This window comes from Arachis ipaensis, chromosome B10, assembly GCF_059453495.1.
Source record: "Arachis ipaensis isolate K30076 ecotype BB chromosome B10, ASM5945349v1, whole genome shotgun sequence".
NCBI classification, from domain to species: domain Eukaryota; kingdom Viridiplantae; phylum Streptophyta; class Magnoliopsida; order Fabales; family Fabaceae; genus Arachis; species Arachis ipaensis.
This window is the reverse complement of record NC_142435.1, coordinates 43,212,755-43,284,843: the sequence shown is the minus strand read 5'-3', so window position 1 is coordinate 43,284,843 and position 72,089 is coordinate 43,212,755. Positions and strand designations below refer to the sequence as shown.

The window sequence follows — 72,089 nt, the reverse complement described above, 5'->3', positions numbered from 1 at the left end:
TAAATTTCACTAAAAGTTTATTAATCTGCTTGATCTATTTCAATGCTAGTATTGTGATTAAGGTTATTTATTTTGATATTAGTGTTAAAATCTACTAATATTATAGTTAGATGATAGGTTTTGTGAATTAATTATTTTTTATTGTGTCAAATTAAGATACTATTGTAGTATTACTGATAAATTTTATAGTTTTTTTATATTAGTTATTTTTAGAAGTTGAGACTTAATTCTTCATAAAATATTAGTGAAGTTATGTATTTCAAATTTTAATTTTAAGTTTTTAACTATTTTATATTTTATATTTATGTGAGACCGATTTTACCGGTTCAACTAATAATTTATCAGTTGAACTAATAAATCAGTAAACTAATAGTTTGACCGGTTCGATTATCGGTTTGATTTTAACAACTATGGCCTGAAGATTTGGTCCGGGCTCAAATGGTTTGAGTTATTGGTCTGATTTTATTGTTATCAAGTTTAGATTCGAAGCATAAAATATTGGCCAGTTAAACTATTCAACCGGGTTAGAAAATGCCCAAGCCACTTGGACCGGCCATTTGAACCCAAAAATAAAAAAATTATACATTTTAATATATACTTGTGACTAATGCATCAATATCATAAAGAACAAGTTTGCAACTTTGACACTGAGCTATGAATCAATTGATGAATGGTAACTACATTTTTATGAAATTTAGCATTATAAGACGAGTAAATAATTAAATTCGTTATTAAAAGATTATTTGTTCTCTAATTTAGTTCCTAATAAAAAAATTTTTTAATCAAATTCATATTTTAAATATTTTAAGTTAATCACGTTAATTTTTTTAGTACTTTTATTATTAATAGTATCATAATTTATTAATATAACACATTAAATATCTAACAATCCTAATTAGATATTAATATGATAAGTTCATGAAATTAGATTAAATCAAAATCCAATTACGAGGGATTTTGAGGTATAAAAATTCTTAAATTTTGAGATTAATTTGATTTAATTTCATAAATTTATTATGTTAGTATACTAAGTGTGGAGTTAAATTCCAAAATGGTCCCTGAGATTGGCGTCGTGCACTAAAATCGTCCCTAAGATTCTAATTGTATCAATTACGTCTCTGAGATTGACAAAAATGCACTACATTAGTCCTTGACCTATTTTTCATTAACAACGTGATGACATAACTTGATAACGTGAGCTATTAGTAATACGTGTCACTTCATGATTTAGTCACGTATAATGGTATGATGATGTGTTGACTAGTGATATGTGGCAAGCTAACGTGAATAGTTGTGCCACATGTCACAGTGCTATTTGGCCACGTGTTTGTTTGTGCCATGTGTTACAACAATATTCGTCCACGTGGCATCCATTATATCATCATTGTAGATGTACCAAATTAGTCTTTCACTTTGCGTTAAGTGACTCATTTTAATCCCTGAAATTGAATATCGTGCATCAAACTGGTCCCTTCACTAGTTTTTTCTCCTTTTTTTCTATAAATTCAAAATTCTCAAAATCTTTGAATCCATTAATTTCAATTTTATGTTTTCACATGTTATTTAAATACAAGTGCTTTTATAAAATGTTTTTTCTCTTACGTGTACTCCTAACCGCCGTTTTGGAGTTGACGTGAAGATATTTCAAGCATCCCCACTACCATCTCCGACTTCTTTTATCTAGACTGAAGAGGTCGGAGATGGTAGTGAGGGTGCTTGAGTTGCTTTCAGTCTAACTCATTTGCACACAACGGAAACTTGTATTTCATAAGATCCAAAAAAAAGTGTATTTAATTCTTAATTTCTTGTTAAAACACATTGTTTTTTATGAAAAAATGTGTCTAATCAATTATATAATTCTTTTTTCATAATAACATACTTATATATTACAAAATTTACCAATGTTAAATTATTATAGAAAAAATTATATAATTAAAACTAAAATCTTAAAAATTTTTATAAAAGCACTTGTATTTAAACGATATGTAAAAAAATGGAATTGAAATTAGTGCTTCCAAGATATTAAAAATTTTTAATTTTTTAAAAAATGAAAAAAAAAAAAAACAGGTGAAGGGACTAGTTTGGTGCACAACATTCAATTTCAGGTACTAAAATGAATTACTTTGCATAGGAACTAATTTGGTGCATCTACAATGATAATATAATAGATGACACGTGGACGAATACTGTTACGACACGTGACACAAATAGACACGTGGCCAAATAGCATTTTGTAACGTGGCACAACCATCCACATCAGCATGCCACGTGTCACTGGTCAACACATCATCATACCATTACACGTGGTCAAATTATGGAGTGACACGTGTCATTAACAGCCTACGTCATCAAACCATGTCATCACGTCGTTAATGGAAAATGGGTCAGGACTAACGTAGTGCATTTTTGTCGATCTCAAAAACGTAATTGGTGCAATTAAAATCTTAGGGACGATTTTAGTGCACAACACCAATCTCAAAAACCATCTTAGAGTTTAACTCACTAAATATGTGGTGTAGTGTCACTTAAAATATCACATTAATAAATTTTAACACCATCAACTACTCAATAACAGAAAAATTAATGTAACTAATTTAAAAATTTTAATAAAAAAACATTTTACGAATCAATTTAAAAAACAAATAATCTTTTATAAACGAATTTCATCGTCTACTCGATATAAAACTTTTAGTTATAAATTGATGGTTAAAAAAGTCCCATTCGAGGCGAAATAAAAAAAATCATTATTCAATAATCAATACATCTTAATGATCTTATTTTACAATAATAATAATAATAATAATAATAATAATAAATTAAAAATTATTGAAAATTTTTAATACGGTAAATTTATAAAAAAAAAAATTAATGTAATAGTTATATATCTTTGTATATAAGTCTCGCCTTTAGAAACCAAAAAAAAAGATATAAGTCTCGCCTTTACATGGTATACTAGTAACGGCTTCTTCCCACTCTTCCCCTGCTTGTTCCGCCGCCACAGCCGGTGCCATCTATCCATCATACTTTCTCATCGGCCGCCGCAACTGTTGCTGCTCTCTCCGGTTGACCTTCCTCATCAGTTCTCATCGCATCCTCTTTTCCTTTCTTCCTTCAATTTGCTATTGCGTTTAACGTTTTATGCTGCCACTCACTTCATTCTCCTACTTCCAAGAACTCCTTATCTAGCTTCCAATTCATCCATCTTCTTGTTTCCGTTGTTTGTTCCCCGTTCGAGTTCTTCAGCATCAGTTGTGGAAAAGCTCTGAACTCTGTAGCTGTGTGTTCGATTGAGGGGTTTTTGTAGGGTTTTGCTGGTGAAAAACAGAGCTCACGGAATGGGGAAGAAAGGAGGGGGGAAAAGTTTCCCTAAGAATAAAAAAGCCATAAAAAACGATAAGAAGAGTTCCCGGCATCCTTTTTCAGCTGATGACATGGACGACGAGATTGATGCCTGTAACACTATTTTCTTGCTTCTTTTTTCTCTTTTTTCCACCCTTAAAATTGAGTGTTTTTGTTTTTTTTTTTTTTTTTTTCTTGCTTAATATAGTTTGAGCTTATTGTTCTTATTATCGTAGTAATTGCGATTATGCATTTGGGCTGCTTTTCACTGATTTACTTTTTTGATAATCCCTTTTCATGTTGCAGTCAATAAGCAGAGAGATATCATCCCACTTGACGTGAATGCTGATGCTGAAGAGTCGGACGAAGATGATGAAGTCCCTGTTTTTGATAAGGTTTTGGTGCTACAGACTCTTTTTCTTTTTTTCTTTTTTTCAATATATGAAAATTTGAAGGCTCAATTAAACCTGAGGTATCATGCATTTTGTGCTTATTTTGATTGCATAAGAATTAGAAACGAAGTTTTTTTTTTTTTTTTTTTAATTGACTCTCATTTGTTTTCTTCTCAAATTTTGCCCAAAAGGGTATTGATGATAGTGAAGATGAAGACTTTGACGACGATGAGGAGGAGGACAATGAGGATGCTGATGATGATTTGTCGAAAAGTAAGCATGAGTTTTCTGTGTTTGCATATGCATCAAAGTTATTCATTAGATTTGATTGAGATGGATGTTGTATATGATAATATATGACTCCTACCTAAAGAAAGTTACCTTAAGAGAATGCTTGACCTCAAGATTGAATCTCAATCATCCTGCTTTGGTAGTTCTAATTACCTTAAGATAATGCTTGATCTCAAGATTGAATCTCAATCATCCTGCTTCGGTAGTTCTAATTACCTTAAGATAATGCTTGATCTCAAGATTGAATCTCAATTATCCTGATTTGGTAGTTTCGACTTATATTATCTGCATTCTTTTCTGTAAGGATGGGGATGCTGGAATTTTGAAACCCAACTTTAAGAGTGTTTTTTGTAGCAACCTTTATAAATCATATATGCGAAGGTCAACAAGTTACATTTGTAAACTGACACTAGATAGTATTATTGTTCTGCAACTACTTTTGTACTAGAAATTATAATTTCACAGGTTTTCAAGTCTTCCATTTTTTCACATGTATAATTGATGTTCCCCATTTCTTTTTCATGTTTATTTCATTTTTATTTTTTTTAAATAAATATGCTTTTAACGAGTATTACAGTTTGAATTATGGTAGCAGATCCAACAGTGTTCTGTTTGTTTAATTTATTGCTTATTAAGCATATGGGTATAGTTTAGGCTAAAGAGAAAAATGATTGCTAACTTCAATGTGTTACTTTTAAAAGTTTTTGAAATGCAATTTATTCAAGACTCGAGATATAATGTTGCTAATTATTGATGTGTGCTTTTTCCTCAGTGATTAGGCAAAGAAAATATTTACGTGCAAAGTTTGGCACGGGTGAGGATGATATGCATGATGATGAAGAGGAGGAGGATGAAGATAATAAGCTTACTTGGGGAGGAAAGAGGTTTGCTCATGGTGCTGAGAACCGTAATTTTGAGGTTAGGATTTGAGCAATACATTATACTTGTGTAAAGGATTTTTGCTATGGGATAGATAAATGTTTAGACAAGCAAGTTTTTATGGGATAGGGTTCGACATTTATTCTCGTGATCTTTTTAGAAGACTTCCACTTGAACAATATTTCTTTTTAGATAGCTTTTTTCTTTTTCTTATCCTCCCATCTTTTTGTACTACTCTTCTCTCCATTTGAGCAATATTTTTCTTTATATAGAGAAAAAAACAAATTTTTGCTACATGTAATTTTTAAACCATTTACAGATAGTTGTTCTCCTTGTGGATTTGTTGGTGTATTTTATTTTTTCCTACATTTATTTCTGTTGAATAATCTTTATTTTTAATTTCTTTAAGCTACAATCGAGTGATGATGAGGACCCAAAAGAAGAGGAAAAATTGGCATTACAACAACAGAAGGATAAAGCAAAATATTATACAATGGAGGACTATGGCCTTGTTGATATTAGTGAAGGCAAGGACGATGAGATAATGACTTTCGAGGTGAGTGCTGTTCTGTGCTGCTGACTGTATACATCATTACTTTGCTGCTGATTATGTATGTTGTTACTTTGCTGTCTAAGGGAAGGCAATTTTAATGAAGAAACATGTAGTGGGGAGTAAAAGGGAGAGAGAATCTGTAGAAGGTGCTGCATCTAAACATAGCTTTCTTTTATCTGTACAGGATGCATCAGACAAAGGAAAGGGGGCAGTAAGGTCACCAGATAGAGATATAACTTTCACTGTTGAGGATCTGAAAGCTTTGTCAAAGGAGGAGCAAATGAATATACTTCATAGGTCAGAATCTTATATTCATCACGTAGTTCTGGTTTCTTTCAAATTTGTCATTAGCTTTTCCTGGAATGTACCTCTGTCTAACAATAATTATTTTGTATTGATTTTAATATTCATTACAAACTCTAATTAAAATTGACATATGTAGGGAAGGGGCAAAGGGTAGGAAAAGTGTTGCTGATGTTCTATATGGAATATGTTTTCCTTTGCTTTTTCTTGATTAGAGACTAACTTTGCAGGTCCGCTCCAGATTTAGTTGGTTGGTTGTCAGAACTAAATGAGGCACATGAACAGCTTGAAGCAAAAGTTAACCCATTCTTAAGCAAGGTTTTTTCTCTTGCCCTGGTTCTTATTTTGGTTCCATGTTTGATTTCTGCACAAGTGATCAAAATAATGCAAATAGCATGTCCTATACTTTAAGGGAAAAATTCAGTTACTGTAACACATAACCCTGAATTATTGTTGGGTTCATTGGCTTTTTTGTTTGGTAAAAAATGGGCCATTGTTATATTATGTAGTATAATGCATGTTACCTAATGATGGTATGCCCATTATCAACGTGGATGACAGATGACTTATAGAAGCATGTCAGAAGGAAAAATGTTCTTGATCATTGAGATATTGATACTAAAGAAATAGAGTTGGTTAAGTGATATCCATCAGTAATTAGTAATATCGGTAAAAGGCTGTGTTGTGATCAACTTGGTTTTTGTTTTTTATTACTTTCTCTATCAATCTCTTTTAAGCTTCAGTTATTTTTATTTCCTTTAACCAAGATATTAGGCCCCTTTTTGTTGATGAAATTGTAGATGTTTTCTATTTTTGCAGTGTTATGATTTTATTCAGAATAAAAATTATGTACCATGCTTTTTTTTCCAATGAGGATGAAGGAAGTGTTGTATTAGAATTGATTTTATATTTTGTGCAGGCTAAAGCAGGGGAATTGGATATGAAAGGTGTTGTGCGTTACTTTGAGTTGAAGCAGCTTCTTTTGTTGTCATATTGCCAAGCTATAACTTTCTACCTTCTCCTCAAGTCTGAAGGACAGCCAGTCCATGATCATCCTGTGATGGGTCGCCTTGAAGAGATCAAGAACTTATTGGATCAGGTTTTGTTATTTTCAAACTAACTAACATTTCTGGGATGAATACCAACATATTGTACTTCTACTTGATTGAGTCAAAATATTTGAGTGTGTTAACTTTCTATGCCGGATTTTCTAGTTAGTTTAGTAACCTGGATGTTGCATTGCATATATGAAGGTATTTGACCTGTTGCAGTGATATTCTAAGTAATCAATTTCTTTTAGATGGCTAGTTTGTTTGACTAAATTTATTGGGAATAACATGCAAGAGTATTTGACTTATTACCATCACATCAGTTGTTTAGTTTAGTTTTTGGTGGAGGCAAGTCTTCGTTGTTGTTGTTAACTGGATCAAATGACAAGACATTGTAGTTTCAACTAATTTATGTAGTGTATGACATTATTCACACCTTGTGGAACAAGGCTTCACTGCTATTGTTGATGGTGCTGGTGTTGATTCAACTAAATTTATTGGAATGCCTTTGCATATAATTATATAGAACAATGTAAATGTATATAATATTGCATACATCCTGACCTTGCATGTATAGAAGTTTTTAATGGATTAAGTGACAACACTGTGGTTTCGAGTAATTCGTGTAGTGTTTTCACACCTCGTGGGGCAAGGCTTAGCTACTGTTTTTTATGTTGCTGGTGTTAGTTCAACTAAATTTATTGGAATGCCTTTGCTTATCGTTATATAGATCAAGTATATAATATTGCATAAATCCTAACCTTGCTTAAATATTGAAGAAATTTTCCAGTTCATCCTAGATAAATGTGTGACCGTTCTTATGTGATTTCAATAGCAATGGAAACTGTATAATCATCTATAAATAATATGGTTGATGTTTAATTGCACTCAAATATCAGATTTGAGATGAAGAAGAAGAAAGTTTTCTTTGGATTTTGCAATTTTCTAACATGTCATATTCAACAGATAAAACAACTTGACACAGAACTTCCATTTGAACTCGAGGACATTCTTAAAGGAAATAATGGATTGGAACCGGTACTAAAGAATGCTCCAACAACAATCGATTCTTTTTCTATGGAGCCTTCTGTCTTTGCCAAATCACAGGAAGAAGTGGTAGTATTACGTCTTAATATTTCCTTGTAGATTTATCTATTTTTCAAACGATGATCTTCGGAAGTATACTCATCAGATCATTGTTTTTTATGTATTGACGCAGTCTCAAAAATCAGTCGAGACAGAAAAATTCCAATCCTTGAAGGATACTGTTCAGAAAGCAAGAAAAGATGAACATCAGGTGAATTGTTCTTGTCAATCAATAAGAATAGTGCTCGATTACTTCGAAATTATTGATTATTGATATAATATACCTCCTAAGTCCTACCTAATTGCCTATACAGTGCTGTACTTTTATTTGGTTTATTTATGTTGTTGTAAAAGACAGTTAATTTGACTTAAGTATCTGGGAATATGGCAGAAAGCTTCCATTGGTGTGCAAAGTTTGGAAATGTTAAAAGTTAGAGCTTCTCTTGAGGAAAAATTGAAGCAAAAGGGTTTGTACAGCTCCATTGCTCCAAAGTCTAGTGGGGCCCTAAAACGCTCAAGACCGGTTAATGGGTATAGCTATGCTCTTATATTATAAGCATTACTTGCTTCCAACTTCTATGAACTTATTAGAAACCTAACTTTTTGTAGACGGCTCGAAACATATGATGATTTTGTTGACGATACTGCGGATGTTAAGGGGGCAGCTGGCTTGGTTAATGGTTCCAATAAAGTTGCACAGTATCTTAATGCTAATTTGAAGAAACCAAAGGTACTGAAGTATAGATTTTTGTAAAATGTATTCTTGTGAAATTCATAATAACCTGCCGGGTGTTAGCTGCTACTTTCATAGTGTCGTTATTAATTAATTGTGTATGCTGTCTAGTCCTTATCATTCATGTTCATTTTTTGTATCACTTGAACGTGAAATATCTCATTAGTCCCCTGTTTGGATGAAGGTCATTTCTGGTGATGATGATTTACCCAAAAGAGATGATATTGGAGAAAGACGAAGGAAACACGAGCTCCGGGTTATGGCTGGTGCTGGTGTTCAGAATGAGGATGACAATGGTGGTGACTATGATGATGAAGTTGGCCGTCGTGGATCTGACGATGATACAAACGAAGAGGATGATTTTGATAGTGGTGACTCGGAAAATGAATTTTACAAACAAGTGGAACAACAGCGAAATGCAAAACTTGCTGCAAAAGCTCAGGTTTACTCGAGGTGAAGTTTTGGCACCCGTTATGTATTTTCAAATTTTTTTCGGGATGTATTGCTCTATGACATTGCTAGAAAATTCTTTTATCCGAAAATCCGAATAACCAGAATTTTTGTGGACCATAAAAAGAAAGTTATTGGAAATGTACTATTCGCTCATTTTAACATGGGAAATAAAGATTGGCTATTTGGCTTGCTTTTGCAGGAAGTCAGGGGTTGTCCCATCCATGCCAGAGACTATAGAAGGAAAACGCCAAATAACATCTCAGGTTCTTGCCCAATCTATCACTTTTTCTAATATAATTCATTATTCCTTACAAACTTGTAAATTCTTACTTCATTGTTGGCAATATTTTATAGATGGCAAAGAACAGGGGGTTGACTCGAATCCGCAACAAGGCAAAGAAGAATCCAAGAAAGAATTACAAGGTACCTAACAAAGAAGCAGTTATTCTTTGGATTAACTTCTCGGATATTAATGTTAAACTGCTATCTTTCATCACTTTATGTTTCCTAATTTTCTTTCTTTTGTTGTCTCAATGTTCAGCTCAAACACCAAAAGGCTCTCAAGAAGCGGCAGGGACAAGTTCAGAGTATTAGAAAGCCTACAGGTCCTTATGGTGGTGAAGCTACTGGAATTAATCCTTTCGTTAGTCGAAGCATCAGATTCAAGGACTGATATTGTCATGGGGTCTTGCTATATCATTTGAGTATCACAATTTTGAATCATCTAGTTAAGATGGAAGCAATTTTCTTCTTGCCATGTAACAGTGTAGAATAAAAACTGAAATGATTGTTGATTGGGAGAGAAGAATTTTATTTTAGTAGGTAAACATATTTTCTTAGCCTCATAGACCTTTCCAAATTTTCCAGTTTTGATCTAATTCTTGAGAGCAGTTGATTGTTTTTCTTTTTTCCCCAACTTTTGTATGGGGAATACAAAGCTAGCTCAAGAAACAAAGGCTTATTTTATTTGAGAAAGTTACTGTAATATTCTGATTCCCCTTATTCAGTTCTCTTTCTTTGGATTTTTCTCCTTATTTCTAATTTTTTTTTATCTTTTTATTATTATTATTATTATTATTTTTTTGTGGATGAGCTCGTCTTTTGTTTTTTAATTTTTGTTTCTCTTCTTCTGATGTATTCTTTTGTTTTTTCTCTTCTTTGGATGAGCCTGTGTGCATAGCGAAGCGTTGAGTACTAAATTACTAATATTAGTTTTCTTGTTGCACACTGCTTTGAATTGGTAAATCAAGAATGCTTTCATGGATTAGAATATCACCAACCCAGTTAGTATACTTTATATGGATTTAAATAAATTAGATTAAAAATATCAACCATCCATAAAATTTGGGTTTCCCGCTATGGAGATTGTTAAAGAATGTATCCAACACTTCAAACACTATTTTATGTATTAAATGTATATTTATAATTTCAAGTAAAACGAGTATATATATAATGACTTGGATTAAAAATATAAATAACAATTTAACAAGCAAATAAATACAGCTAACGAATTATAATTTAAATGACATATAATTTTTCTATCCTCACTTAGAGGTTTTGGATTCAAGTCTTCTTCTTAATTTTAGAAAAAAAAAATTCAAATAAATACAAAACATGACAAATGGAGTGAATATCCATTTCGGTTCAACTAGGTATCCTTTAAATATGGTACAATTTTTAGCCTTTTCTTACAGTAATTCAAAAAAAAAAAATAAAACTAACACATTTAAAAATTGTAAATAGATTTAGTGTCTTTAAGAATTAAATTCATATTTAAAATTCAAATTAAATCAAACTAACATTTAAAATTTAAATCTTAAATTTTTGTTTTAAACTTAATATATTTAATATAATAATATTTTATAATTTAAATACACATCTAAAATTTAAATTACTCAAAATTTAAAATTTAACTTTTAAAATTCTAAAGATTTTTTACTTTTTAGAATGGATTAACTCTGACGGGTGCAAGAAAATTATGATTAAGTTCTATTTAGTAGTGTGTTAATGATCGAAAGATGTTATTTTTGTTGCATAACTTTCATAGTCAATTAACTTGCTGGGTTGGTTGCATGGGCTGGTTACACTGAAATTAAAAGAAATACATCTATTTGTTGGGATGAGAATAAAGATAAGAACTTATACAAGTAATTAGCGTGGATTATTAGGATTCAGGACGTGTACTTAATTAGTTTGAGTAAAGAAGCAAAAAGTAATCTAGAGTTTACAAGAGAAGATGTAGCTGATATAGTCATAAAAAATTGTGTTTTTATTTTTCAATTATAACACATCTAATAGTATGATATTATATACAAAATATTCTTAAAACACATCTAAAATGATAAAAATCTAGTTTTTAGATATAAACGTTTTCAAAATCGTTAAATTCTAGTTTTTAAATAAAAACGTACATAATACAATTAATCTTTTGATTTTTGATTCGATAAAATGCATCTAATATTTATTATTTAAATTATTGGTTAGATTTTTTCGTTACTTTTCAATGATAACACATCTAATAGTATGATATTATATACAAAATATTTTAAAACACATCTAAAATCGTAAAAATCTATCAGATGTGTTATAATCGAAAAATAACAACACAATTTTAAATTAATTGTTGATTATAATAATTTTGAAAACTAATAAGTATCGAAAAAAATTTAACTAATAATTTAAATAATAAATATTATATTCATTTGATCGAATAAAAAATCAAAAGATTAATTGTATTATTAACGTTTTAATTTAAATATTTAAAGTTAGCCTGATTTTGGATGTGTTTTAAAAATATTTTGAATAAAATATCATACTATCATATGTGTTATAATTGATAAACAACAACAGAATTTTTATGACTATATCAACTACATCTTCTCTCTTAAACTCCATATTTTTTTTGCTTCTTTGTTCAAATTACTTATGTAGAAAGTACTTTATTTACAACAACTTTATTAATAAAATTAAATAAGATCAACCTTGTTCCAATTAAATCAGCAAAGTGTTTTTATGTTTAAATTAAAATATAATTAAAAATGTTGAACATGATATTTCTTAACAAATTACATAAACACATGTGTGAAAAATAATGATACATTTCACCAATGCAAAATGAGAGAGTGCTTCAGCTGGAAGGTGGTGATAGTCTTCACCAATGAAGATGAGATGGAGAATTCAGCTGGCAGCGTCCTTTTTAGTTTGGGATTCACTAATGCGTGTGAATGTCCAGTAGAATAAGGAATTTAAAAAACTGTATCTGTTACGTGAAGTTACGAAAGTAAAGCAAAGTCATAATAACCACCAATAAAGTGGGTGAGTTTTAAAATTTAAATTTAAATTAAAATCTAATTATAGATATGTATCTACAAAATAGGAACATGTTACACTAAAAAAATAATTAAATATTATTTAAATCTGATTAAAGGCTGACTGAAGGCTGATTAATATTGTACAACTAGCATTTCCCTATCCATTTTGCCCAACAACTTTCCGAAGGCCTTTAGCAAAAAAGTATCCTTTTCAGATTTTGATTTTTAATTTTATAAGACTTATTTGTTCCGCTATCAATAATCGCTCTCTTAAGTTAATAGAATGTATTTATGTGGCACGTTAATTGACTAATTTGTCTTTTAAGTGTCAATTAGAATTGACAGATTTTTTGTTCGAAGTCTCATTGTCTTTTGAGATAATTATTAGGGCCGTTTAAAATTTTTTTTTTTTTTTTGTTATTTTTTTTATATACATTGGCTAAATTTATTGAATAAGAACTAAGAAATATTTGTAATTTTTTATATTTTTTTACTTATAAAAATTAAATAGAGAATATACAATATTAATAAGAATGACATTACTAATTGTTATCTGTTTTATCTATTTGTTATTAGTTATTTTAAAATGTTGAAATTTGAATTTTTGATGTTATATCTACATGGTTAATTGACATAATCATTCTCATTTATTGTATCTATTTTAGATAAAATATTATGTCAATTTTTTTATTATCTATTATAAAATAGAATATACACTTCTAATAATAATGAGTTGTGAATTATGATAATTAATTTAAATTGAGTATACCTACAACTTAACATAATCTTAATAATATAATATTTTAACAACTTTTTTAAACAATAAAAAGATTTTAAAAAAATATATCTTCTATTTAATTTTTATAAGTAAAAAAAATTAAAAATTACTAATATTTCTCAATTCTTACATAATAAATTTAGCCAACATATATGAAAAGGTAACAACAAAAAAAAATCTAAACAGTAAACATATTTCGTTAATAAAAAAAATATTAATAAAAAGACTAAGTAATACAAAAATAAAGATTAAAGGCCGAATTTTTCTTTTTTTCTTTGGTTAAAAACCTTGTTATCTTTTGGAGTAATTATAAGAAGGCGTTCTAAGAGTTTTTTCTCATGACGTATGTGATGAATGATAATTAAACCTTGCTATTTTATTGTTAAATATTTGGTCACGTAACAATGTTCACGCTTTTTCTTTAACCATTTTTTTACTTTTGGATTTAGAATTAGTTTGAGTAGAAGTGATGATAAATATATCATGTCTTGTTGCCATACATTAACCTTGAATAAATAGTCAAATTAGTTTTCAATAATTTATTTATTTTTTAAATTAGGTTCCAAAAATTTTTTTCAATCAAATTCATTTTTTAAAAATTTTAAGTTAGTTATTTTGGTCCTTCCGATGTTAACGGCGTCAAAATTTATTAATGTGACACTTTAAATGACACCATAACACACCTAGTAATCTTAATTGGCACTTAATATGATAAGTCTATGAAATTAAATCAAATCAACTCCAAATTGAGAAATTCTAATGCTTTAAGTTCTCCTTTCAATTAGATTTTAATTTTATCTAATTTTATAAACTTATTATGCTAATAATCAATTAAGACTTCTATGTCTGTGTTGTAGTATCACTTAACATTCCACATTAACAAATTTTGGCGACATCAACAAAAAAAAATGATAAAAAGACTAACGCAATTAAATTAAAAATCTTTGAAAGACGAATTTAATAAAAAAATCTTTTAAAAACTAATTTAGAGAATTAGTGATTTTTTAGAAGCGAATTTGACCATTTACCCTCTAACCTTGTTCCATTAATGCATTTTGATCGCTCATTCATTTTCAACACGGGGAAAAGAAGGAAAAAAGAGAAAAAAAGAAAAGGAAAGAATAAGAAGGATCCTATTCCAAATGAACAAAAATAAACTTACACCACCTACCCTCTATATATCCTAGTGAAAACCAAAGAAACCACAATATCCCCTTACACAACTTCAATAATCTCAAAATCTTGAACGACCCAAAATTGCACAAGTTTTCCCTCCAAAAGAAGTATTAATAGTACAATTGATTTGATGCTAGGAATTGTAGACCTGAAGCATCAGGGTTTTCAGGTATTTCCTTGCAGTAGTAGAGGATGAACTCAGCATAAGTTAGAAACAATCTTTGACATCACTATGAACTGGCATCCGAAGCAGCCTTTTTCTCCTTTTGCTTCTCCCTCTTCTTCTTGTTTCTTAATGCATTCTTGCTCATTGATCTGAATAAGTAAAAACTTTGCATTTAATATAAGTCATAATAACTAATAAGCAGGTAAAAGAAAATCTCTTACCCTGCAGGGCTGCTCTCTCCTATTCCAAGCAACTGAAAATACAAATCATTTGACATTATTAGAGACATTAACTTCAAAAAAAAAAAAAAATGAAACTCAACTAGAATTTAAGGGAAGATGCATAAATAAAAGCATATCGAATCATTTTGACCACTCTTCAAGTTTTAGCATACTTTATAGTTCATAAGTTATGCTATGAAAAATTATACTCACAATTAACAATTTAAAGCAGAAATAACAACAGCCGAGCAACTATATTGTGTATACCTCAGCCTGAACTGCAGCAGCGTTCTTGGCATGTGGTGGGCGATATGCGGCAGGCTTTTGTGCAGGGGGGTTCGTAGAAGAGAGTTTGTTAGAAGCCTGAGACGATTTTGGTCCTGGACCTGCAATAAAGTCTGTGATCTTCAAAAGAACTTGAGACATAACTAAATAACCAATTCAAGTCCTAACGATAAGCAGACAAACCTGATGGCTTTTTATCTTCGACTTTACCCAAATTGAGAGACTTGATTAATTCGGTGATGTCACCAAACTTATCTGCTGGCTCCGGTTTCCAGTCAGCCTAGTACAATTTGTAGAAAATTCAATGGTATATGTGAAAATGCAATACAAGAACCATTTAACTATAACAAGTTTGAGATACTACTGACCTGGAACAACTTGTCAAACATCTTTTTGAAGTACAGTGACCCATTGTAGTGAAAGATCTTGATCCTTAGAAAGAAGAGAGAAAAAATTAGATAGGTAAGAAATGTTTTCTTCTATAAATATGTTCCAAGACTAACCATCAATAAAGTGAGAACCAAGATATGACAATCGCCAAAACATTCACCATCGATTGCTCAGGTTAATGAAATATCACCTCATAAATGATGTTCAGATTAATCACTCATGATTAAAACAAGATCATGTGAAAGTAGCAATGTAGATGACATCATATGTTTGTGGCATGGTCCAGGTTCCTATTTATAACCCATCGGGCGAAATGAGTCAACCCATTATTTCGCGATTTATAAAGGTTGGGCTAAATGGCCAGGTCAGCCCGTCAGCAAGGTCTCATTAACAGTTAAGTATATAACATACCCATTGTCAACTTGGAGCCTTGGAGCTGTTGTCGCTGTCATGAAATAGCGCCCATCTGGAGACCATTCACTTGTCACAGACCATTCAGCCTTAGTTGCTGCAAGTTGTTTCTTATCTGCGTAATCCCAGAATACCTGGAACATAAGCATGAAAAACATATGAGATCCAGGCGAGAAGCATGTGTTATCTTTGAGCGTCTATCCTATGGGACTACAACAGATACATGCAAAAGTATAAATTTATTTCAATGATTTAAACAACAAAGTTAAGTCAGTACCAAAGAGCAACATAAGACAAAGATCAGCAATTTATTATCTTTAAAGTGATTAAAAGTCCTAACTTAGTTTTCTTTATTTAAAAGGAAAAGAAAAAGAAAGCAGGATACTAGTAATAGATAACAAAAACATATCTCTACCACCATATAGGAAAAAGAAATCATAATGATTAAATTATTCAGGATAACATACCATATCACCAGGCAAGTTGCCAAAGCCAGCCAAACATAAAACTACAGGCAAGAGGTCAAGGCCACAAAATCAGATACATTTAAATGTAGAAATTTGTAATGAGCCACTTCAAATTCCGAATTCATTCCCACAACCCACAAGGGCCTTTTAAGTTTTAGCCATATAAAAGATAGAGAAAGAGCATATAAAATAGATTCCATCAGCAAAGGATACATTTCCCTTTCGGGTTCCATCTAATGGTGTTATAAGGACCGGTTCCAAGCTCCAGCAGAGGATTGCACTTCTTGTCGAACAAAGTTGCTTTAGCAGGCATAACTATAAAAGGTTAAGGAAAAGTGAAGGATTCGAGAGATCTATAAAGAACCATCAAAGCTGATAAAATTAATGACGATACAAGATAATCATATCTAATATCTTTCAAATGCACAGATCATTAGGCATAAAAAATTATGAAGGAAACATCCAGCCATTTTGGTTCAGTAAAATATCTTATGCAAATAATATCAAGTGATGGGAACTTTAGTGTGCTTGGTTTACCTCCATACAATAGATATCATATAGAAAAGGATACAACCATATACTACAGCAAATTCCAAGCCAGAATATGACCACTGAGCATCGTGAACCGGACCCTCTTTAGCTGCCAAAATAAAGAAATGTTAGCTCTATGGAAATTATATAATCAATTATTATCAGTTCTTTTACTAACAATAAGAACATACAAAGAGGCACAAGCCCTTCATGCTTTCCATCTATTGTTAGATAGAATAACTTTGATTCCCCATAGTAACTCTGGTTAGTTTTGTCAACATCTGACTGCACCAGCACTAAAAGACCAGTAGAACCATGATTCCATTTAAGTTGGGTTGTTGAACATCGGAAAAAACTCCGTCGTGCAACAGCTTGACTTTGAGAAGCATTTCCACTAGGAAATATTTGTACACAGGCAGGAATTCCCTACAAGTTGAAAAACATCTTAGTTATTCACAGGGTGTAAACATGTACTAAAACCTTGTTTTAACCCTTATTAATATTTGCAAAGAAAGGAGACTACATATGTAACAAACCAAGAAAACAATTAACATTTTTTTGTTATACCACCAATATTCGACAAAATGATTTCATGCTGTTCACTAAGCAGAATTATTCAGTCCATCAAAGATACATCACTTCTTAATTTATCTCCCACCTACTTTTTGATTTTCTAAATTGAACCATTGAATGATTTCAATGGTTTCAATTTGGTCATTTCGTACACCCAGTGCGTTCAATCCCAAGACTAAACTAAAATGAGTTACATTATTATTCAAAATTCAATTGGGAAAATACAAATGAAACATTGTGAATTTTTTTTTTAAAATTCTTATTACTTTCAAATACCAAATCATTAGTTTATTCTGCGATAAGTTTATTTAAGTTATCTCCAACCACTTAATCAACTAAGCACCATAAATATCAAATATACAATACATGAATATTATTAATATCTTTATGAGAAAGTCTAGGGGACCAGCACTTTTATTAAAATCTGGCAAGCACTTAACCATCAAAAGAAAAGTGAGTAATCCCACACCATTGGATGTAATCTCACAACATTAAAAACACTAATGATAGCTAATTGATGGCTACAAATTACAAAACTTGCTGCACCCCCAGCACTCCTCAATTTTTATCAGTAGCATTGATTGGAACAAAGAGTTATGTACAGTACATAATTCTCAGATTCAATTTTTTCAGTAACCTATCCAGGAATATAGAACAAACTAAAATACACTATTTCAAGAATTTTGAGTTGGACAGAATGCTAAAATGACAATGATACCAATGTCACATTCATTTTTAAAAAACAAATAAAACTACTCGATCAGCATGGAATTGAGGGACACAAACCTTGGATTCTGGCACATATGCAGCTACATGAGACCCAGGTGCACTAGAAAGCTCAATGGCAGAAACTCCAGGAACTCTTAATCGATCAATGATCCCCTTAGAGAAATCCCTTGTGTCAAAAAACTGCACCTCATTAGTTGCCATCCGGCATGCAGTGGCCTCATTGGAGCTGAATTGAATAGCAGGCCTGTACAACAAGCATGGTGATAGTTAAACACAAGATGTTATCAGAACATTAGTGAATTAATAAACCGTGCCATATTTCCCAATTATTAACTTCTCCGACAACAACAACTACAACAAAATCCACTAGTTGGGTTCAGCTACATAAATCAAACAACACTATTGTGCCTTGCTGAAGTAAGGTATTTCATACTTAAATCTCTTCTGACCTCTTCATTCAGAGTCTTTTTTAGATATTCCTCTACCCATGCTCACTGGTCTATATTCTATCTAATCAATCCTGGCCAGATGCCCCGATTATTATCAGCTCCAAAATGGAGAATAATATTGGTCAGGCAAATTATCTTGTTCTCATTATTCATGAATTACACATACCAAGTTGTTTTTGTCAGGTTCTTTTGGGAGTGTTGATAAACAGGATCACCGTTCTCCGTTTTCCACAGCATGACATTCTTCTCTTGTGGTGTCGAAGGTTTTTGAAATGTTTGCAAAAAGGTTCCACAAGGGGACAGGATAGCAGAAGTGACGTTTGGGACTTCAAAAGACCTAATCTCTTTGGCACTCTTGCAGTCATATATGCTAATCACTGAGTTGGATTTCGTCACCATGAGTCTCGATCCATCATCGCTGAATTTCGCATTCACGCAGCTAACTTTCTCAAGCTTGACACCAGGTTGACCATTGGCAAATGGGGGTCCAGTCCAGATTGATAACTCTTCGGGTGTTCGAACTGTGATCGAGGCAAAGTAGTAGTAGTAATAGTAGTAAAAACTAACTACAACAAATATAATAAGGAATTGATAACAACAGCAAGCAAGAATGAACAAGCATACATAGCTGAGAAAAATCAGAAAGCTATTGTAGTTGATACCTAATATCTCCAAAGCCGGTGATTGGTCAGTTGATGCCATTAGAAGCTGCAGAGAGAATGCTGAAAATGAAAGTAAAGGGAAAAAATGGTGCGTCTTATTAGATTATGATTTCATATGACATAGATAAAAAAAATAAAATCAAGATTGCATTTCAAATGCACTGGCATTAACAACCTCATGATTAGTTGAATTCAATTGAGTGTTATACCTTAGTTTGATGCAGCAGAAAACAATAAAGACTACTTACTTAACATTGCACTATTTATGCATACTAAGAAACAATAACAGAAAGAGAAAGTTGAATGTCACACCTTTAACTATGGCAGCTGAATTGAAGCGGAATTGAATTCAATCATTCGTTTGAACTGAACGACGGAGTATTGGGTTTTCCGTTTCCGTTTCTACTTTGAGGAAAGATTAGAACTGAACAACTTATTTGTGATATGATGCTTAAATTGGTTTTATTTAGATTTGGGGGATCATGCCTGCGGCGGCGATTTTGGAACAAGGATGGAGATTCTATAATTATAAGGACATCATTTTTTATTATTTTCTAAAACTATACTAATAGTGATCAATTTTTTTATTATTTAAAACCAAATAGCCTTTAATCTCTATCAAATTTTAGTTATCAAATAATTTTTTAACTAGAGATAAATTGTATTTGTTTATGTGGAAAGACTAATATAAATATTTTATATTAAATACTTATAAAAATTAATTTGGATAAATGTATTAGTTTTAACAAAAGAATATGCATGCATATTAATAAAATTTAAGACTCTTGGGATAATTAAAATAATTGAGGAATTAACTAATTATGTTATGTGTCTAACTAAAAAATAATAAGAAATTGGCTTGAAATATTTGAGTAAAAGTAAATTTTGCTCCTCTCACACACACATTTTTTTTCCTCTTTCCTCTAAAAGTAAACAACATATTTTTAATTTATATTAAATAATTATTATTGTGATAAAAATAATTAGGTGGATATCTATTTATGATGGATAGTTGAGTATTCTCAAGAATACATTTAAGGTCTGTTTGGGTAGGTTTATAAGTTATTTTTTTTTTTTTACTTTTAACTTATGAAAATGTATAGTATTAATGTCTGGTATAATTTTTAAAACCAAATTGTAACTTTCTAAAAAACTATTTTAGTGCTTATAGAAAAGTTTGAAAAAATGACTTCTCTCATAATAAAAAGTTTTTTATCATTCTTCTCTTAAAATAAGCACTTTTAAAACTAAAAAACTAAACACAAAATAACTTATTTATAAGTTACTTTTAATATAAATATTTATTGTTTAACCTATTTTTTCAAAAAGAGATTAATTAAGCTGTTTATCCAAATTGGACCTTAATAGGGTTTGAAAAAGTAACCTTATGTATGTATATAAATAGAAGCTTAGACGAGACACAACAATATAAATAAAAAGCACTTTTCTCTCTTTCTCTCTTCATATACTACTAATACAATATTAATATATTATCATTATAAGATAATAGTATTGGTGAATATTAATATTAGTGTCTTCTATTTATACTTTGTTATTTTTATTTTATTATCTCTTCCTTATTTATTTATTTATTTATTTATTTTATAACACGTTATCAGTACGAGACTCTGATCAAATTTTAGGAAGACTTATGTAACAAATTTTTATTATGTCGAAACTCTCTCATCTTGAATTTATTGCTCCTGATATATCTAGAAACAACTACTTATCATGGATACTAGATGCTGAAATCCATCTTGATTCAATGGATCTTGGAGATACCATTAAGACTGAAAATAATGCATCATAGAAGGATAAAACCAAAGTCATGATCTTCCTTCATCATCACCTTGACGAAGGATTGAAAAATGAATATCTCACATTAAAAGATTCTGCAGATCTGTAGAAAAACCTTGAAAAAATGTATAATCATCAAAAGATAGTGATACTTTCTCAAGCTTGGTTTGAATGGACACACTTGCGTTTATAGGATTTTAAAATGAATATAATTTAGCAATATTTCGAATCACCTCATGAATAAAATTATGTGGGGAAAAGATAATTGATAATGATATATTAGAAAAAAATTTCTCGACCTTCCATGCCTCGAATGTGCTCCTGCAGTAGCAATATCAAGAAAAAAGATTTAAAAAATATTTTGAATTAATTTCTTGCCTTATTAATGAACGCAATAATGAGTTGCTTTTTAAAAAATCATGAAGCGCGCCCAGGTGGTGCCACCCCATTTCTTAAAGCAAATGCGGCAAATCATAACTCTAGAAGAGGTAAATGACAAGATTTTGGCAATAAGAAAAATTATGGAAGGAAGAAAAATTATGTTCACAAGAAAACATTCTCACCAGAAGTGGGATAAATAAAGAAACAATAGGCAAAATAAATCAACAGAGGATAAATATTTCCGTTGTGGTGGAAAGGGCCATTAGTTGCGTACCTATCGTATCTCAAGACACCTAATCAATCTTTATCAACCATCTTTTAAAAATTACAACAAAGAAAATGAGACGAATTTTCAAATGATGCTGCTGAAAATTACATCACTCATTATGATGTATCTGATTTCTTTGAAGATCTTGAAAGAAATATTGACCATTTGATAAATGATGGAAAAGTTCAATATGTAGGTTTGTTAAGTACTCATGTAAACAAATAATGTAAAAAATTTTTTGTTAAGTTTTATTTTCAATGTATTTAAATTTCAAGTGTGATGTATGTATATAAATAATGTTTAATAAAATATTTATGTTTATGAATTTCAAAATTACTATATGTGCCAAGTTCTAAAATAATAATAATAATAATAAAAAAATTTTGTATATGATACTATGTACAGTACTTCTTAGAAAAACAATCAAGAAAATAATTTTATTGTGCATATACGTTTACTCATTTTATTATTATTATTTATCTTTGAAGAAAATAGCAAGGATATATAATGAAGATATTTTTCTTGTGGATAGTGCAAGTTCGCACACCATTCTCAAAAGTAAAATATATTTTACTCATCTTGTGTCAAAAGAAGAATATATTAATACTATTATTGGCTAAGACAATGTGATAGAAGGCTCCGGAAGAGCTATAATTTTGTTTTCCAAAAGAACAAAATTTATAATAAATAATGCATTATTTTCTACTAAGTCTCTAAGGAACTTGTTGAGTTTTAAAGGTATTCGCCAAAATAGATATCATATTGAAACAATGAATGAGGAAAATCATGAGTACTTATGTATCACAACTCATGATTCAAATAAAAAGGTTATATTAGAAAAGTTACTCTCACTTTCATCTGGGTTATACTAAAATTTGTGTAATTGAATCACATGCCATAATTGATTAGGTCATCTGGGAACAACCATGATACAGAGAATTATTGAAAATTCCCACGGACATTCACTAAAGAACAAGAAAATTCTTAAATCTAGTGAATTTTGTTATGCTGTATGTTCTCGAGGAAAGCTAATTTTAAAGTCATCACCAGTAAAGATTGGATTTGAGTCCCCTAAATTCCTAGAAAAGATTCAAGGCGATATATGTGGACCTATTCATCCACCATATGTGGACCTATTCATCCACCATTACTTTTGAGAATGGTGTGCGAACTTGCACTATTCGCAAGACAAACATCTTTACTATATGTCCTTGCCATTTTCTTCAAAGACAAATAATAATAATAAAATGAGTAAACCTATATGCGCAGTAAAATTATTTTCTTGATTGTTTTTTTAAAAAGTACTGTACATAGTATCATATACTAAAAAAAATTTATTATTATTATTTTAGAACTTGTCACATATAGTAATTTTGAAATTCATAAATATAAATATTTTATTAAACATTATTTATATTAATCATACTTAAAATTTAAATACATTGAAAATAAAATTTAACAAAAATTTTTTTACATTATTTATTTACAGGAGTATTTAACAAACCCACATATTAAATTTTTTCATCATTTATCAAATGGTTAATATTTCCTTCAAGATCCTCAAAGAAATCAGATATATAATAATGAGTGGTGTAATTTTCAACAGCATTATTTGAAACAAAATTCGTCTCATTTTCTTTGTCGTCTTTTTTCAAAGATGCTTGATAAAGATAAACTAGGTGCCTTGGGGTATTACAGGTACGCGGCCAATGACCCTTTCCACCACAATGAAAATATTTATCCTCTATTGATTTATTTTGTCCATTATTTTTTCTTTATCCCACTTCTGATGAGATCCTTTCTTGTGAACATAATTTTTCTTCCTTCCATAATTTTTTTTAATGCCAAAACCTTGTCATTTACCTTTTCCGGGATTATGATTTGATGCATTTGCTTTAGGAAATGGGGCGGTGCCAGTTGGGCGCGCTTCGTGATTTTTTAAAAGCAACTCATTGTGCGTTCAGCAACAAGAAGGCAAGAAATTAACTCAGAATATTTTTTAAATTCTTTTTCTCGATACTGCTACTGTAGGAGCACATTTGAGGCATCTTTTAGATATTTTATGGTCCTAATAGACGCATATTTGAGATAGTCACATGTGTGCTTATTGTCTTCTCGCAACCTGGCCTTTGTGAGATTACTTGCTCAAATTATTCGATTAAAAGCACAGTATCCAAAAAATCTAATCAAAGCAATTCATCTTAATCATGCTGGTGAATTTACTTTCCAAGCCTTTGATGCTTATTGTATGGCTAACGGAATAAGCGTTGAACACCAAGTAGCTTATGTTCACACACAAAATGGGTTAGCAGAATCACTTATTAAACGCCTCCAATTAATTGCTAGACCCTTACTTATGAGAATAAATTTTCCAACCTCGGTTTGGGGGCATGCTATTTTACATGCTGCGACACTTATTTATTTGAGGCCAGCAAGTTACTATCAGTTCTCTCCTATGCAATTAGCTTTTGACCAGCAGCCAAATATTTTTCATTTAAAAATATTTAGGTGTGTGATATATGTTTTCATTGCATCACATTCTTGCAATAAAATAGGATCCCAAAGAAAATTGGAGATATATGTTGGATATGATTATCCCTTTATATTGAAGTATCTTGAGATACAAACTAGAGATGTATTTAAAACCCGATTTGTAAATTGTCATTTTGATAAATTAAAATTTCCAACATTAGGGGGGAGAGAATAAGCTTCCTGAAAAGGAACTTAATTGGAATGCATCATCCTTGATGTATTTATATTTTCAATCAGCGCAATGTAAACTAGAAATTCAAAAGATTATACATTTGCAAAGAATAGCAAATGAATTGCTTGATGCATTTTTTGATACGAAAAGGATAACTAAATCCTATATACCAGTTGAAAATGCTTCAATTTGAATTGATATCCTAGTCGGACAAATGACCACTGAAATAAATTCACGCCAGAAGCGTGGTAGACCTGTCGGTTCCAAAGACAAAAATCCTCGAAAAAAAAGAGGTAAATACTATTCCTGTTGAAAAAGATAAAGACATAGTAAAGGCACATGTAGTTGTCCAAAATTCTGATATAGCTTTGACGCCAGAAGACGTCCAAGTACCTGAAAATTGTAAAAATGACGAGATCTCGATAAATTATGTCTTTACAAGAGAAAAATAAGACCGAAATAAGACAATTGTAAATGAAATATTTGCATATAATGTGGCATTAAATATCATGTATGAAAGTAATGATCTTGAGTCAAGAACAGTCAAAAAATATCGACAAAGAAATGATTGGCCAAAATGGGAAGAAGCTATGAAGGCTGAATTAAACTCACTTGCAAAGTATAAAGTCTTTGAATTTGTAGTCTGTACACCAGAAGATGTAAAACCTATTGGATACAGATGGATATTTGTGAGAAAACGAAATGAAAAAATGAAGTTGTACGCTACAAAGCTCGACTTGTGGCACAAGGTTTTTCACAAAGGCCCGGTATAGATTATGAAGAAACATATTTTCCTGTAGTAGATGCAATAACATTGCGTTATTTGATCAGTTTATCTGCATACCATAAACTACATATGCATCTAATGGATGTGGTAACAGTCCACTTATATAGATCATTAGATCGTGATATCTATATGAAAATTCGTGAAGGATTAAAGATATCTAAACCATCCAATGAATATTCACAAGGGTTATACTCAGTCAAATTGTAAAGATCTTTATATGGTTTAAAGCAATCTGGACAAATGTGGTATAATCGTCTTACTGAGTATCTGGCCGAAAACAGATTCAAGAATGATGATATCTGTCTATGTGTTTTCATAAAGAAATCTGCATCTGGATTCAATTATAATTGCTATGTACATTGATGATTTAAATATCATTAGAACTTCTGAAGTGATTCCAACAATTATAAAATCTCTAAAAGAAGAGTTTGAGATGAAAGATCTTGAAAAGACTAAATTTTGTCTCGACCTATAGATCGAGCATACAAAAAATGGGATCTCTATTCATCAAACAGCATACACAGAAAAGATTTTGAAGAGATTTAATATGGATAAGTCACACCCATTAAGTACCCCAATAATCGTAAGGTCTTTGGATGTGGAAAATGATCAATTCCGTCCTAAAAAAGAAAATGAAGATATCCTTGGTCCTGAAGTACCATATCTCAGTGCCATTAGAGTACTAATGTATCTTGCTAATAATACACGACCTAACATATCATTTGCGGTGAATTTACTAGCAAGGTATAGTTCCTTTCCAACCAGAAGATATTGTAATGGAATCAAACAAATCTTTTGATATCTTCATAGAACGGTTGATATGGAATTGTTCTATCCGTATTGATCCAAATCACAATTAGTTGGCTATGTAGATGCTGGATACTTATCTGATTCACACAAAAAAAGATCTCAAACATGATACTTATTCACATATGATGGTACAGCTATATCATGGAGGTCCATGAAATAGACGATAACGGTAACCTCCTCTAAACATGCTAAAATATTAGCGATACATGAAGCAAGTCGCGAGTGTTTTTGGCTCAGGAGTTTGATCCAATGTATTCTGTCATCATGTAGACTGATTGATCATAAGATAGTTCCAACTGTCCTATTTGAAGATAATACAGCATGCATTACTCAACTTAGGGGTGGATACATCAAATGTGATAGAACAAATCATATTTCTCCCAAATTCTTCTTCACTCATGATCTTCAAAATCAATGAACAATTGATATCCAACGAATCTGCTCAAGTGATAATTTGGCAGACTTATTTACAAAGTCACTTCCAAAATACTCCTTTGAAAAATTGATAGATCAGATTGGGATGCACAAATTTCGAGATATTAAATGATGTCGACAAGAGGGAGAGACTGTACTCTTTTTTTCTTGGTCAGATTTTTTTCTCATTGGGTTTTTCTTGACAAGGTTTTTAATGAGGCAGTCTCCATCAAATGATATTGTACTCTTTTTTCTTCACTAAAGTTTTTTCCATTGAATTTTTCTTTAGTAAGGTTTTAATGAGACATATTCCTAAATAGATATCTAAGGGAGAGTGTTGTGATAAGAATAATTAGGTGGATGCCCATTTATGATGTGTGGTTGAGTATTCTAAAAAAAAAAAATACATTTAATAGGGTTTGAAAAATTATCCTTATGTATGTATATAAATATAGGCTTAAGTTTCTGACAGACACGCAACAATATAAATAAAAAGCAATTCTCTCTTTTTCTCTCTTCATATACTATTAATACAATATTAATATATTATCATTATAAGGTAATAGTATTGATAAATATTAATATTAGTATCTTTTATTTATACTTTGTTATTTTTATTTTATTATCTCTTCCTTATTTATTTATTTTACAACAATTATAACTTATTTATCTTTTATTTATTTACTTATCTTCTTATTTACAATGATACTTTATGTATTTAATATATCTTTTTCATTATTTTTTTAAATTATAATTCATTAGTTTCTCTTTGAATTCAAATCAAGTTCTTTGTTTTTATATTAAAATAATATAATTTTTTTATTTTTTTAATTATTTATCTTTTATTTTTTCTTCACAAGCAACATCACATAATTATTTTTTTTTTTTTGGATTTTTTCCATCTTCAAACGGTAATATTCTTTTGATAATTTACTTTGATAGTTCTCATAGTTCTAACTATTTTTTGAACTTATTTTGCTGGAGTTCAAATAAAAAATTAAGTTATGAAAAATCAAATATTTTTTTTGATAATGTATATTTGACAAAGACGCTAAAATTAAATAAAATTTTGGAAATAAAACCGGCATCCAATTTAAATAAATACTTAAAAATTTTTTTGCTGCATAATCGTATAAGAAAAGAATATCTTCATTTTATCCTTGATAGAATGACATCTCGCTTAGTATTTGAAAGATGCGAAATTTCTCTCTTGCGAACAGAGTCACTTTGACCCAATCAGTTTTAGCAACTATTTTTTTTTATCTTATTCAAACCGTAAGACTATCACTGAGTGTGTGTAAAAAGATTGATCAAGTCTGCAGGAATTTTTCGTGGGACAACAACATAATTGGTAGAAAGGTCCATTTGATTAGCTAGGAAAAATTGTGTTTGCTAAAAAAGTTCGACAGCTTGGAGTTCAAACTAATCAGTAGTAAACAATGCTAATCTTATGAAATTAGTATGGAACGTAATGCAAAATATAAATGCTCTTTGAATAAAGGTAATCAGAAGGAAATATAAATGTGGGGAGAATACTATATCCATCATCAAGAAGTTTCAATCTTGTTCGAATACTTGAAAGGATATCACTCAAGTATGACCCAAATTTAAAAGGAATCGAGCACGATAGATCAATAATAATAATAGCATTCGATTTTGGAAAGATCATGGATCCCCGACGTGAATAAACTTGAAGACTTTGTTCAACCAGATATATCGGAGGATATCTTAAACGACATGGTCAGTGAATATGCAGTAAATGACAATTGGAATTTAGGTAAAATTGAAGAGGTTTTAGGAGAGAATTGGGTCCTTGTTTTCTCATCCTTAAAGACTTCAGAAGCAAACTTGGGGATGATCAGGTAGCGTGACTTCTTAATTCCAATGGTAAATTTAACATTAAGTCAGCATGCTCCCTTTACTTAAATGCCCCTAAGGACTCTAAGGCTAATTTATTTTTGAGAATTTGAAAAGTTGAAGCCGCCAAAGGTTTCGGATCTTTCTTTGTCTAGTTGCTAATGAAGCCCTTTTGACAAAATGAGATTTGAGTCCGCAAGTACATGATCCAAGAGGATACTTGTCTGGTTTGTAGTTCTTCTTCAGAGTCTTGCTCCACATTCTTCGCGACTGTAGAGTTGCAAAAAATATGTAGAAGAGCATAGACGCTTCATTGAGTTCTAGTACGATCTTTAGTCAACCCTTCTTTTCCTATTTGTTAAATAACTTACCATCTCAATTTCATTACCAAGACATTTCTTGACCCTTGTTGTTTACTTGCATCTTATGCTCTCTTTAGTATCATCGTAACAAGCATATTTTTTAGAAGGACAATGCAATAGATGAAGGTAAGATCCTAAAGAGCCTAGCAATGGAAACGACACAAATGTCCAACATAAAAATAATAGGGAAGCACTAATAACATAATATGACAGCAACTATGAACAAGTAAATATAGCAAGTAAAGCAATAATAAGAACACAACGAGATTTTAACGTGAAAAACTCCCTCAATGTGAGAGGTAAAAACCACGAGTTGTCCAGACTAATGAAATAGCTCCATTATAATCAAAATAGGTATAAGAGAGTCTCAAACAAAGCACAAAAACGTGCATATAACCAGCCAAAACATCAAAGCACTAAAGCTCATAAATGAGAAGCAAGAAAATGAAAAATACCCAAAAATAGAGCTGCTGTTCGAAGCCTATTTCTTCCTCTGCATACCTTCAATTAAATCTCTATCGTTCAGAATAAAGAATAGGATGAGAAAAATCTGTAGTCCAAATTTCATGTTGATCTAACGGTGAAAGAATGAGAAACTGCTATTCAAAGATTACTGCTCTATGTAAAAATGAAAAACTTATTTTCTCTCTTGTGAAACCAATTTATCTCACTAAAGACTTCTAATCAACATCTCTACCGTTCATAATGAAGAACAAGAAAAGAGGAACATGTAATTTAAATTTCAAGCCAATCCAACGGTGAACGAACCCAATGAGAAACTATCATTTAAAATTTACTGCTTTGCATAAAAACGAAAATTCTGTTTTTCCCTCTTCTCTCTCACTTTGTGGCTACTCTTTCACACTCTCAAAAGACCCCAAAAAATCTGATTAGGGTTGAGAGACTAGGGTGCAAGAATACACTCCCAAAAAGTTGGGCTTGGGCCTCACAAAGGAGAGAAAAAACCCAACAAATCTCTCCCATCTCGACTAGATGGAGGCTCTCGTCATTGAGGCGATCAAACAACATGTTTCAAGCTTATCTCTTGACAATGTTTTTGTCATCATATCAGCACCATTGTCATCAGTGTGAACTTTCTCAAGTTTCAACAACTTAGAATCTAACACATCCCGTATCTAGTGATACCTAACATCAATATGTTTAGATCTTGCATGAAAAGTAGAATTCTTGGCAAGATGAATAGCACTTTGACTATCACACAACAACACATAATGGTCTTGCTTGAAACCAAGTGCTACAAGAAACTTCTTCATCCACAACAACTCTTTACATACTTCAGTTGCTGCAATAAACTTTACCTCTGTGGTAGAAAGTACAACACACTTCTGTAACCTTGACTACTATGAAATAGCTCCCCTTACAAACTTGACCAAATACCTGAAGTAGATTTTTGAGAATCAATATCTCCTGCCATGTCTGAATCAATAAAGCCAACTAGCAAAGTTTTCTCACCACCAAAACTCAAACTCAAATTAGCCATACCTTTGAGATATCTCATAATCCATTTAACAGCATTCCAATGTTCTTTACCTAGATTAGAGAGAAAAATGACTTACAGTACCAACTGCATGAGCAATGTCTAATCTAGTACACACCATAGCATACATCAAACTTCTAACAGCTGAGTCATAAGGAGTTTCATCCATTGCTTGTTTCTCCTCATCAGTGGTTGGACACTGCTTGGTGCTCAACTTAAAATGAGGAGCAAAAGAACTAGTAACACATTTGGCATTATTCATGCCAAACTTTTGAAGCACCTTCTTTATGTACTTCTCCTGTGACAAATAAAGTTTCTTAGAATCTCTATAACGAGTAATAGTCATGCCCATAATTTGGCGATGTACTTAGCTAAAGAATATAATTTAGCGTATGAGGAAATAGATCAAGTAAAGAAAAGAGTTGTGTGCTTTGCTAAAAAACAAATCCATTGGATCCCCTCAAACCCTCCCTTCATTAAGCTGAATTCTGATAGCTCTGTTACAAAGGACAGTCAAGTGACTTGCAGTGGTATATTAAGAGACCATGAAAGTAAGTTCTTGGCTTGTTACCGTGCGAATTTATATAGTTGTATGGTGATTCTAGTAGAACTCTAGGATATTTTGTTGGGTTTGAACTTGGCCCTAAATCTTAGATACATTAATATTTGTATGGAAGTGAATTTTAAAATAGCAATAAGTCTCTGCCTTCAAAGAACCATCAAGTTGCATTCTACAAGAGTTTAAGTTTTCGCTATTAAAGATCGCTACAATAGGCCAAGTAATTGAAACATTCATAACGAGTTTTAAGAAACAAAAATTTGTGCAGATAGATTGGCATGGTAAGAATATGAATTTTAGTCGGGATATCATTTTTTTTTTATTTCTTCGTGTATTTCTTTAAGTATTCATGTAGAGTTCATTGAAATTACATTTTCTATTATAGTTTCTATTTAATTTTCTTTTTGTTTGGGCTTTGTACCCCGTTATTAAAAAAAATTATTTTTGTTAAAATATACTATTTTTGTATTTGATATTAGATGAATTATAAATTATTTCAAAAATAAATATTTTAGATTATTATTTTTAAAATCAACTAATAAAAATTTAATTATAAATTTTTATCTAATATAAGAATCAAAGTATAACTTTTTTAGTTATAAAAACTTAATAAAAAATTTGATAAAACTTTAAAGACTAATAAACTAATTAAAGCTATAATTTTTATAAGAAATGTTTGTATCTATTTACTTTGCTTACAAGAGTAGAAATAAACAAAAATTGATAATTTCTACTAGGATAAATTATCAAAACTGTATATGAAAATTCATATCGTTAACCAAAATAACTCTAAAAGATTTGAACGATAAAATTTTTTTTGAAAAATTTAAGAATGTGACCAAAATAACTAGATAATAAATATATATTTGAAATAAATTTTAAAGATTAAATTTTAATATAATTTTTTATAAGTACTATTAAAAAATAAAATATTTTTATGTTTAAATTTGATAATTTTATGGCAAGTAAAATATGAATGACCAATTATTTTTTAAAAACAAAAAGTCTAAATAAAAACTATGTTTTGATTTTTTTTTGTGTATATCTTCTAAATAGTTATTTAAACATTACTATAAAAATTTGGTTAAAATATATTAGTTATTTACTAAATGTAAAATTTTTTTGTTATTTATTAAAAAAATATAATATTTTTTATTATTTTTGTTCATATTTTTAAGGATTATTTGTATTGGCAGTATAAATTTTTTGTTATTATTTAATAATTTAATTTTCTTTTACTTACTAGCACTAGATTTTGTACTCATGTATGATCTCATCATCGTTTATCAACTCTTAAATTGGTAACAATGTAAATTAGAAAATAATCATGTGCATCAGTGTATGATATAGAACTAAGTATTTATTTACTATGTATTTATTAAAATAAAATTTTTATTATTAATAATATTAATACGTAAATTCAAAAAAACAGAAATTAATTTGGTTATGGAAACAATAATGGTGATAAACTTGAATATGGATGCATGGTGAGTTATCCACAAATGTGGACCTGCGTTGCTCAGTAACATGCAAAATGCTGGCGATAAAAAACAAAAATCTGCAACTACTGTAAAACGCAGGCTGTGTTTGGGTTGGGAAGGAAACCAGGTTGCGAAACGTGACCTGCATGCTGAGAGGAGTAGGTGTTGACCAGCATAGGGCTGGGCAAAACGCAGGTTACGTTTGTCAGCCTTGCACAGCCAAACGGAGGTTGCGTTTTGCAGCGTTCCTAGCTGCATGCGCGACACGTGTCATGGAGGGTGTTTACTTGGGTCCTTAAAAGCCAAAACGTAGATAGCTAGGAGAGCAAAGTAAAAAAACGAAGTAAGCTACGCTGAGGAAGAGTTGAACCTGAGTGAGGAAGCTAAAGTAAAGAAGGTTAAGAGTGAAGAAGGAAAGTGTGGGAGAAGAAGAAGCATACAGTGCAGCAAAAAAAAATGGTGCGAAATTTTACCAAACCAGAAGAACATATTATTGAGTATTTGGATCATTCTCAATGGATAAGTAATTTTTTTTAATATTTAACGATAAATATATATATATATATATATTCGAATTTTATTTATTTGTGTTGTAATTAGTACTATTGTGGTTATTAATATTATTATTATTAATATTATATTATTATTTATTTCTCATTATAGTTTAATATTATTATTATTATTATTATTATTATTATTATTATTATTATTATTATTTGTTTATAGTTGTGGGTATCATAATGAGAATAATGTATTAATATTTTTTTAATAATAATACTGTGTAATAATAATAAAACTGTTTAGCAAACGGTTTTTTTTAATAATGTTTAATTAAAAAATTATTATTTTTTAATAATTTATTAATATTTTCTAATAATAAGTAATACCATTTATTAATAAAATACCATTTAAGATAATGATAATATAATTAATGGTTATTATTATTATTATTATTGTTATATTATATTTGAGTAATTATTATGATAGTGAGAATAAGTTATTTTTATAATAGTAGTGTTTAGGAAAATAATAATAAATTATTATTATTTTCTAATAATAAAAAAATAAATAATACTGTTATTATTTTTTAATTAGTACTATTGTGGTTATTAATATTATTATTACTAATATTATATTATTATTTATTTCTCATTATGGTTTAATATTATTATTATTATTATTATTATTATTATTATTATTATTATTATTATTATTATTATTATTTGTTTATAGTTGTGGGTATCATAATGAGAATAATGTATTAATATTTTTTTCATAATAATACTGTGTAATAATAATAATACTGTTTAGCAAACGGTTTTTTTTAACAATGTTTAATTAAAAAATTATTATTTTTTAATAATTTATTAATATTTTCTAATAATAAGTAATACTGTTTATTAATAAAATACCATTTAAGATAATGATAATATAATTAATGGTTATTATTATTGTTATTATTGTTATATTATATTTGAGTAATTATTATGATATTGAGAATAAGTTATTTTTATAATAGTAGTGTTTAGAGTAATAATAATAAATTATTATTATTTTCTAATAATAAATAAATAAATAATACTGTTAATTAAATAAATGTTAATCATTTTTTAAGAATTTATTAATGTTTTTCTATTAATATAATAATAAAATACCGTTTAGAATAATGACAAAAATAATAATAATAATAATAATGATAACAATACAAAATTTTTGAATAAATAATTAATTGATATTATATAGAATTTAAATAATTATTTTTCTTTTTGCAGGCTATCAGGAATTTGTTGTCCAAGAAACTCGATCCGCCAGATACCTTTAACGAGGTAGCTGCAGCGGCACTGGCATTAACTGGGTTTCAACACGTTTCGCGAGTAGGCAAAATGAGAGGTCATTCTGCACTGTTGAGTGCCTTGGTGAAATGCTGGAGGCCGGAGACTCACACATTTCATCTTCCGGTCGGTGAAGTGACGGTGATGCTGGAAGATGTGAGCTATATTCTTGGTCTCCCGATTAATGGGGAGGCCGTTACGGGTAGATCAGACAGCAGTCACTAGTTTTTGCTGGAGAACTGCATTGCGTGTTTTAGTCGGGAGCCTGGTCCGCAAGATCACATGTTGGGAAAGGTTAATATTGCATGGGTCCGGCGGTGCAGAGACACCGAGCCGTGTGACACTCAGGAGTTTGTTGAGTGGTACGTCCGGGCGTACATTTTCTACGTGCTCAGAACAGTTGTGTTTCCGGATAAGTCGACCACTTCATTGAACTCGAAGTTTCTACCGCTACTTCGGGATTTCCACCGGATTTCAGGATACAGTTGGGAGGCAGCCAGTCTGACACACCTATATAGATCGTTGTGTCGTACTTTACGATACAACTGTAAAGAGATGGATGACCCACTGATACTGCTTTTTGTTTGGGCGTGGGAGCGTATGCCGCTCTTGGCACCTATACCCCGCGATCAGCTCGGCGATGTTGGTATTCCAACTTTGCATGATCTTGTGAAATCGTGCCCATGGTGCACGTGTGCTTGCCATTGTATCTCCTGATCTCCCAACATGTTTTCTTTCTAATCAAGTTAGCTTGGATAAGCCAATCACACCCTGCACCATACCCCTTGCATTTCGCATAGAATGTCTGTGGCTCAGACTCATACACGGTGTAATCAACTCCTCTAGAGATAGTGTAGCTTTTGATTGCAGATATCACCGACTCTCTCGAACCAAATTCCATTCCGGCACTAAACTCGCCATCTTCCGCCGCAGCGTTGCCTTCACCTACGACATGCGTACTATTAGGATTTGGTTGAATTAGTCCCACATTGCTTAGGATAGCAAATGGAGTGGGTGGCCTAGGCTATAAATATGAGGCTAAGTTCTCCATGTTTTTTGCACCAGTCGGAAACACTTAAAGCTTGTATCTAACTTTTATTTTCCTCTATACTCTTTGATTAGAGAGTGTTGTGAGGTGTAGTTAAATATTTGCTTTGAAAGTGTGGGTGTACTGGGGTGCCCGTGTTAGAGAGAAAGAAATCTATGTGTTTTAATAATTTTCACATAGTGATATTCTCTGGTTGTCATTTGACAACGGCCGTAGTTTTTTTTTCTCCAGTAATTGGGGTTTTCCACGTTAAATTCTTGTGTTGTGATTGTGTCTATTTTATTTCTCTGTGAAAGATATTTTCTCAAGGGGGAATGGTGTATTATTCCCAACATGTGGTATCAGAGCTTCGGTTCGGTGGGATTTATTCTTAGTATGCTCTGTGGTTGCAGCCTAGTCTGACCTTTCACATCAGAAAAGAATTTTGTCCTGTGGCTTGAGGTTGATATTTGGTTGCTGTTGTTGTTGCTGGAAGGCAGTGTGACACTCTGAGAGTGCAGTTTGGAAAGGTTCTGGCTAAGGAAAGACTTGGTATTTAAGTGTGTCCATTGTGACCCACCTCTCTTTCCTGGGGACCCTTCCTAGTGCACGGTCTACAGTTGAGTTATACTATTCCAGTATACGGCTACAACAATGTCAGGATATTCAAGTGCTGTGAAGGTTGAAATAGAGAAATTTGATGGAAGAATCAATTTTGGCTTGTGGCAAATACAAGTCAAGGATGTGTTGATACAATCAGGTTTGCACAAGGCGTTGAAGGAGAAGTATCCTCATGGTATTGCCGCACTGCCATGGATAAGGATAAGTTGTGGCAATCGGGTCCACAATTGCACACGGGCATTGGTTGGCATTGAGATGCAAGGTGTGTGGCGGAGTTATGTCGATGGCTGAAGAACTTCCAGAAAAAGCCAATTTGGAAGTTGTACCATAAATTTTCAACAAGGTTTCGATCTGTACCAAGGCAAAATGCTTGGAGTGGTCTAATTCCAAGTGAGTATACTTTCATGGTGGAGTATGATAGTTCTCTGAACTATGATTGTCGGTATAGACAATGGCAGCAAAGAATTGTCGGTGTTGACTATGGAAGCTGAAGATGTGTGACTATTTCAATCAAGGTGGAGATTGTTAGGATTTGGTTGAATTAGCCCACATTGCTTAGGATAGCAAATGGAGTGGGTGGCCTAGGCTATAAATATGAGGCTAAGTTCTCCATGTTTTTTGCACCAGTCGGAAACACTTAAAGCTTGTATCTGACTTCTATTTTCCTTTATACTCTTTGATTAGAGAGTGTTGTGAGGTGTAGTTAAATATTTGCTTTGAGAGTGTGGGTGTACTGGGGTGCCGGTGTTAGAGAGAAAGAAATCTATGTGTTGTAACAATTTTCACATAGTGATATTCTCTGGTTGTCATTTGATAACGGCCGTAGTTTTTTTTCTCCAGTAATTGGGGTTTTCCACGTTAAATTCTTGTGTTGTGATTGTGTCTATTTTATTTCTCTGTGAAAAATATTTTCTCAAGGAGAATGGTGTATTATTCCCAACACATACCACCATCCGTTAGACAAGGCAAATAAAATGCACACTAGTGGTAAATTGAATGAATAATCATAACATACCAATATTCGCATACTCAGGAAATTCCGGGGCATGCATGGCTTCGAGATCTAGAGTCTGCATAAAAGATGGAACACCAAAGGGGTGCTGGCTTAGAATCACCTCCGCTTCATTTTGTACCGCCAGATTACCTGCCAAGTCTCCGTCATCGTTTTCGTCGTCAACTTTGTAGTTGGCTTCGAACTCCTCTTCACTATCGTTGTTATCTTCTTCCCAATTTATATCTCCGAACTCATCAATATTGACCTCCTCGCCAACCGCATCCAGCCCCAACTGCTGTTCAAATTTCACATACAACTCTATCATTGGCACGTGAAATTGGGTTTGTTGATAAATATAGAACATCTACTGCATACTTGCATCGTCAGTGATGGACATTATTTGAAACTGTATCAGCCCACCAAATACTTGCACAGGATTCCTGTATAAAATACTGCTCACCCTTTTCGAAATGTGACTTTGTATGTTATCACAAAGACCGTTTTGCAACTCTACAAAATTCATGGCGCATGGAATAGCAAATGAAAATGGATATTCACAAACAAAAGTCACTCCTTCGTGTGTGTTGGGTATAATCTCTCCATTATAATATACTCGCAAATTTGCAACACCTTCCATAATTTCAACCTTACCTAACTCGATTTTTTTGACATAGGAAACTGTAAAAAAAAAGGCTCACAACTCTAACACATACGGAAGAGAGAGGAATAGGAGAAGAAGTGAAGTGAGGGACGCCAAATGAACTCCGGATCGTATATATAGGCAACAATCTGGATTAAAATATTTTTTTCTCAAAAAAACGCAACCTGCATTTTATGTTTTGCAAAAAAAAGTTTCTGACACCTGAAAAATGCAGGTGGCGTTTTGCACCCTTCAAAAATAAATTCTGACAGCCCAAAAAATATAGGATGCGTTTGTTGTTTCGAAAAAAAAAATTTTTGCCCATCCATAAAACGCAGGATGCGTTTGGACCGAAAAGAAATTAAAAAAATTTAAAAACCTTAAATTTTTAAAACGGAGGCTACGTTTTGTTAGTTTAAACAGAAAAAATAAACTATTAAAATTTGTAAAACGTCATTTACATTTTATTCTGACACCTTAGCAGTGGAATTTCTTTTCATTCTTCCATTTCATTGCACTTCACGTTTCTTGTTTTCATATAGAAAAAAATCAGCCTAAAAAAATATTACAGAAAAATAATAATAAAAAAACTAGTGTGGGGCATAGGAGTATTTACGTAAGGGTATGAAGAGAAAAAAAGCAGCCGTTGGTATTGTAAATGGGAACTACTCGTATACCGGGTTGGCAATAGATAGAATATGGTAGGATTTGAACTCAATTTTAATTTTATTTATGTCTTGAATTTATTACTAAAATTTAACTCATTTTATTTGTGAGTTAAAAATAAGAGTAAAATAATTATATAAACCAAAAGCAATTTAATATTACTTGAATTATCTAAAATAAAAAACTTTACTTGAATGTCTTTATGTATATATTTATATAAATCGAATTTACTGAATTCATTTTACATATTTTACTAGTAAATTGAATTAATGTGTATTGAATTACATGGAGCACTATATTTAAATATAAATCGAATTCATATAATTCGAATTAGCTATTGTAACACTAAATCGAATCTAGTTGATTCGATCTACCACTGCACATTACATATATAGTAAATCATTCGATTTACTACTACATAGCACATATATAATAAATCGAATCAAGCTGCACATATATAGTAAATCGAATCAGATTGATTCTATTTACTACTTGTAAAGATTATTGACATTTATTACTTTTAAAATATTATATCAATTACATATTGATATAATATTAATTTATCAATATGTAAATATATATAATTGGTCATTTTATAATGTAGTTGGTCATTTTAATTATTTTCCAATTTACATATTATATAAATATAGTTGGTCATTTTATAATGTATAACTATTTGTTATTTCTGACTTTGAAAAAATTTAAGTTATTTAACTCTTATGTCACCTTGGAAGACTATACTTTATATTAACTTTTTCAACATTAAAAGTTTAAGTAATGATTCTTTAGATGCTAATGAGTCACATGATGATTTTTAATAAATTTTTAGAAATCATTTATTGTTCCGTTTTAAATTTATAAGTTTATAAAAATGTAAATTTTTTAGAATTTGAACTATAACACAAAAGTTGAATTTCTATTCTTATTCGTTTTGATTTTTTGATATTTTATTTTAATTTAAATGGAAGTATTTTCTTATTGACATTTATGTTTTAAAGTTAATTAACTTAAAAGTAATAAATGTCAATAATCTGTCCAGATAATAAATCGAATCAATCAATTATATATGTGCTGTGCAGTAGTAAATCGAATCAACTAGATTTGATTTACTATATATAGTAAATCAAATCTAGTTGATTCGATTTAGTGTCACAATAGCTAATTCGAATTATATGAATTCGATTTATGTTTAAATATAGTGCTTCATATAATTCGATACACATTAATTCGATTTACTACTAAAATATGTAAATCAAATTTAGTAAATTCGATTTATATAGATATATACATGAAGACATTCGATACACATTATATTGAGTTGCTTTTGGTTTATATAAATGTTTTACCCTAAAAATAATCTAATTCTAACTTTATTTGCAGTTAATTCGAGGGTATTCGACCTTACTCACAATTTTTTTTTTGAAAGTCATAACAGGCTCAACACACTAGGTGGAGCATACAAGGTGAAAACAAAAAGTAGCAACTCCTATGTCATCTCTGGCATGGCCATCAACGACATGAATTTGTTTCATACCATTCCTTGGATTTACGGAATGATCTATCAATGCATTCCACCACTACCGTTGTCTTATTCTGAAAAATAAGTTCATTCCTACACCGCCAGATATTCCAGATCACGGAGAAAAATCCCAATAACCATGTTTTGCGCTCCTCTTTTCTCCTCGGCATTGTCATCCAACTCTCAAAGTGTTCTCTGATGGACCCTGTGATGCACCAAATCCGACCCACATGAGTAATCCATGCGCACCATACCTACCAAGCATACTCACACGTAACAAACAAATGTTGCACAGTTTCAAGTTCCTTGTTGCACATGACACAAATATTGTCATTCTGATCAATAATTCCAAATCTACTCAATCGATCCTTTGTATTAACTCGGCCTACTAGCACAAACCACGTAAACAACTCAACTCGAGGGGGCACTAGTCCTTTCCAAATTTCATTTGTGTACTTGTACCTTAGGATATCATCTGTCAGAGTATGTTCCTGCAAGACCTGCACAAATGAGTTAGTAGTATAAACGTCTTCCTTTTCAAATTTCCACACCACTCTATCTTGTACACTTGCTATCAATCTTACATCATGCAAGATATCTAGCATTTGATTCAAACTCTCAATCTCCCATTGGCAGAGTTCTCTCCTCCATTGGAAGTTCCACACCCACTCTATCCCATCCCAAAATCCACAGTCCCCAATTACGGATCCTTTATTATTTGAAACCAAGAAGAGTCTCGAAAAAGAATCTTTCAACTTCCCCGACTGTAGCCATCTATCCTCCCAAAATCTAGTTAGTCTACCATCTCCTACTTCCATAGCAAGTCCATCAATCATCTTCTGTCTGGCAGTGTGCTCTTTTATTTGCAGGTTACATATGTCTTTCCACGGCCCCCTTTTGCTGGTAAGACTTGAGTAGATAGCAACTGGCTCGAGTTCAGATTATTGCACGAGCACACAACCTTCTTCCATAATGGGCAGTCTTCCTTAGCGAATCTCCACCACCACTTGAACAATAAGGCGGTGTTGCGAACCATGGCATCTCCCACTCCTAGCCCTCCTAGTTTCTTCGGTACTTGCATCAACTCCCACTTTACAAGGGCCAGCCTAGCTCTTCCATCGTCCTTCCCCCAAAAGAACCTCCGTTGCAATGAAATTAATTTCTCCGCTACCGCAACTGGCATTTTATACAAACTCAGATAGTATATAGGTAGGCTATTGATAACAGACTTTATGAGGACCAGCTTCCTTGCTTTACTGAGAGTTTTTGCATTCCATAAGCTAAGTTTCTCCTCTACTTTATCGATAACCGGCTTCCATATTTTTACCAGTCTTGGGTTTGCTCCTAGGTTAATACCCAGATACTTCACCGGTAGAGCCGCCGCCTGGCACCCTAGTAACCCGCATATCCGATCCACCCACTCCTGACTGCAATTTACTGGAATCAAGCTGGACTTCTCAAAATTAATGCTCAAACCGGACATCACTTCAAAACACCTCAATAGTCTCTTGTAATTTCTCACTATTTCCTCCTCCGATGGACAGAACAATATAGTGTCATCAGCAAATTGCAGATGCGATAACTCTATATTATCATTTCCGACTAGAAGAGGGGAGATTCTCCTATTCCTTACCGCCTCCCCAATCATCCTATTCAACACATCTACAACAAGAATGAATAGGAAGGGTGATAAAGGATCGCCTTGCCGCAGCCCCCTTTTCATCTTGAACGGTTTCGACGGTGACCCATTGACCATTATGGAGATAGACGCTGTCCTCATACACTTTGTAACCCATGCTCTCCATCTTCTGCCGAACCCCATCTTTTCTAGCACAATATCAACAAAGTTCTACTTGACTCTGTCATAGGCTTTTTGGAAGTTCAGTTTGATGATTGCTGACGCCCTTCTTCTCAATTTTAACCACTGTACAGTTTCATATGCTATTAACGCTCCATTGTGTATCTTCCTGCCCTTGACAAAAGCATTCTGTGATTCTCCAACTAATCCTGGCATTACATTCCTCATTCTTCTTGTCAACACTTTTGATATTGCCTTATAAATGCATCCAACCATACTGATCGGTCTAAGATCCTTCATGTCCTTCGCACCCACAAACTTCGGTGCCAACGCAACCCAAGTGACATTGAATTCTGCTGGCAGCCTTGCTGTCTGAAAGAATGTCATCACAGCTTTAGTAAATTCCCCTCCAATCTCCTTTCAGCACCTTTTCATAAAGTTCATGTTATATCCATCGCTTCCCGGCGCCTTTGATGATTCACAATCCCAAACTGCATCCTTCACCTCTTCCTCCGACGGTAACACCTCTAACACTTGAGCTTCCTTCGTCTCCAATCGATTGACTAGACCATCTCGAAAGCTGATATTCGGCGAAGCTTCCTGTTGGAATAGTTTCCTATAGAAATCTCTAGTGGCGACTTTAATCCTTGCATGATTCCTTACCAATCTCCCATTGATTACCAAAGCCTTAATCCGGTTGTTCCTTCTTCTTGCTGATGCAATGTTGTGGAAAAATCTGGTGTTCCTGTCCATCTCCTTGGCATGGTGAGGTCTGGACATTTGTTTCCAGTGTATGTCTTGCCTCGTATACCATACCTCACAACATCTTACTAACGCCTTCCTTCTTACTTCTACTGTACCATCATAAACCCCAGAACTGACCATGTCGTCCACTTTCTTGATCTCATCCTCAAACTTTTTTTATCTTCTCAGGTATATTTCTAAAATGTTGCTTGTGCCATCTACCCAGCGATTTTGACAATGCCTTCAGCTTATCCAAAAACCGTGCATCTCCCAACCCCCTCCATTCTTCCTTCACCATCCTTAGGAAGCCGTCGTGCGTGAACCATGAGTCTAGGCTGTAAAACGGTCTTGGGCCCTGAACCATTCTTGTATCTTCCACTATCAATGGGCAATGATCTGATGACTGATAGGCCTCTTAGTTCTCCTCTAAGACGAGTATTCGGGTAAGCGTCCAGCCACTCCAAGCTCATTTATAGATATATAATATTATTATATAATTTTAATGAGCAAATAAATTAAAAATTTAATATAAACCGCAAAATTATTCTACAAACAATACAATCGTCCCAATATCGCATAAACAATATAACTATCAAATGTTTAATTCTACATAAAAAATTTTTGCTTAAATTAATAACACACAAATAAAATGTTATAATATAATATTATATTTATATATCACTAAAATAGAATTGATTTTTATATAAAAAAAGTATTATATTATTAATTGATATTTTGACTCAATAGTAAAGACTATTTTAAAATTAAATTTTTAATAATGAAAGTATAAATTATGAATAAAATTAAATATCTAAGAAAAAAAATAATTATATTAATGATTCTAACTAATACTAATTTAAATAACACTAAATTTTTTAAATTAATATAAAATATTTTTTTAATTTTAATTTTACAATAAATTTTATTTAAAAAATTCAAAAATAAATAAGAATTACTAGATTAAAAATAGAATAATTAATAATAAAAATTATTAGATTAAAATATAAATCTTTAAAAATTTATAAAAATATAAAAAATTATAAAAATTGTAAATAAAAATTTAACTCGTAAAAATTATTAAATTTGTAAAATAAAAAATATCAAAATGATGATAAAATAAAATTAGAAATAATATTACAAAATTTATAAAAAAATAAAAATAAAACAATTCTCTAATAAGATTTTTGTTAACAATTTAAATTTTAAATAACTAAAAAATTGGTATCTGAATTAAATTAATGATTTCAAAAATATTACAATACTTTTTAATAAAAATAATACTTTAATTTATGCTACATATTAAAATTTTAATAGATGATAATTCTTTTTTTTTTTTTTGGTATTTAATAGATGATAATGATAATTTATTCAAGGGACTAGATGACAATTTTTTTTTTTTTTGGTCCGAGTTTACGCCATTGTAAATTCCGTCAACGCAGTGCACAAGGCGAGTGGTGTTGTCACTTGTCACCTCTTTTCTTTGAATTTCCACCAACCCTTCCACTCTGTCTTTGAGTTTGACTCTCACAACAGAAAAAAACAAGAACCATGGTGGACCATTTCATTGTTTGCATTGATCGTATAATACCTTCCACCTCTTGTTTACCATCACCGCCGCACCATGATCATGTTCCAGAACAAGAACAAGCCTGCTCCTCCTCCAATTCTTCCTCTTCAAATTACAAGCGTCACGATGATGATGTGGTTGTGGAGTGTAGAATATGTCAGGAGGAAGATCAAATCCATTTCATGGAGGCCCCTTGTTCCTGTAATGGCACTCTCAAGGTATACTATAGTATATTACATTATTACCCTCTCGTTTTTCAAGTTACTCCCTTTTTACTCACATTCTGACGTTGCCTCTCCTTTTGTTATGTTCTGTCACATTGTGGAATGAAAAGTATAGTGAGCAACTCGTAGTGGATTGTGCCATGTTAATTGTTAAACTCGTATACTTATATACTTTCATTTGAATTGAATTGGTACCCTTAATTACCTAGAGAGTTCTTGGTATTATGTGGTCTTGTGATATTTAGTGTAAGTGGCCACTTTAAGGAGGAAAAAGGAAAGAATAGAAAGTTGTATGTCATTCTCTCATGTTACACTACTCTTGGAGAGTAAAAAAATGAGGCCTTTAAGTGTGGCAAGGGAGAGGCACATGGCCTCTTCTTAACCCTCGCATTCAGTCTGCTATTATGGTGTCTCACATAATCCATTAGTTTCAAGTGTTAGTTGGCTTTCAGTTAGTTACTCTCCCCAACATGTTGCAATCTTTGCATATCTTTTGGATACTCGTTGTCTTAAATAGAGACTGGATCATGAACATGGTGGTTCACTATTTCTTGGCGTGCAGTTTGCTCATAGAAAGTGCATCCAAAAGTGGTGCAACAAGAAAGGAAATACAATATGTGAAATCTGCAATCAGGTTGAAGTTTTTAACTCGTTCACTGTTTTTTTTTTCTTTGTTAAAAGATTGGAATTATGATCTCTCTATCTTTCACTCTTTCTAGGTATTTTCACCAAACTATTCTCTTCCAATAGTCAGAAGCAACGACATTATAGCAATTGATCTAAGGTAAGTTTGAGCTTGTATTAGATATCTGATTTTAACTAGTGTACCATTCCAAATGCATTTGAAAGGTTTTCTTATTGTCTGGATTACTGTAGCAGTGTAGCTGTTGTGTAAGCCTGGGAATTGATTGCTTATTCTTCATATAACTATTCTTTAGTTCTAAAATATGGCAAGAAAAGTAATCTTGTGCAGTTAGAAGCTTCTTTGAATATGGTAACAAAATTGTAGAAGTTGGACTCTCCATTAGTGAGGGAACAAATTGGAAATAAAAGCATAAATCAATTTGGAATGTTTGGTACTGAATAGTAGTTATGTTGGCCTTAATTCACTTTTGAATGATGGTGCTAAAATTTGTGTATCACCAAATGATCAGGATGATCAAAATTTAACCACCTTATTTTAAAGATTTTAATGCATACTTCCATTCGAGCATCTGAGAAGTTAGCTAGCCTTAACATCAATATTTTCATTGCCTAAATATAGTACCCTTGTAAACTTTGATCATTCAGATTTCATAAGGGATGTTGTTAATATGATACAAAGCTCGATGGACACTCCCTGAAGGCTAGAACTTAATTCATACACTTCTATAATTTCGTTACTATTGTGCTATTTGTAGTAATAGCTTTAATAGGAATGACTTTTTTTTCCCAGAAAGATTTATCTTGTTTCTATATACCAGGCAAGAATGGGAGCGTAATACAGATCTTCGTGTTGCTCTAACATCAGCAGAGAACCAGTTAATGCAAAGAGAATATGAAGAATATGCTATCACACAAACCAGTAGCATCGCTTGCGTCCGCTGTGCCACTCTCATTGTAAGGAAATAGTTATGATAAAGCTTTTTCTACATTCTTTATTTCGGGTATCATCTTTCGCTGAGGATTAATGTGACTGATGATTTATACAGTTGCTGATAGTCTTGCTTGTACGCCAAGCCTTAATGGTTACAACGAACTCTGCAACCAGGCGCGATTCATCAAGAATGTTTGATGTAAGTAGCATGTCAATTTACATATACAAGTATTTGGAACATAGTTTGTTGTACCAATTGACATGAGTTTTGAAATATCACTGTATCTGGATACGATGAAGGATGTACACAAAGGTGATAGATCAAAGAGTTCAAAAGAAGGATATATACGAAATTAAAGAAGAATTGAATGCTTTTTGTCCTTTTCAGCCAAATTGTTTAGCCTTTAGTAGTTTGTGTCGATGTGTGTCGTGACAAATTGATAATAGGACAGGCACAGAACAGCTTCAAGTTCCGAAATAGTAAAGTGATATTAAGGTTTAGAGTTTAGACACCGGTTAATTTAGTAATTTGAACTTGAATTGAATGATGTGCTAGTTGCTAACATGGAATGGTGAATGGCAGTTTGAGATGTCACTTCTTCAATTTGCCGGCATTCTTTTCCCGTGTTGCGCAATGGCACGTTCCTGGTATCTCATACAGAACAGAAGAAGACAGGTATGGCCTCGTATCACATACATAGAACATAGTTAATCTACGTATTAAAAATACTTGAAAAGAGTCAAATTCTAAATAGAATCCAAGCATTACATATGTTGAAAAGAAAGTTAAATAGTATAACATGATCTTTCTATCTTTTGTAGGGGTAAGCAAGGGAAGAGTACACAGATGCTGATAATTTCCTTTTCTTTTTTTGGGTCAACATTTTCCTTGGTTATCAGAGAAAAATTGTAGAAGTTACATATAGAAGCTACATGGCTTTTTGTATGTCAAATACTCAAATGTATTGAATTTGTACATTGTGTTAGATGATTAAAAAAATAAATAATAATGTGATGGGATCTTTATGGGAAATGAGCAAATAGCTAATTTCAGTGTGGCATTTAAGCCATGGAGCAACCTTACGCGATTGCTGAATCTTTGAACTTTAGTTAGAACAATTGTTGTTCTTGATGGCAATGCCAGAGAGGATCAAGCAGGGTGGCCTTCTCTTCATGGCTTGATGGCAATGCCGATGGGATGTTTGGGTGGGTTAATTATTTTAGTTAAGGTCAATGGTAAGTTAAAGTTTACTGCCCAAAATGTTAAGGAAAGTGAGAATTTCAAAATTTATATATCTATATATAATAGTATAAAAGATCATCACTTTGATCATATAGTAAGTAGGAACGATGCAAATTAAAACCTTCAAACATTTTAGCTTTGGGAGTTTGGTACATCATTACTCGCGCTTTCTTATAGTGATAATTTAGATATTATCTGATGCATAATATTTTAGTGTTAATAGTTGTTCTTATTATTTGCCGTTGTTCTAAGAAGTTTTTCACATTGCAACTCTGGTTTAGTGACTTGGGTGGTAGACTGATAGGAGTGGCAATGGATTGAGGTAGGAAAGGATTTAGACTCAATCCTAATTTTATTAGTGGTTTAATTTTTTTTTACTAAAACTCAGCTCTAATTTATTTGCGAGTTTATAACATGCCAACTCTAATTATATTCGTTGTTATAAAAAAATATAATATTCAATAATTTGATGAGATATTAGGGTTGTAATTTGAAATAGGTGATTGTTAGGGTGCTTACAAATGTTTGCTTAACTTCTTAAAAGGGTTAAAAATTAATATTTAATTTTAAAAGTATAAAAATAAATAATTATTAAATATTCAAAACTTATCATAACAAGTAAATTAGGTAAAAGTTAGGCATCATATTATAGACACCATAGAATTTACTTTTGAAATTTATATATCACTAAATAAATTTGATTTTTATATAAATAAAAGTGTTAAATTTTCAATTAAAAATTTTGATTTAGTGGTTAAAAGCTTTTTATATGAATGGAATGTTTTTTATTCGACACTCACCACTAGTATATATATATGTATATGGTGCGGGTTTATCAGTAGGATTGAGTTTTAATCTACGTCCTATCCGACCTGTAGGCCTGTTCTGAACTCAATCCTATATGCAGTGATCGGATTAGTAATTCTACCTGACCAGATTGGGTCGGATTATGTACTCAAGGATACCATTGCTGCTGCCAACCCTCGGTGCCATTGAAACAAACATTAGCAACATTAGCAACATGGAATAATAAGTAAATAAAGTTTTTTTTTTTAACTGAAAATGAAGCTTTTTACGAGCTGGGAGTCTTGGGTGTTGAGTGCGTCCACATGAATGTATAGTTGAAGGAATTTTTTTCATACATAAAAGTTTAAGTGAGTTTGATATTAGTTATTAGTTAATCTATCAAGCTCATCAAGGCATGCTTACAAGCCTAATAAATGATTATGTGGATATTTATATATCACTTGCCAAAAAAAAAATTGTTCAAAATAGTAGGAAGAACTTGAAACCCACTTTTTTGTAAATTATCTAATGTTTTGAACCTTCAACAAAAATGTTTATTGTTACGAAATATCTATTTACAAATTACAAGAAGAGCACTATTAAATAGCGTTAGAAATATTATTATTTATATCGTTTTTTTTATTAGTTTAAATTTTTAAGAGTAATTTCATAATATTGTATTAGAGTTTTATATCTGAAAAATGTAAAAATTTATCCTTGTTGAATCTTAAAAGTAGAAAAAATAGCCTAATAAAATTAATAAAATGAGAAAAAATAAGGCCTATGCAAAACTTAAACGGATCTAAGAAGAGGCTCTTACTTAAAAAGATATTAAAAATATAAATGTTATTTTTTTATTAATTTAAATTTAAAAAAAAAATAGTTTCATGACAAGTGGTTGATAACTTTTTTTGTTCAACATGTAACCAATATTTATAGAAATAATAAAACTGATGATTTATTTGTGTATATTTTTTGTCAATCTATATGTACAAATTCTATATAATACTATAATATAAATATAAAGAGTAAAGTATCGTTTTTGTCCCCAATGTTTGGGGTAAGTCCTATTTGTGTCTCTAACGTTTAAATCGTCCTATTTGTATCCTTAACGTTTATAAAAGTGATTCAATGTTATCCTACTATCAATTATACTAACAAATTAGATTATATTTTTCAATTATTCTCACTTGGATATATTCATTCTCAATTAGGTCTCACTTGGATGTGTTCGATTTTAATATTATACCCACTATTTGTGTTTAGATTCAATTATGTCCCTAAAAAAATAAATTATGTAAATATTGTAGGAATTAGTTTTAACATTTGATGAGCTATTTTTTGGAGTAGATCATCAATTCTATCTCAGATATTTGTATTCTAACTTGAAGAAGAGATTTTTAAAACTCAAATTAAAGCGCTCATGATGTGTAATTGATGGCAGGATAACATTGAATCACTTTTACAAACGTTAGAGATACAAATAGGACGATTTAAACATTAGGGATACAAATAGAATTTACCCCAAACATTAGGGACAAAAACAATACTTTACTCTAAATATAAATTATACTGATTCATGTATTTATATATACATGCAAAAATCAATAAAATATTAAAAATTGAGTACATTATTGAACTTTACTAAAAAATTATTAACCCTCTATTTTTTATATAAATTTTGTACCTTAATAAAATCAATATTGTGGAAAAGAAGTATTAGAGCCTACTAATCCCAATTTTAAATATGCTAACTAACTCAGCTGTTAAAATTCAAATTAGATGTTCCTTTTTTACATTAACAATAACTTTAGAGTGATAATATGCACCAAAGATTCGTTAATGAAAAAAAAAAACAAACAAAGCTGGAAGAGACATTTTTTCTTATCAGGATTTGGACAAAAGTTTCTCAACTTTTTTTTTTCTGCAACAAAATTTGTTGGTACTTTTATGATTCCTAACCTATTATAGTAAAATATCATTCGGTGCATGTTTTATTTATTTTGCTATTAACAAAATCCTATATAAAAAATACCAGGATTAGGAAAATGAATGTACCTCCTCACTGCGATCATATTAAAAAAAGCATAAATAAACAAATGGGGCAGGTTGTTTTCTGTGAAAAAGTTTGGCCCCTTGAATATGATAATTTCAAATTTTCAACTATCTTTTTGAACTAGCGAAGACCCAAGAGAGATGTTAACCTTAGCTGTCAATAATCTTTACGTCGTCGTTGTTGTTGTTAAAAATAAATATCTAAATTAATCTAAAAAATTTTAGATTTGATAAGTTTATAACAAGTTTTTATTAACTAAAAATTCTTGAGAATAATTTTCGTTGAACAGATTAGTTTTTTTTAAATCAAATTTTTAATATTTATATTGAATAAATAAATTGTTAATAAATTTTATTATAAAATAATTAAATTCTAAAAATATTACTAAAAAACAAATGAATTCTTTTTTAAAATGACGAAATAATTAATTTGTTTGATAAAAATAAATTTTGAAAACTTATAAAAAATAAAACATTATTAAAAATTAAAGGGTTTTATTTAAAATTTTTTGGGTAAATTCAAGTGTTTATTATATTATTAATCCGTGCTCTAATTATCTATTCAATTGGGAAAGAAAAAGAGTACGTCCAATCAATTTAATAATGATAGTACGTATTAGATATAACACATATATTAGGTGAAAATGTTTGTGTATTTATTTTTATATAAAATTAATAATTAAAAATAACTGCATGTGAATTATCATCTATATATTATTCCAATTCCTAAGTATATTCAGAGTTCAGACACATAAATTTAAACGAGTAGAAAAAGCAAGCTAAGGTTTATTCGTAGGTTAGTAACTTAGTATAACGTTTTAGTATTTACAAAAGGTAATAATATCAAAGTCGTTTTCTACTCTAACTAGTCATTAGATTATGAGAATCCTGATTTTGTGGCATAATTCCCGTTCCCTTCTGAATTCTAATCCGTAATATGTGACTCAAGTGTGACGGACCAACTACCAAGTGCATAATATTAAACCCAAGCTTACATTATATTCAAATCAAAATTATGAAACCACCTTAAAATTCTGTTTTTTCTTAAATATTTTCCATCTTTTTCTTCCGAGTTCCGACATGAATTGGACAGCATGATATAGATATACAATGCAGGTGATTAGATATATATATATATATATAGATATCGTACAAGCTAAGTGTGTTTGGTGGAGTTATTATCCATATCCCTCCAAGCATATTTTATTTTATTTAGGCTTCTAAAATATCATATACAATTATATTTAATTGTTGTAATTAATTTAAAAACCAAACTACAAATATATTTTTTTTTATCAAGTTAGATCAGACATTGTTATTTCTTAATTTCTTATCACTAAGGGTGTGCTTGGAAATATTGAAAAGTTAAACTCATTTCAATAATTTTTATCTAGAGTTAACTATTAATTTAAAATTTAAAAGATTGACAAAAAAAATTTTACAAAAAATGTTATCGACAAAATAATTTTTGAATGATTTAAAAATACGATAAATATAATCAATAAATATTATATTTTTATAAGTGATAAAAATTTTTTGTATTTAACAAATGATTTATCCATTTGATCCGAATTTTTGTGACAATATTTGAATAAATATTTAAAAAATACACAAAAAAATTAAGAGCAAAATTTGATCTCTAATTTTTTTTTATTTTTCAAAAAAATTTAGTTATTCACAATAATAAAAAAAATTTACTTGACATAAAATTACCAATTAAATATTAAATATTGCATCAAAATATTATCTCTAAACCCATTTTTTAGAATATATATTTAATATATAGTTTTTTTGTCGCGTTTTTGAATCTTTTGAGAAATTATTTGTCGTTAGCATCTCTTGGGATTATTTTTGTTAGCGTTACAAAAGTTTAAATGCCATTTTGATAATCTACTCTTTTTATCTATATAGTCATTATTCAAAATATTCAATGTATAATAATCAATTTATATTTGAATATTTTAGCTGAAATTAGTATAATTTATTGTATTTGGAATGTATGAAAAATACTATATAAAATTCTTTGGCAACAATATAAAATTCTTTCGAGCCCACCACCTGAATCTTTGTGTCCTATTTGACTATGAACCAGCTTCCAAACCTATAACTCTTGAATTTATCTTCCACCAACCGAGCTTGGTTTTTGGTTTCTCAGAGAAAATCAATATCGGAAGAATGAGATCTACAAATTCCTTTCAACCTATGGATTATCAGGAATTTTTCCAAACTCCGACAATTTCAAATAATGCACTTCATGGCTCGGGGGGGGGGGGATTTGTTGGCTGCCCTTCCACCATGAAATTATTGTCAGCATCCAATCCGAAACAAATTTTCTTCAAACTGTCTTCATTTTCCTTTTCGCACAACCTTTGTTTTCCTCCAATAATCCTCTACATATTGGTTTTTTTTTATCTCGCCATTTGTTTTAGTGAGGGAGACTTATTTTGATTAGCATGACTCCTATCAAAGGTTGCACTCCTGTGGTCTATATTGAGGGCTGAGGTTGTATCATTCAAGGCCATATTCATCTCAATAGTGCTCTTCTCTTTATCTATTTTAGCCCGTTATCACCATAATCCCTAGATGCAAGGCTATTCACCGAGAACTACTTCTTACCTCCTGAGTTTCATTGTCCTTCATATTGAGGTTTGCAAATCCTTCAAGCAGCCATGATGGAGGCGGTTTCTTCTTTTATGCTGGTCATGTTTGGCTGTGTTGTTAAATTTTTTTTCCTTCGGTTCTCCCATGATCTCAACTCGTCTGCCCATTTGATCAGCTTTCAGCCATTCACTAACCTTATCTTCTTTTACGAAATTGTTTGATGAATCGCGCAAAAAAATAAGGCAGCTCTTAGAATCATGTCCTAAGTGTCCACAATATGTGCAGAAAATTCTAATCATTTCGTATCTCAATCCAACCTCCATAAAAGTCTGATTTGGTTCTTGTACTTTTAGACTATCCTTAACAGGTCTTTTATCATTGAGCATCACCTTAGCTTTTAAAATTTGAGCCTCCTTCTTCCCTTTCATTTCGAATAGCCTTACCTCTAAGACCTTCCCCATTTTTTCTTCAAGTTTCCTCGCAACCTTCATCGTCTTATAATATTCAGAGATCTCTCAAAATTAAACCCAAATAGGGAAAGACACAATTGGCTCTCTTATAGAATTATCGACCTCTAACTATCAACTAACGTGTAGTATGTATTCTTTAAACAGCCAATGTGATCTTTTTTCGATCCTACATGCGTCAATTTCATCTTCAAAAAAGAATTGAAATTGGTTGTTACCTTTCTCTGTTACCTGAAAACCCATGGATTTATTCCATATTGCCTTCAATGCTACCTCCATTGTACCAACTAAGAATGATCTTTTTACAAAAATTCTTTTGATTAGATTTTTGGAACATCTTTCAATTTCGATTGACACGTCCTTCTCATTCAAAACCACTATCTCGTCCTCTTCACCTCCATTATCATGCACAAGTAGGTTTGCTCTTTGATAAAAGTTTGCCATAATGAAATAAGGGGTGCCAAGGGCAAGAACATGAAAAAAGTTTTAGAGAGAATGCTTGAAATAATATAAATTCGGATAATAGAAGTCAAAATTATGCATGTAAGAATTCCAATAAAATACTTTGAGAGAATTCAGAATTAATGAAAAGAATTAGAATTGTAGATGAGAAGAATTATGGATGGGCATGATTAAGGATGAAGTGTGAAGCTAATAATCCGGAAGAAGAAAGAAGGATAGAGAGAGAGAATCAATGATTGAAAAGTAGTAGTCAAAGGTTGAAGTTGTGTGCAAATCCTAGACGGCACTAAGGTATCACAAAACCTAGCAGAGCACAAACCAATTAGAGGCACTTACGTACAAAAATATTAACGATTCAAGAATATAACAACACTTTTTTTTAATAAAGATAACACTTTTAATCTATGTCACGTGTTAAAAATTTAATACATAAAAAACTATTCAATGTAAGAGGTCAAATGTCTCTATTTAAGGACATTTTAAACGTCTTTGTCTGAGTCTTCATCTTTTTTTATTCCATTCCTAAGCATGCTTTGTAGATTAATTAGTCTTTAATTTATTGCAATTATTTTAAGAACAGCTATTATTTAATTAATTTCTCTATTTTAAAAAAGTTATTTTGTGTTATTTTGGTCAAAATTTTTTTCTTGGAGGAAGGTATAATACATGGTAATGGTGATATAAGGTGATTACGGTGAATATCACAGCTATAGGAACTCGGGGGCGATATAGTGGAGAACAATTTGCTGGTGGCGAATTAGGTGATACTTTCAACATATGATGTTTGATATATTGGTTTAATATTTTTCTTTGAGTATATATATTTCTAGATATTTATAGCTTACTTATTAAATTAATAAATAATATTACTCACTTGTAAAATCATAACATAGGATTCTAAATTATATTTTTCACATTGTCACATTGTCCCTATCTTTAATTTCTAAAAGTGACCTTATTTAAAAATTAACATTATTTACTATCTAATTAATGGAGTAACAATACCCTGTACAAGTGAAAATCAAGAAGACTTCACTTATAATCAAGAATTGGTAGCTACATAGTTGATTAGGTTATGTTATATCAGTAGTTATAAATATAGCTATCATGTATTCACAAATGTACTCAATCATATCTCAGTCAATAAGATGAACACATGGCTTCATTCATAGGTTCTTTACACAAATCTTATCATGGTATCAAGAGCCTATCGATCTTGAGCTATTTTTTTCTTTTTCTTTTTTCCAATGGCTGCTATCATTCCAGTTCTATCTTTATCCTCTTCCTCTTCCAACTGCATTAGACACACCTCTTTCACCAAATATTCACACAAAACGACATCCTGATAGCTTTTCTATTGGAGAAGTAGTCATACAACTTGGTAATTCTCCCTTCACTAAAACACCACATAATCAACATCCAATCAGACTCGGTCAAAGTTTGGAATTGCAAAACCAAAGATTTTGGCTGTTACTTCAATCACAAGTACAAACATGAGCAGTGAGGATTTAGTCAATAATATACCATCATCAGTCTCCAAAGCCTTAAGTTCCAAGCATTGACATGCTGTCATGCTAGAGGAACTAAATGCTTTGAAGACAGCCAACACATGGTCTCTCATCACTCCAGAACCACAAGCTAAAGTCATTGAATGTCGTTGGATTTTTGTAATTAAAAGACATCCAAACGGCACCATCATGAAATACAAGGCTTAATTGGTTGCTAAAGGAAATAATCAACTTGAGGGTATGGATTTTGATCAAGTTTTTACCAACCACTATTCGTGTAGTATTAATTGTTGCACTTTTTTTCAAATGGCAAATTTGTCAATTTGACTTCAATAATGCATTCTTAAATGAGAAAATTAATGAATTAATTTTTATGTCCTAACCACCAGGCTTTCATCAAGGAGATATTACTCAGTATGCAAATTAAACAAATCACTTTATGGGCTTAAACAAGCCCCTAGAGCATGGTTTACTAAACTCTCTTCAACATTAGCTACTTTTGGGTTCCATAGAGTTCATTCTGATCCTTCGCTCTTTATCAAGCAACTTAGTAAGCTTTTTTTACATCTTAGTGTATGTTGATGATATACTCATCACTGAAAATAATAATTATGAAATTCAGTCTATGATAAATAAATTAAACAACATATTCTCACTTAAAGATTTAGGGAAATTTTCATATTTCTTGGGTATAGAAGCAACAAAAGTATCCCCTACTTCTTATCATCTTTCTCAATCTAAATATATTAGAGATATTCTTGTTAAAGTTGGAATGAATGCAGCTGCTGGAGCTCCTATTCCTATGTTAACCACATTAAAATTGTCACAGCATGGATATGATGTTTTTGAATTTCCATTTCTATATCGTTCTGTTGTTGGCTTGTTGCAATATACAACACTTACTCGACCAGAACTCTTATTCTCTATCAACAAGATTAGCCCGTATATGCACAAGTCATTGAACATTCATTAGAAATGTGTTAAACGAATTCTTCATTATTTGGCTAGCACATTTGATCAGGGATTATTGTTTCATACTTCCACTAATTTACGTATTTTTGGTTTTGTAGACTCTGAGTAGGGGATCAGACGTTGATGATCGAAGGTCTACATGCAACTATGGAATCTATCTTGGCTTGAATCTTGTGTCTTGGTCTAGTTGAAAACAAAGCTTAGTCAGCCGCTCCAGCACAGAGGCTGAATATAGATCCCTTGCTGCCACATATTCAGAAGTCATATGGATACAATATCTCATGGAAGAGCTGTGTATCACTTCTAACACAACTCCTACTCTTTTTTGTGACATTAGTGCTATCTTGCTAGTAGTGAATCCGATCCTTCATAGCCGGACAAAACATTTTGAATTAGACTTACATTTTGTACGAGAAAGAGTAAATCAATCCAAACTTCATGCCATGTACGTACCTTCTTCATCTCAAGTGGCAGACATATTGACAAAACCTCTCTCTGCCTCTATGTTTGAAGCTTTCGAAGACAAACTCAAGGTTAAACCAAGATTAACTATGAGTTTGAGGGAGGTAATAGAGTAACAATACCCTACAAGTGAAAATCAAGAAGACTTTACTTATAATCAAGAATTGGTAGCTACATAGTTGATTAGGTTATGTTATATCAGTAGCTATAAATATAACTATCATGTATTCACAAATGTACTCAATCATATTGCATTCAATAAGACGAACACATGGTCCCATTCATAAGTTCTTTACACAAATCTCATCACTAATCAAGAGGTTGTCTAACATCTTGACCGTTAAAAGTACTTTTCGATGCGTGCTATGTTATATAACATCGTACATGCTTATGAAAAGAATATTTCATGTACAATAATGTAACATTCTACTCTTTTATAATTTTAAATTGTTAGATAAATTCAAAATTTGATAATAAGTAGTGTGTATAGTAACAAAGTTATTTAAAATTAAACAAAACTTTGTATTTATAAAATCTATTTAATCATGCATGTTAATTATTTCTTTAATTTTTTGTTCATAGTAAGTCTGGCAGGCTAATGACTAATATATCGTAGATCAGAACTTCATTAAGAGTTTACCATTAGTCAATGAGTAATTATTGTATGCACAAAGCATTATTCAAACCCTTTATAGTTGATACTTACTTAAGTGGACTAGTGAACTAATTACTAGATTAATCCAAATTGATTAAAAAAAAAGTTTAAAGACCAACAATTTTAATTTATATTGATCAATACTTTTTGCTAGTAGTCTAATACTATATTTTTAACCAATATTTTTAAATATTACTGACTGCTAGCATGTAGCATTGTTGTTACTAAAATTAGAAAAATAACTATAACATATAATAAATAATTATTGAAGATTCAACTTCTCATTTAATAGCTAGTAGATTTTCTTAATTTTTTTCAATTATTTAATAAAATATAATTTTTTATTATTTAATATTTTTTTTAGTCTTACTTAAAAATATAAATTATAAAATTACACTTTACCAAATGACTAAAAAAATTAAAAAGATGTATTCCCCGTTTAATATGCATCAAATTTTAAGGTTATGCATCTTGACACTCCATGTACATCATAGCACTCAATTTCATACGTTTTCCAATTTTAAGTATTATCTTTATCAATTTGTTATGTCATTAGTTACTATTATATAATTGTTTTCGCTTTTCAATATTATCATTATAATTATTTTATTTGTATATATAATGAATTTGATGCTTATACTCTATCAACTCTTCATTCAAAATATGTTTAATAATTTTTTGTTTTTAAATTAGCTCTATTCGAACACAAGCTTAAGCTTATGCATTATTTGTATTATACTAATTCCAAGTGTAACATTTTCTTTTATTCATTTAAAATGTGAAATAATTTCATTTATATTATTAGCTAATATAAATTTTAAAAAAATCATAATAAATAATTATTGATACTTATTAAAAAAATTTAAAATTATTTAAAAAAATGATTGGTTAATAATTAACAAAAATGCTATGTGATTATGAAAAATTAATTATTATATATTTATGTATAAAGTTATGTATAATTTAATTCATTTTTTATAAGTGTTTTATATTTTAATATATATTTTAAATTAATTTTGAGAGTAATTTATTTAATATTTATTTATACTATTTGCATTAAAAAACTACTAAATTGTCCTAAAACCAAATTTTCTATTATTCTGTCTTTTCAATTTATATATAAATCGTGTTCTTTATACAAAATTTAGGTTTAAGGATAAATCATGAAAAAAGACAACAATTTATATAGCCAGAAATAAACATAAATCGTGGAATACATTTGGGTTTTATGGGTTTAAAAAAAGAGAAACTAATACACAACTGTAATCCCACAATTTATTGGATAGGTTTAATTTTTTTTTTCAATACAAGTATACAACCTAATTTTATGCAATAATATCAATTTATTTTTTTTTAATTCAATTATCCAACTAAGACTATTACAATCCGAATTGAATTTGTTAATATTTCATCTAAATTTTAAATTTTAAAATTTTTAACTGAAACTAAAATCTCAATTTTGTATTAGGTTCTCTTTTTTCAAATTCATAAAACTTAAATGTATCCCACAATTTATGTCTATTTTTAGACTAAAAAATTGTTGTCTTTGTCCATGATTTATTCTTAAATCTATAACTTGTATAAAGGTCACGATTTATATATAAATTAAAAAGACAAAATAGTAGAGGATTTAGTTTTAGGACCATTATTTAATAGTTTTAAAGTGTAAATAGTTTAAATAAGTAAATTACTCCTTATTTTGGTGTACACCTAAAAATGCACTACTTATATACTATTTCAATCAAATGAATACACTATAACAAAAATTATTTTTAGTGACAAATTTTAGTAACAATAACTCGCTCTTATTTAACTTAGGTTTTGACAATAATAATATATCTTTTGTGGCCATTAAAAAGTCTTTATTAGTAAATGAATGATTGTCACTACAATATTTTAGAGACAAAGCATAATGGATCTGTCTAAAATCAACTCCAAGTCTTTTGAACTTATCTGATACACCATATAATTTGAAGTGTTAGATTAGATTGATAATAGATCTAATGGTTTATATTTAATTTATAAATAAATTATTAAAAATTAAAGTAAAAAATAATAAGTCTTTGATATTTTAAAATTGGCCCTATATAAAATGGCAAGTTCTCTGGTATGGATACACACAAACATCCATACATATGGATTCTGACGTGTATAGAGCAGGGAGTGACGCGTAGGACAAATGCTCATGCAGTCCTGCTCCACATGAGGGCCCGCATACCGAAAAGCCTGGCAGCACAGTGACAAACCCCAATTTGACGGTTTATCTTGTATTGAATTTAGGGGATTTTATCACCTTTTACCCACATTTATTCAATGAAATAGCATGGTTTTGTATATTCTCCTTTAATTGTGCTTAAGAGTGAAAACATGCTTTTTAGGTCTTAAAATAGCTAAATTTAATTCTCCTTGATTCCATTAGATGCCTTGATATGTTTGCTAAGTGATTTCAGATTTAGAAGGCAAAGATTGGATCAAGGGAATGAAGAAAGAAGCATGAAAAGGTGGAGAACTCATGAAGAAATGAAAGAACCGGAAAGCTGTCAAGCCGACCTCTTTGCACTTAAATGACCATAACTTGAGCTACAGAGGTCCAATTGATGCGGTTCCAGTTGGGTTAGAAAGCTAACATCCGGGGCTTCGAAACGATATAAGATTTGCCATAGTTGCTACACGTATGGTGGCGCGCACGCGCAAAGTACGCGCACGCGCCGTTGCTGCCACCTAGTTCACTTTTAGCAAAACGTGGCCAACGAATTCTAAAGCCTTGTGGGCCCAATCCAACTCATTTCTGATGCTATTTAACCCAAGGAGTGAAGAGGGAAACAGATGTTAGTTACCAATTAGTTTAGTTTAGCTTTGTAGTTAGTTTCTAGAGAGAGAAGCTCTCCCTTCTCTCTAGAATTAGGATTAGGAATTAGGGTTAGATTAGGATCTCATAGTTCTAGGTTTAATTCAAGTCTCCTTCTACTTCTACCTTCAATTGATGATTGCTACACTTTGGTTCTTCTCTCTATCCCTATTCTCTTGTTGTAATTTCTCTTATTTTGTTTCTAGGTTTTGTAATTGAGATACTTTTGTTCTCTTTATTTTCTTTCAATAATGCAATTGGAGGTAATTCATGATAATTGTGATTTCCTTGATTGTTGTTGTTAATTCTTTACATTCAATTATAGTTAGAATTCATTCTTGTTGTGATTGACTATACTTTTCTTTTGTGCCTTCCAAGTGTTTGATTAAATGCTTGGAAGAATTTTAGACTAGAATTTTATATTCTTGGCTTGAGAAGGTAACTTAGGATTTCTTGAGTCACTAGTGTCCAATTGAGTGATAGTTGATAGCCATTAACTCTAGCCTTCATTAATCCAATTAGTGGAAAGCTAGGACTTATGGACTAGGATTGATATAACTCACTTGACTTTCCTTTGTTAATCGATTTAAGGATGACTAAGTGGGATTAATCCTTGCAACTACCATACTTGTGGCTAGTGATGATGATGAAGACCCTTGACAACCAAACCTTGCCAAGACCATTTTGTGAATAAAGTTTTCCTACCATTTACTATTCACATTCCTCATCCAAAACCCCAAAATAAACAAGTCCATAACCAATAACAAGAACACTACCCTGCAAGTCCTTTGAGAGACGACCCGAGGTTTAAATACTTCGGTTTATAGATTTTAGGGGTTTGTACTTGTGACAAACAAATTTTTGCATGAAAGGATTATTGTTGGTTTAGAGACTATACTTCAACGAGATTTCATTTGTGAAATTCTAAACCGTCAAAAATCCAATCATCACACAGTGACCGAGACAGAAGAGATCATGTGTCATCCAAGGTTTATGTTAAGATAAAGAGTAAACTATCATTTGTATCCACGAAAGTTGAAAACGCTGACATATCTACCCATAGAAAAAAAAATTACCATTTGTACCCATAAAAAATTATTTTTACAGGCAAAATTATCCAAACACTAAAAAATTACCTAAAATCCCTAAATTACCCTCATCTTCACCACCACACCACCTCCTTCACCCAATCACCTTTCTAACCCTAACCCTCTTCACCCAGCCACCACCACTCTTTCCCTTTCTAATCTCCAATCCCACATTGATGAGATATCCTACCAGGACTATCTTCAGCTCTAACAAGTTCACCGTTAATGCCGCCGTTTACGGACCGGTTTGGAAGTCTCTACGGCAGAACATGGTTCAGAACATGCTGAGCTCCACCAGGCTGAGGGAGTTCCGTACCGTGAAGGACAATGCCATGGAGAAGCTCATCAACCGCCTCAGAATTGAAGCAGAGAACAAAAATGGCGTTGTCTTCGTCCGCAAAGACGCGAGGTTCGCACGTTCTGTATCCTCGTTGCAATGTGTTTTGGCCTCGACATGGAAGAACACAAGGTGGAGAAAATAGATCAAGTGATGAAGAACATTCTCATAACTCTGAATCCAAGACTCGATGATTAACTTCCGATCCTGAGTCCTTTCTTATCGAAACAGAGGAAAAGAGTGTTACAAGTTCGAAAGGAACAGGTGGATTTCATTGTACCGTTGATTGAACAGAGAAGAAAAGCTATAGAGAATCCAGGCTCCGACGAAATCGCAACAACGTTCTCATACCTTGACACACTGTTCGATCTGAAGGTTGAAGGGAGGAAATCTGGTCCTTTAAATGATGAATTGGTTTCCCTCTGCTCAAAGTTCCTGAACGGGGGAACGGACATGACGGCGCCGGCGGTGAAATAGGGGATAGCGCAGCTGACTGCGAATCCGGAAGTCCAAGAAAAGCTTTACAGAGAGATAAAGGAATGTATTGGGTGATGGGATTTAAGATTAGAAAGAGAAAGAGGGGTGGTGACTGGGTGAAGAGGGTTAGGGTTAGAAAAGAGGGGTGGTGGCTGGGTGAAGAGGGTTAGGGTTAGAAAGGTGATTGGGTGAAGGAGGTGGTGTGGTGGTGAAGATGAGGGTAATTTAGGGATTTTAGGTAATTTTTTAGTGTTTGGATAATTTTTCCTGTAAAAATAATCTTTTATGGGTACAAATAGTAATTTCTTTTTTCTATGGGTAGATATGTTAGCATTTTCAACTTTCGTGGGTACAAATGGTAGTTTACTCTAAGATAAATATTTGGTTAATGTGAGTTTGTGAACTGAAGTTATTTAGGCTCATTTAGGCCTGCTTATGTTGCATACTAATTGGATGAAAGAAAAAATTTTATTGTATCAAGACTTCCGAATAAATACTCGTAGCCAAAACCTTGATTTTGAAGGATGTGACAGGTGGTGTGTCAAAGTGACTCAGGCAAGGCTTTTATTTTTTTTGGGTCAAAGACAAGACTTTAAATATGTCTTTATATCATGTCCAAAAAAAAAATTTCTCTCATATATTATATGAATTATTGGCCAAAAACAAAGAAAGACATAAGCCATTACAAAAAATAAAGAGAAGAAAAAAAATTACAGCATTGTAAGAAGTTACAGTCTTCTCGACTAAAATGTTTCACTAATTTACATTGTAATAATATTTTTTACTTATAAATCGGTGACAGTTATTTTATTATTTTAAATAAAAAAATAATAATTGACGCGTTCCAGAAATATGTAATTTTATATTTAGCATATATTATATGATTAGTAAAAATTAAAAAATATATAAAAAAAATTAAAATTTAAGATGTTAATAAAAAATATTTGATGTAACTAATAATATTATTATAATAGTAAATATAATAATATGAGGGGTATGTATTATTATAATATATTTAATTTACTTTATTTGTTATGGAAACATGATGAATGTTAAATTTTTTGACTAAATATTTTTGGAGAAATTTAAAAAAAATTATATTATGTAAATTTAATCATCGTAATATATTTATAGCTAACGTAATAACTTTTATTTATTAATAATTTGACTACATCAACAATAAATACATGCTTATTTTATGTAACTTTAGTCATTGTAATATATTTATTATTAACATAATAAGTTTTATTTAGTAATAATTTGACCATATTAATAATAAATATATGTTTTATATTATCGTTACTAACATACATAAAGATAACAATGATCGTTATTATTTATACCCTGATCCAACACTAAGGCTCAGGTCTAGATAAAAGTTCAATTCAAAGATTGGCCTTCACTTGATACGGACCTTCTCTCAAGAAGTCAGATCCAACACAGACTTGCTCTAAGGAAGTTGGAGTAAAGATTAGTTAGCAGATAACCCTTATTCAAATAAGTAACTGCCCCTAAAATCTCTCAACCCACTTCCAGGAGTCATATCTCAACTTTCCTAAGATGAATGGACGGTTATCCACCTTAAAAGGTGGAACTACTCCAACGGTGGTTATTAGTTCACCACTATAAATACACTGACACCCTTCAGGTATCTTTAAGTTACAATACTCCCTAAACTTGCTGAGACCCTTGCTGACTTAGGCATCGAAGTGTCTTTGCAGGTACCATCCCCCATTCCTTCATGCACACAAGTCAGATGGAGGCTCCCAGACGCAAACTTAGTCAGAGGCTCCCTCCTTCATGCAATTGGGCCAACCCAACGAGTCCAGTCCACTAATCTCCAGTTACCCATCGTAACATTGGCGCCGTTGCCGAGGACCCGAGAGATCAACCAGTAATGGTGGATGACTCGCATGAAGATGGCCACACAGCATCTGATTCAGAGCAGGAAAATCAGGATGTTGGAAACAACAACGAGGATATCGACACTCACCAAGGGGTGACCAATCAACATAGAGAAGGCACCTCAGGATTGAAAAACCCGGAGACAAACTCCTCTGAAGGACGCGAGTCAGGAAAGGAGGGACAATCCCACGCAGCTGATTTCATGGGATTGTTCCACGGCCATCAAGGGCACCTGGAACAGTTGGAACAAGTGCTGGAACAACAGCGAGAGGCAGAGAGAAACTTGAGAAACGAGATTGAGCGGCGAAAAGAGCTAGAAGAAAAGCTCTTAAAGTTGGAGTCTGCTCTTAAAAGTCGAAGCTCCCGCAGCGACTGAGAAGATTCTCCCTTAGGAGGAGAAGACCCGTTCAGCGAGGACATTATGAAGGCAAAAGTTCCAAGGAACTTTAAAAGCCCTGATATGGACCTCTACGATGGAACCACCGATCTAAAGCATCATTTGAGCAACTTCAAAAGTCGGATGTATCTGGCCGACGCCTCTGATGCCACTCGCTGTAAGGCTTTCCCGACAACCTTGACGAAAGCAGCGATGAAGTGGTTCGACAGTCTTCCCCCGAGGTCGGTCACCAGTTTCGATGACCTCTCGTGAAAGTTCCTGATGTGATTCTCCATCCAGAAGGACAAAGTGAAGCATGCACCAAGCCTCCTGGGAGTAAAACAGAAGGTCGAGAAACCTTTGAGGGACTACATGGAGAGGTTCAATAAAGCGTGCTTGGAGATTCAAGACCTGCCCACAGAGGCAGTGATTATGGGCCTAGTTAATGGACTTTCAGAAGGTCCCTTCTCCCAGTCCATATTGAAAAGGCATCCGACCTCCCTAAGTGATGTATAGGAGAGAGCTGCGAAGTACATCAACATGGAAGAAAATGCCAGGCTTCAAGAACCAGGCTGGCGACCTGGGCACTCTCAGTCATCAAAAGAGAAAGAGAGAGAGCCCAAGAAAAAAGAGGAGTTCGGCCCTGAGAGGCCCAGGAGATACCACTCCTATACTCCTCTACGAGTTTTCCTAGTTCATGTCTACAGGGAAATTTGTCATACTGAAAGACTACCTCCCGCTAGACCCATCAAAAATAAGGGGGGGGGGGTCGTGGCGACTACTATGATTACCATAAGCTATATGGTCACTCAACAAATGGTTGTTACGACCACAAAAATGTGATAGAAAAGCTGGTCAGAGAAGGTCAGCTGGACAGATATCTCATGAAAAGGTCAGACCATCAGGGGAAAAGAAAGCGAGATGATGATGATCGAAGAGATCCACCACCTCAGACTCCGGAAAGACATATACATATGATCTCGGTAGGATTTGATGGAGGTGGCCTCACAAAGTCATCTCGCAAGAGGCATTTGAAGGAAGTCTACCAGGTCGGGGGCGAACCTCCCGACCTCCCAACCATCTCATTTACTAAAGAAGATGGGCAAGGTATTGTTTCTGGATATGATGATCCAGTGGTGATATCCATGATCCTTGCCAACGCCCATCTTCACAGAACCCTGGTGGATCAGGAAAGCTCAGCCGACATCTTATTCAAACTAGCATTCGATAAGCTGAGGTTGGATGAAAATGAGTTAAGAGCTTACCCTGACACCCTATATGGGCTAGGGGACACACCAATAAAGCCACTGGGATTCATACCCCTTCACACAACTTTTGAAAAGGGGGAAAAATCCAAAACTCTGAGCATTGACTTTATAGTCGTCGATGTGGGGTCGGCCTACAATGCCCTAATCGACAGAACTACCCTAAATCGGCTCGGATCAGTGGTATCCACTCCCCACCTTTGCATGAAATTCCCAGCATCAGAGAGAATAGCAACCATTAGGGGAGACCAAAAATTGGCAAAGAAGTGCTACAATGAAAGCTTGAACCTGAGAGGAAAAGGCAAGGAGGTGCACATAATTGAGCTCGGAGGAATCAGAGCTAAAGAAGAGTTGCGACCACAGCCCGGGGGAAAAACTGAGGAGGTACAGGTCGGAGAAGAGAAAGAAAAAAACACCAACGTAGGAGCCAACCTGAAAGAAGATTTGAAGCAGAAGCTTATAAGACTTCTACAAGAGAATTTCGACTCTTCACTTGGAAAGCCTCCAACATGCCAGGGATAGATACCGAGCTCATGTCACATAGACTCTCAGTGTACCCCGGATCGCGACCTGTTCAGCAAAGAAGAAGGAAGCTCGGACCTGAACGAGCCCAAGGGGTGGAAGAACAAGTGCAAGCCCTCCTAGAAGCCGGTTTCATCAAAAAGGTTAAATATCCGGTATGGCTGAAAAATGTGGTAATAGTCAAAAAACAAAACGGCAAGTGGAGGATGTGCGTCGATTACACTGACCTGAACAAGGCGTGTCCCAAAGACCCATATCCACTTCCAAGCATTGATACCCTAGTAGACTCTAGCTCAGGGTATCAGTACTTGTCGTTCATGGATGCATACTCGGGGTACAATCAAATCCCGATGTATAAGCCAGATCAAGAAAAAAATATCATTCATCACGCCTAGGAAAAACTATTGCTATGTGGTTATGCCCTTTGGACTGAAAAATGCTGGAGCCACATATCAAATGCTGATGAACAAGGTGTTTGCGCCTCACCTTGGGGATTGATGGAAGTCTACGTAGACGATATGCTAGTAAAAACCAAGGATAAGGCCGACCTCCTGGCTGACCTTTCGCAAGTTTTCAGCACCATAAGGATGATTGGGATGAGATTAAATCCTACAAAATGCACCTTCGCGGTGGAGGCAGGAAAGTTTCTAGGATTCATGCTTACACAAAGGGGAATTGAAGCAAATCCCGACAAGTGTAAAGCTGTCCTAGAAATGAAAAGCCCGACTTGCTTAAAGGAGGTCCAGCAGCTGAACGGTCGACTTGCCGCCCTCTCCGGATTCTTGGCAGGATCAGCATTAAGATCCCCACCACTCTTCTCTCTACTAAAAAAAGGATGCCAGTTTGAATGGACTCGTGAGTGCGAAGAAGAATTCCAGGAGTTCAAAAGGTTTTTAAGCCAACCTCCCATTCTGACCCGACCTAAAGTTAGGGAAGAACTCGTCCTGTATTTGTCCGTAGCAGACAAAGCTGTAGCATCAGCTCTAATACGGGAAGACGAGGTTGGGCAGCATCCTGTATACTTCACCAGCAAAGTCATACAAGGCCTCGAATTAAGGTATCCAAAACTTGAGAAGTTTGCATACGCCTTAATAGTAGCCTCTCGGAGACTACGACCTTATTTTTAAGCTCATACAATAAAGGGTTCAAATGAAACAACCCACGAAGCATATCCTCCAGAAGATGGATATTGCGGGTAGAATGGTTCAATGGGCAATAGAGCTATCCGAGTTCGACTTAAAGTACGAAACTCGGACAGTAATAAAAGTCTAATGCCTCACCGACTTCGTGGCAGAATATGCAGGAGATCAAGAGGAAGCATCCACTACGTGGGATCTATATGTAGATGGATCCTCAAATAAAATTCAGAAGTAGTGCATGCATAATACTAGTCAACCAAGGGAGAATGCAAATAGAAGTCTCCCTCAAATTTGAATTTTCAGCTTCCAACAATCAGGCAGAGTACGAAGCCGCTTGATTATAGGATTAAAGCTGGCAGAAGAAGTCGGTGCAACAAAAGTAGTCATCTTCAGTGACTCTCAAGTGGTGACCTCCCAAATAAATGGAGAGTATCAGTCTAAAGACCCCAACATGAAGAGGTACTTAGATAAAACCTTGGAATACCTTGGGCGATTCACTGAAACCGAGGTCAAACATATAACTCGAGATCTCAACAGTAGAGTAGACGCCCTTTCCAAGTTGGCTAGTACCAAACCAGGAGGGAACAACAGAAGCCTGATCCAAGAAACTCTCCAAGAACCCTCAGTTACAAAAATGGAGGGCAGACAAGACGTCCTTGAAATATCCGGGTTGGACCTCGGATGGATGAACCCACTAATCGAATATATGAAATTCGACATCCTACCCAAAGAGGAATAAGAGGCCAAGAAAATCTGGAGGGAAGCACAGAACTACACCTTGGTAAAAAATATCCTCTATAAAAGGGGAATATCAACACCATTATTGAAGTGTGTCCCGACCTCAAGGACGATAGAAGTCTTAGAAGAGGTCCATAATGGTATCTACGGAAATCACCTCGGAGCAAGGTCTTTGGCTAGGAAAGTCATCCGAGCTGGGTTCTACTGGCCGACTTTGCAGAAAGATGCCATCGAGTTTGTAAAGAAGTGTCAGCCATGCCAAATGCATGCAAACTTCCACGTTGCTCCCCCCGAGGAGCTCATAAGTATAACTTCTCCATGGCCTTTTGCAAAATGGGGATTGGACCTATTGGGACCATTTTTCCAAGCGCCTGGACAAGTAAAATACTTAATAGTGGGAGTAGACTACTTCACGAAGTGAATCGAAGCAGAATCATTGGCCACCATCACCGCCCAGAGAAGTCAGAAATTCCTCTACAAGAACATTATCACAAGGTACGGGGTATCTTACTCCATCACCACTGATAATGACACTCAGTTCACTAACACAACCTTCAGAAACCTGGTAGCCAGTATGAAGATCAAGCATCAGTTCACCTCAGTAGAACACCCACAAGCAAATAGACAAGCCGAGACAGCCAACAAAGTTATACTGGCAGGATTGAAGAAAAGGTTGCAAGAAGCAAAGGGAGCATGGGCTGAGGAGCTCCCTCAAGTACTATAGGCTTATCAGACTACACCTCTGTCTACCACAGGAGAAACACCCTTCCGACTTGCTTATGGCATAGAAGCCATGATACCAGTTGAAATCAATGAGCAAAGTCCAAGGGTAAACTTCTACGACGAGGTTGGCAACATACAGGGGCACCAAGAAGAACTCAAACTACTCTCCGAAGTCCGAGAACAAGCCCAAATAAGAGAAGTAGCACTAAAGCAAAGGATGACAAATAGATACAACAAAAAAGTCATTCGAAGAAGTTTCACCCCGGACGACTTGGTCTTGATCAGAAACGACATTGGAGTTAATAAATCTGGGGATGGAAAGCTTGTTGCCAACTGGAAAGGGCCATACAAAATTAATGAGGTCTTAGGAAAAAGGCTACTATAAGGTGACCGACTTGAACGACACCGAATTACCCAGATCGTGGCATGCTTGTAATATGAAAGGTACTATAGTTATAAGCGAACTCCATTCTCTGGTGTACTCTTTTCCCAAATTTATGGTTTTTTTTCCCAAAGAAAGGGTTTTCCTAAAGGTGGTTTTTAACGAGGCATCAAAGTGGAGGCTAAGGGGCACCAATTTTTAACCCCTTGGTAGCAAAAAAGTACCTTTGCAAAATATAATAAAGATCTTGTTCCACATCTCTTTATAAATTCCATTTAAGATATTACTATTTTTTTCTATGAAACGCACCGACTTAAACTCGACAAAACGTGAAAATCCCATGAACCGACCTAGTAGGTCATCAGGATAAAACGACGAGGTACAAGTCGGTGTAAAGAGGTTATAAAAGTAGATCATGATAAACTCAGAAATTTATCGACCTATAAGTCGGCAAAACCGAGAAGAATGAAAATGCATCGCGAAAATAACCTAAGTTACAAGCAATTCAGATAGAAAAATTTGAATTCACAAGGAATACAAAAAAGAGAAAAAAGGGAAAATCATAAAAAATCATAAGCATGAGCTGGCTCGAAATCTTTGAAAAATCTAAGTCATTTCAAATAAAGCACAGCCTGCCCAGATAAAAGGTTTTTCCAAGAGACAAGAAAAGATCAAAAGGGTTTTTCACAAAGAACCTAACAAAGAAAAACATAGAAAGCATGCACAAGCTAATTAACCATAAAACCCCTTATCCAAAAAAGGGATTAAAAGCATTTTTGTTTACGGCCATAAAAGGCCAGTAAGAGTCAAGGACAAACCACCATCAACAAACAAAATGTCAAATTGTTTAAATAACAAGGGGGCCCACAGGCCGAGCCCCAATAACCACATGTCAATTAGAAGGAAGATCAGCACTACCGGAAGGAAGATCACCACCACCAGAAGGAGGATCAGCAGAAAGAGAAGTCGGAGCAGCCACAGGAGAAGTTGGAGCAGACTGTTTTGCACCTTGAGAAGGAACCCCAGAAGAGCTCGGAAAATCTCCATCTTGTCGCTCCTCACGAGGAGGAGACTCCAATATCCTCTGTCCCCGAGTCTTCAGGTCAGAATCAGTCTCAGGACGGGGAGGAGAGACAATGGCTCCATCAACTACAATCTTGTCGGGGTCAAGAGGAGAAAGGTCCAAATCGGGAGCAATAACTCCGACTTGCTCCTTAAAGACCCTCCAAGCCTCCTCTGAACCCTCAGCCACCGAGTCCTCTAGATCCTGGAAAGCCTCTCGACATCCTGCCAGCTCCTTCTTCAGGTCGAGATTCTCCCCATAGAGCCTGATATAATTCTGCTCCGCCTTCTCCTTAAGGCCCTCCGCCATGGCACACTGGCCCATCAGCCTCTTCTCCCTCTCTTGGAAATGATCCCTTTCCTCCTTCAGCTCGGCGACCTCTTCCTTAAGCCTCTTCTCTTCCTTTTGATAAAGGAAGATCCTCCTCTCTAACTCCTCAACCTTTTGGGTAGAACTCAAAGAGCTAAGGGGAGTCTTCCCCAAAATATCAAAAAGTTTAGTACATACTCCAGCCGCACGAACACTCACCTGGACCAGTATATTAAGATGGTTTCGAATGGAAACATCATCCATATTTATTCGAGAATGAGGATAAATGTGATTCCGAACGAATTGGGGGTCATTAAACTTAGCCTCCCTTGAAGAGCCAGACTATTAAGTCTTATGCTTCTTCTTCTCTGGTTCAGGGGAAGATCGGGGCGGAAGAGAAGGAAGAGAAGAAACAGAAGAAGAGGATACTATAATAGGACGAGAAGAGGTCACCAAGTTGTGAGGAGGAGGAGGGGGAGGAGGAGGAAGAGTGCCAGCAGCCTTGGCAGTGTCAACTTGGGCTCGAGACCTCTTCTTGGCATCTTGGACCTTCTGGTAGGAGGAACTGAAATTTTTCGTCACCATTTCTATAAAGAGGAAAAATAAGGGTTGCAGATAAGGGATTTCAGAATTCGAAAGAAAACAGAAAAAAGAGAGGGAAAAGTATTTATAAACACACTAGAGGCAGAAGGGTAAAACGACGCAATCATTAAAAACAAAATGCACCGTTACCAACATAACTGTCCCCCCTCCCCAACTCATAAATACAAAACCTCTAAACAGACGCGACGTTTGATTAGACGTGACTGTTGAAAATTTTTTGAATCACGTCGGTTCCCATTTCACGTCGGCTACAGGCCCGAGTTCAAATACTCGAATCCAACTCTTAAGAAAAAGATATTGAACTCGAGTAGGGGCACTGTTCATACCCTGACCCAATACTAAGGCCCGGGTCTAGATAAAAGGCCCAATCCAAAGATTGGCCTCCACTCGACACCGACCTTCTCTCAAGAAGTCGGATCCAGCACAGACTTTCTCTAAGGAAGTCAGAGTAAAGAGTAGCTGGCAGATAACCCTTATTCAAATAAGTAACTGCTCCTAAAATCTCTCAACCCACTTCCAGGAGCCATATCTCAACTTTTCTAAGATGAAGGGACGGTTATCCACCTTAAAAGGTGGAACTACTCCAACGGTGGTTATTGGTTCACCACTATAAATACACTAACACCCTTCAGGTATCTTTAAGTTCCAATACTCTCTAAACTTGCTAAGACCCTTGCTGACTTAGGCATCAGAGTGTCTTTACAGGTACCAACCCCCATTCCTCCATACATACTAGTTGGACGGAGGCTCCCAGATGCAAACTTAGTCAGAGGCTCCCTCTTTCAGGTGATTGCGCCAACCCAATGAGTCCAGTCCACTAATCTCCAGTTACCCATCGTAACAGTTATATAATTACTGTTTTTCTTGTGGTGAAGTTTGTTAGAGTAAGAATCAAAGCAACTTTTTGAATAGTATTGATGGTCGTACACGAATATGTATACAAGGTTTCTTCAGTTGAGTCATAGTCCTTTTGGTAATATGCTAAGTGGGCTGATGAGCGGATAATTTATACCCTTTTTGGCATAGTTTTTACATAGTTTTTAGTATGTTTTAGTTACTTTTTATTATAGTTTTATTAGTTTTTATGCAAAAATCATATTTCTGGACTTTACTATGAGTTTGTGTATTTTTCTGTAATTTCAGGTATTTTCTGACTGAAATTGAGGGACCTGAGCAAAAATATGATCCAGATGCTGAAAAAGGACTACAGATGCTGTTGGATTCTGACCCTCCTACACTCGAAGTGGATTTTCTAAAGCCATATAAACCCAATTGGCACGCTCTTAATTGCGTTGAAAAGTAGACATCTTGGGATTTTCAGAAATATATAATAGTCCATACTTTGCCCGAGATTTGATGGCCCAAACTGGCGTCTAAACGCCCACCAGTGACCCTTTTCTGGAGTAAAACGCCAGAACTGACACCAAAACTGGAGTTAAACGCCCAAACTGGCATCCAAGCTGGCGTTTAACTCCAAGAATGGCCTATGCACGTGAAAGCTTCAATGCTCAGCCCAAGCACACACCAAGTGGGCCCCGGAAGTGGATTTCTGCACTATCTGTACTTAGTTACTTATTTTCTGTAATCCCTAGTAACTAGTTTAGTATAAATAGCACTTTTTACTATTGTATTCGCATCTAGTTTATGCCATTTTTCACATTTGGAGGCTGGCCACACGGCCATGCCTAAACATTTTTCTCTTATGTATTTTCTACGGTGGAGCTTCTACACCCCATAGATTAAGGTGTGG

General features: G+C 32.8%; 3 protein-coding genes and 1 pseudogene across 3 annotated transcripts; 3 read left to right on the top strand and 1 right to left on the bottom strand.

The window, feature by feature from the left end:
* The first annotated feature begins 2,866 nt into the window (after positions 1-2,866).
* EMB2777 (Sas10/U3 ribonucleoprotein (Utp) family protein) lies at positions 2,867-10,102 on the top strand. The gene is made up of 16 exons (XM_016325084.3): positions 2,867-3,453; positions 3,646-3,734; positions 3,923-4,004; positions 4,795-4,940; positions 5,311-5,457; positions 5,639-5,751; positions 5,988-6,075; positions 6,677-6,856; positions 7,773-7,922; positions 8,026-8,103; positions 8,284-8,423; positions 8,502-8,622; positions 8,810-9,078; positions 9,278-9,341; positions 9,433-9,501; positions 9,620-10,102. Exons 1-16 carry the CDS (start codon positions 3,336-3,338, stop codon positions 9,749-9,751), a joined length of 1,986 nt encoding a protein of 661 aa, XP_016180570.1. The 5' UTR covers positions 2,867-3,335; the 3' UTR covers positions 9,752-10,102.
* A 4,093-nt stretch (positions 10,103-14,195) lies between these two features.
* On the bottom strand, positions 14,196-19,791 carry LOC107623246 (Eukaryotic translation initiation factor eIF2A family protein). Its single transcript, XM_016325434.3, has 14 exons — positions 19,540-19,791; positions 19,228-19,287; positions 18,732-19,086; positions 18,174-18,360; positions 17,006-17,240; positions 16,855-16,923; positions 16,497-16,598; positions 16,284-16,324; positions 15,817-15,950; positions 15,384-15,447; positions 15,199-15,295; positions 14,998-15,116; positions 14,731-14,762; positions 14,196-14,658 (listed from the first exon to the last, which is right to left on the bottom strand). The coding sequence occupies exons 2-14, from the start codon at positions 19,265-19,267 to the stop codon at positions 14,574-14,576; spliced, it is 1,560 nt and encodes a 519-aa protein (XP_016180920.1). The 5' UTR covers positions 19,268-19,287; positions 19,540-19,791; the 3' UTR covers positions 14,196-14,573.
* A 23,601-nt stretch (positions 19,792-43,392) lies between these two features.
* On the top strand, positions 43,393-46,394 carry LOC107621659 (uncharacterized). The gene is made up of 7 exons (XM_016323684.3): positions 43,393-43,771; positions 44,340-44,411; positions 44,497-44,561; positions 45,241-45,376; positions 45,469-45,552; positions 45,937-46,029; positions 46,176-46,394. The coding sequence occupies exons 1-7, from the start codon at positions 43,535-43,537 to the stop codon at positions 46,179-46,181; spliced, it is 693 nt and encodes a 230-aa protein (XP_016179170.1). The 5' UTR covers positions 43,393-43,534; the 3' UTR covers positions 46,182-46,394.
* Positions 46,395-60,676: 14,282 nt separating this feature from the next.
* LOC107620562 (cytochrome P450 77A3-like) lies at positions 60,677-61,389 on the top strand (annotated as a pseudogene).
* The last annotated feature ends 10,700 nt before the right edge of the window (positions 61,390-72,089 follow it).

What these genes read in the sequence shown, in the direction of transcription:
- LOC107623246 (XM_016325434.3), bottom strand. Translation starts at nt 19,267, where the DNA reads ATGGCATCAACTGACCAATCACCGGCTTTGGAGATATTAG. An exon ending in AACCTGACAAAAACAACTTG is followed by an intron (nt 18,361 to 18,731) that starts GTATGTGTAATT and finishes CTTGTTGTACAG; the next exon opens with GCCTGCTATTCAATTCAGCT. An exon ending in TGAAGGGCTTGTGCCTCTTT is followed by an intron (nt 16,924 to 17,005) that starts GTATGTTCTTAT and finishes TTATTTTGGCAG; the next exon opens with CTAAAGAGGGTCCGGTTCAC.
- EMB2777 (XM_016325084.3), top strand. Translation starts at nt 3,336, where the DNA reads ATGGGGAAGAAAGGAGGGGGGAAAAGTTTCCCTAAGAATAAAAAAGCC. An exon ending in GGACGACGAGATTGATGCCT is followed by an intron (nt 3,454 to 3,645) that starts GTAACACTATTT and finishes TTCATGTTGCAG; the next exon opens with TCAATAAGCAGAGAGATATC. An exon ending in CGCTCAAGACCGGTTAATGG is followed by an intron (nt 8,424 to 8,501) that starts GTATAGCTATGC and finishes AACTTTTTGTAG; the next exon opens with ACGGCTCGAAACATATGATG.
- LOC107621659 (XM_016323684.3), top strand. Translation starts at nt 43,535, where the DNA reads ATGGTGGACCATTTCATTGTTTGCATTGATCGTATAATACCTTCCACC. An exon ending in ATTATAGCAATTGATCTAAG is followed by an intron (nt 44,562 to 45,240) that starts GTAAGTTTGAGC and finishes TCTATATACCAG; the next exon opens with GCAAGAATGGGAGCGTAATA. An exon ending in ATTCATCAAGAATGTTTGAT is followed by an intron (nt 45,553 to 45,936) that starts GTAAGTAGCATG and finishes GGTGAATGGCAG; the next exon opens with TTTGAGATGTCACTTCTTCA.